Source organism: Nelumbo nucifera, chromosome 1 (assembly GCF_055504915.1).
Source record: "Nelumbo nucifera cultivar China Antique chromosome 1, China Antique-T2T, whole genome shotgun sequence".
NCBI lineage: Eukaryota > Viridiplantae > Streptophyta > Magnoliopsida > Proteales > Nelumbonaceae > Nelumbo > Nelumbo nucifera.
Window position 1 is genome coordinate 166993034 of NC_142649.1, and position 72089 is coordinate 167065122.

The 72089-nt window shown below is 42.1% G+C and overlaps 3 protein-coding genes across 4 annotated transcripts; all 3 read left to right on the forward strand.

Moving 5' to 3' along the window:
- Positions 1 to 3405: 3405 nt before the first annotated feature.
- ELIP1 (Chlorophyll A-B binding family protein) lies at positions 3406 to 4609 on the forward strand. Its single transcript, XM_010280959.3, has 3 exons — positions 3406 to 3699; positions 3822 to 3905; positions 4021 to 4609. The coding sequence occupies exons 1-3, from the start codon at positions 3541 to 3543 to the stop codon at positions 4363 to 4365; spliced, it is 588 nt and encodes a 195-aa protein (XP_010279261.1). The 5' UTR covers positions 3406 to 3540; the 3' UTR covers positions 4366 to 4609.
- A 6172-nt stretch (positions 4610 to 10781) lies between these two features.
- Positions 10782 to 34035, forward strand: LOC109113878 (uncharacterized). Of its 2 annotated transcripts, XR_016080580.1 has the most exons (4): positions 10782 to 10796; positions 23840 to 24457; positions 24580 to 24663; positions 24780 to 24995. XR_016080580.1 is itself a non-coding variant. In XM_088895121.1 (3 exons), exons 1-3 carry the CDS (start codon positions 24299 to 24301, stop codon positions 33888 to 33890), a joined length of 438 nt encoding a protein of 145 aa, XP_088751247.1. In that variant the 5' UTR covers positions 24053 to 24298; the 3' UTR covers positions 33891 to 34035. The 2 variants fall into 2 exon arrangements, 1 of the variants encoding a protein (XP_088751247.1); XM_088895121.1 differs by lacking the exons at positions 10782 to 10796; positions 24780 to 24995 and adding an exon at positions 33696 to 34035 and having other exon boundaries at positions 24053 to 24457.
- Positions 34036 to 41763: 7728 nt separating this feature from the next.
- LOC104613226 (early light-induced protein 1, chloroplastic-like) lies at positions 41764 to 42973 on the forward strand. The gene is made up of 3 exons (XM_010280958.3): positions 41764 to 42063; positions 42186 to 42269; positions 42385 to 42973. Exons 1-3 carry the CDS (start codon positions 41905 to 41907, stop codon positions 42727 to 42729), a joined length of 588 nt encoding a protein of 195 aa, XP_010279260.3. The 5' UTR covers positions 41764 to 41904; the 3' UTR covers positions 42730 to 42973.
- Positions 42974 to 72089: the final 29116 nt, after the last annotated feature.

Here is a 72089-nt window from a genome sequence, read left to right on the forward strand (position 1 = left end):
GACTGCGTTCTCCACTTTTTCCTAGGCATATTCAAGGGAGTCATGGAAACGTTCATTGGCTACCAGTTCTTCTCGGCAAATATCGTCTGTATACTTTGCCTGCCTCTCTTCTAGTTGGCACTCCGGGGCGGAAATGGTCTCCCGGGCCTCGTCAAACTCGCACTATATCTTACCACTCAGCTGGATAAATCGCTGACAGTCTTCCTTGGCATTAAGCTGGATTCCTCACATCTAAAACTACAGAGCATCGACGCTAGACTACAGCTCAAGCCTCTCTCTCCGACCTGAGGCGACCTGATCCAGCAGTACATTCCCCATGGTGTTCGCCTACCAAAAGAAGAAAAACATAATCAGCACAAGAACTACATAACAAAAACACAAAAGCTTCAAAAGGCTGGAAGATAAACCTGAAGGATACAATGAGTCATCTGAGCTCCAACGTTGGTTGGATCCAAGCCCTGGTAATAACGCACGTCTTCCGAAAGTAGCATGCCTCTTCCCATCTGGAGGGCCACATACGGGTCATTAAGGCGGTCGAGTATAGAAATGTCAACGTTCGGGACGAAGCGGGGTATGTCAGAGGTACAAGGGCTGGCAGCACGTTCCTCTTGGTTGACCTAAGGTTGAAAGGCAATTAGTCCCATAGAGTCTTGGTTGGTACTCATAGGGTTGCCGCCTTCCTCTAGGTCAATGACAGGTGGAGCAAACGACGATGACCTCACCTCGGCACTGGCCGAGGTGCCCTCCATCGATGAGCGACCAACCCTCATCTTTTCCTCGAGGCCTTCTTCTTGGGTTCCACCAAAAGTGATTCCATACTCGCCACATTTGAAAAAAGCGGGAAAAAGATTAGCCAAGCTAAAGGATAAATAAGAAAAGCAAAGTACCAAAGGCAAGTTGGTTGACCTACCTATATGGCTCAGGCCGGCCCGAATAAGCATATTCTCGGCCAAAAAATTTTCTACGTTAAAGTTCTAGCGCATAAGGCGTTGGAACTCACATCACAACTCGTCGTCAAACTCTACATCGAATTTTCGGCAATCTCTCTGCCATATGGTGTCCATGTTCCAACTGGTACTATGAGAGAGGAAGAAATATCTATTCATCCTATCTTTTGACTTTCGAGGGAAAGCCATCTAAAAAATTGTGACCTTTGTAGAAAGGAAGATAAAAGCAATAGGGCACATTGGGAACCTTCTCCATAATACACAGCTCGACAAAGATATCTAAATCCAACGGATAGTTGAGGTGATGGCTTAAAGAAATCAAACCTACTAAAGTTCGGTTACCATTGGGATGAAGCTAACCTAAAGAGACACCATAATGAGAAAGTACCGTAGGGATGAAAGGATGTAAAGGAAAATGAAGACCAGCAACCAACGCCTCTTCGAAGACATAGACCTCATCTCGACCGTGACTCTAGGGAAGATGGTTGGGGTCGGGTTGGATACATTCAAACTCATTGGGGATTTGGTAAAGGGTATACTGCTCGATTATTCACTCTCCAAATAGCTCAGTAGGACCAAAGGGAGACTCCCCCTCTTGGGCCCCCACCTCGGCCTTCGATTAAGATGACAAAGTCTTGGCCTGAAAACCCTCATCGTCATGGGGGGAACTCCTCCCCCTCTCCCACGGGAAATTTAGCGACCTACCCTCAGATGGATTGAAAGACATACTTACAAAGGAAGATTACTCACCAAGGGAAAAAGACAGGGAAGCCGGTGCCGACGACGAACAAGATTACGGCAGGTTAACTGACAGCAACACATCGATCGAAGTCTCCTCTGATCGATCACCCTCCTCTTTAGAAGAAAAGGCCAAAAATAGTGCGAGTGGGACCTTAGTGGGGACCCCATATTTATAGTCCACTAGGAAGAAAAATCAATGGCTGAGGTGCGCTACTAGCAAATCAATGGTCAAGAAGACGTTGCCGCGCAAGGGCTAATTGAATTTTAAATCTTGCGCATCCATTGAGCACGCCCATTTGAAATTTGAATTCTACTGCAGTTCCGCCTTATCGTGAACCGGGTCAGGTGAGAGCGAACAACTTTTGAACCAATCAAACCAATTACCGTATTGAGAGCTACTCCTTTCGCCGAGCTGACGATGGCTCAGGAGTGACATGTGGCTTTTAAGTGACCCCTCGGTGCTAAGTAAGTGGATCACCTCGACAGGTTGGCCTATAACACCTCGCCCAAGCCGACCTCGAATACCTCGGCCAAGCCGGGCTAATAGGTCTCAGCAAATAGCGACCTACTTCAGAGACCGGCTGAGCTACGAGAAGTACCTTCGGCAACCTGCAAGGCGAGCTTGTTGACTTGTCACATAGATCCGTTACCAGTCCTAGATCTCTAGAGTACTAATGAGTCGACCATTAGGCTGGCCTACCGCATCGCATGCATCAGAGTTAATCTGACGGACCTCAGCCCTAGTGCAAATTACGTAATAGACGCCATTACTCTCCCCACTTCACGGAAACGGCTCAGTGAGAACCTAAGTCCCGTTGCAAGAGGTCTCAGGCCACTCATGTCTATATAAAGCACTCATTTTCACTTGAGAAGGTAGGCGCGCCCAAGCTCTCGCATTCTCTTTATCTCTTAAAGAACTCTCAAGCACAATTCGTTGACTTAAGCATCGGAGTGCCCACCCTGAGTAAAAACAACCCGGGTACTCTAACTCTACCACTTTTGTGGAACCATTCAGCTCAGCCAACCTTAGCTCGGCCTAGTATAGCTCAGCTACCGACAAGGCAAGCATTCGAATCGGCATCCGAATCATCAGACACGTGAGAGTTGCCAGATTGCGCTACATCTCTAACCATTGGGGATTCTCTGATGGCTAGTTTGTCGGGCAGGTTGTGCTCGGCCCATTACGGGCCCGTGGGCCGTGCCATGCCATCCTTGCCCATGAACTTATAGCCCTACGGTTCACACGATCATACCGTACCTTGACACGGCCCAATTTACACATCTAACATCTAGGTATGTGCCAGCTTGGATCTTAAAAAAAAACACATGGTTTTCTTGGGCCGAGAAATTAGCAGTTGGGCTAAGCTCTACGGCTTAGCTCTCCATCACAGATCTTTACAACTACGTGGCGTTCTATGAACTTATGACATGTTACCGGAAAAGGTCGATCTACCCAACGGTCCAACGCAACGCAAGCACAATCGTAAAACCTCGAACTTTCTTGGCCTCGAACCCTCCACTCTCCAGAATCTTCTGTAGAGGTTCCTGGTATATGTGGAACCCACGTCACCTACTTACTTCATGCGAAGCCAAAGCCATCCACGTTACATCAAATAAATGGGAAGGCCCAGATCGGTGACGTGGAACTCTATCTTCCACCATTCGTGCTGCTCCCGGATTCTATATAAACATTTCCTCTCCCATATTCTCGCAAGACGAAGTGCATGGTTGGTTACTCGAGCAAGTTGAAACTTGAAAGCTAGCCGAGCTGATAGTCGTAACGCTCGGTTTCTCGCTCTTGTGCTGACGATTTAGCTTTCATTCAAATCTCCTCAAAGCGATCATCGTTCAGATGGCGAGCTCAGTATCCATGCAATCCATCTTGGTGAACCCCGTGGCCGTGGGGCGCCTCGGTCACAGATGCAGGCCATCAAGCATGGTCTTCCCCTCTACATACTTCCCACGCCAACAAAAGAATGGCTGCACTCTGCAAGTTCGCTGCATGGCTGAGGTAATAAGTCCGGCATCTCGTTTGTCGCTGAGAGATATGCTAAATCTTTGGCCCTGGTTTCGTTTCTTTTAGTTCACCAACACCAACACCTAACATCTTTGGTTTATTTGTCGGTGTACCAGGAAAGCCAGAAAGAGCAGAAGTCATCGCCGGTGAGTGCTCCCCCGTCACCACCCCAGCCCACCTCCCCTTCTGCTTCACCAAAGGTGAGTTTCTATGATTGCCCATGCGCGTGAGTTTGGAAGTTAGCTTCATCGTCCGACTGACGCATGCTTTAATCTTGATCTGGTTGTTTCGTGTTTGTGCTAATACATACTACAGGTCAGCACCAAATTTACAGACGTGCTGGCGTTCAGTGGGCCCGCACCCGAGAGGATCAACGGCAGGCTTGCGATGATCGGGTTTGTAGCTGCGATGGCAGTGGAGCTGGCCAAAGGTGACGACGTGGCGGCACAATTGGCGAACGGAGGGCTTACATGGTTCTTGGGGACCACGGCCGTGTTGTCTCTTGCGTCGTTGATCCCGTTGTTCAAGGGAGTCGACGTGCAGTCGAAATCGAAGGGTTTGATGACGTCCGACGCAGAGCTCTGGAACGGGAGGTTCGCCATGTTGGGCCTGGTGGCACTGGTCTTCACCGAATATGTGAAGGGTGGGGCCCTTATTTAGATCTTGAGTTTTGGGCTTTTTCTTTTTTTTCTTTTTTTTTGGGCTTTGGCTTTGGCCTGCCGCTGATTTATTGATGAGGCTGGCTTGCTGCTTGATGCTTTGTAGAAAAAAGAAACCATAGAAGAAGTGTATGAATGATTGTGAGATTACATAACAGAAGAAGCTTTAGATGTGGCATTTGTATTCAATTTCATTATGCAGTTAATTAAAGTTACAATGAATGAAATTACCATTACCAATTTCATTTGTATTGATCTTCAATTTGGATCTCCCTGCTTTTAAATTTTAACGATCTAGATTGGTTTACAAAGACTAACATAAGAGGCAGAATGCAATTCATCTCTCCTATGATCGAGAGATCGGATTTGGTCTTTTAGACTCTTTACAGAACGTTCTTCATAGCCATTTACAGCCGTGCAATATCTTTTGTATTTATATATTTTTTAAAGAGATATTTCCAATACACGATTACAAAGGAGTTTTTTTGGGTAATAGCTACAACCCTACAAAGGAGTTGTGAGTACGGCCTTTGATCATCAAATCCGATTTGTATGCAGAAGTAAACCTGCCTCCTCTACCTGTTCATCATCAGCCGGGCATTGGGCTCGTCGGGTCGAAGCCATTCAAAATTTGGTGAAAGAATTGGGTTCAAACCGGGGAAAGGCAGGTTTACCCGGTGCACCCTATGGTGTATTGCGCCTGGTCCCATGGGCATTGCCGCAACACCCACACCCAAGATAGAAAAAAGTGTGAAATTCGACCTTAGCTGAAACCTCCCCAGAAGTTGCTGACCTCAGCTGAAAGCGCTTGGCAATCACCTCCCCTGAACTATCTAATGTAATTATACCTCTTTAGAATTCTCTAACAAGATGTACAAAAATGTCTAAAATATCCAAACCAACCCGTGAATATTCCTAATTTTAGTTAAATTAATAGTATAATCTCTAATAAATAACAATATTTTAATCTCCAGTAATTATTGAAAATTTATAGTAAAAATGCACAACTATTGAAAATATACTGATAATTAAAATACAATAAATAGTGTAATCTCAAATAATAGTTTAATTTCTAATAAACATTAATCAATAAATTATAACAAAATACAATAGGTATAATAGATTAAATTAAAAAAGTTAAATAATCTCCAATAATTATTGAAAATTTTCTTTTAAATAACAAAACAAAAATAGATTATACATAATTATTGAAAATATATTTATCACAAAAAGTAAATACTTATTTAAAATACAATAAATACTAATTTTAGCATAAATAAATATATAATAAATATAGATTAATATTTTAAAATTATTAATAATAAATATTAATTTTTTGAAAGTTATTTTGTAGAATTATTAATTGATATAAGTGAAATTAGTTATTTAAAAAATATCATTATTTAAAATTTAAAATATTAATTATTTATTGAATTTAAGAATCCATAAATTTATAATTTATACTATTATTACATCATTTCGTTATTAATTTTTGAAAAATATTAAGTTATTATTAATTTGAATATTATGTTATAATTACTTTTCTAGTTTTAAGAAATTTTTAAAACGTATTTCATAATTTCATTATTTAGTAATTTAGTTACATAAAATATTTCGTTATTTAAATATTTAAATAATGTATAAAATATTTAATTTTTTTTGGTATTTGAATTTTACTTATTTTAAAGATATTACATAATATTAAATATTTTTTATATAATTATTTAGATATTTTTAATATTTTTATTTAAGTTATTAGTTATTGAAAATTATAAATAATATCTTATTTTTAATGTTGATTTTTATTATTTGAATAACATTTAAATTGAATAATCCAGAAAACCATAATTTATTTTGTTAGTACATAATTTCTTGATGAACTTTGTAAAATAATGAAATTATTAATAATATGAATATTATAATCTATTATAATTATTTTTTATGTTTTTAATAAATATTTAAAGTTATTATATAATTTTGTTAGAATATTTAAATAATTTTTAAATTGTAATTCTATCTTTCTTTATTTAGATATAGATAAAAATGGAGGAGGGGATAAATAAGAATTAGAGATAATTTAGGAAAGAAATAGAAATTAGACATAATTTAGGGGAAAGTGGGGGAGGTAGTTTAAGAGAAATTTTAGGAGATAATATTATTTAGGTTATTGAGAAACATGTGGGAGAGAGAGAGAGAGAGAGAGAGAGAGAGAGAGAGAGAGAGAGATTTTAGGTAATTTTTATGGGGAAGGAGAGCATCTCATTGGTTGTTTAAAAAATGACATGGAATAAAAAATAAAAAATCCAACAAAAGGAGAAAATTTCTAGACTTCTGTGTTTTAGTATATATATATATATACACACACACTAGCGGGTGTTAAGTAAAAGTAAAACAATAGAAATACATAAGTGTATATAATTGTTTCATATTTTAACTTTCTTATAACCAATCCGATCCTCGACCCAAGTTGGTTGGATTCTCGTATTTGACATTGGTTTAACAATTTTCCAACTCAAACAAGTTAGGTCAGTTTCGGTTTGGCCATTCGTAAACTAACCAAAACTGAACAACCCAACCATAGATATATATATTAATATTTTATATTTTAAATATATTTTTTTAATACAGAAAAGCGGAAAAATTCCTATATTTCTTAGTCTAAAGTATTTTATATCATAAATTTGATTTTTTAATTTATTTTTTAATAATACCACTATAATTTATTAAATTTAAATTTAATTTTTAAGTTTAAATCTTTGAACAAACAAACTAAATTGAAAATAGAACCAAACCAATACAACCCGAGTTGGCTGATTTTCACAAATGGTCAATCAGTTTCGGGTGACAAACTCCCAACTTAACCAGGTTGATTTGGTTTAGCGAAACAACCCACAACCGAACTTAACCAATCCTTGAACACTCTTAATTTCGGCTAAATTAATAGTTTGATCTATAATAAATAACTTTAAGTTAATCTCTAATAATTATTGAAAAATTATAGTAAAAGTACACAACTATTGAAAATAAATTTATAATGAAAGTACAATATATTAAATTAGTCAATAAATAGTGTAATCTCAAATAATAGTTTAATCTCTAATAAATATTCAATAATAAATTATAAAAATGCATAATTACTAAAAATAAATTTATAAAATTATAATAAATACGATAAATTAAATTTCAAAAGCTAAACAATATTTTTTTAATCTCCAGTAATTATTGAAAATTTTTTGTTAAACAAAAAAAATATTTATAAATAATTATTGAATACATATTTATCAAACAATAACAATATCTAATCACTGAATATAAAAAAAAATATTAATTTAGTGTATATATAAATATATATTGAATATACACTTTTATTGTAAAGCTATTACTAATAAATTTTTTTTTTTGAAAGTTATTTTCTATAATTATTAATTTATATAGGTAAAATTATTTATTTAAAATATTATTTAGTTATTTAAATAATTGTTATTTAAAATTTTAAAATTATAATTATTTATTGAATCTAATAATCAGCAAAATCATAATTAGTACTATTATTACACAATTCATTATTAATTTTGTAAAATATTAAATTATTATTAATACGAATATTATGAAATCTATTATAATTATTTTTCTACTTTTAAGATTTTTTTTTAAATTTATTACATAATTTCGTTATTTCAACTATTTAAAATTTAGTCATGTTAAATATTTTGTTATTTAAACATTTAATTAATATGTGAAATATTTAAAAATTTTCATTATTTGAATTTTATTTTTTAATGTTATTACGTAATACTAAATATTTTTTATGTAATTATTTAGCTACTTTAATTTTTTACTTAAGATATTTATTTATTGAAATATTTAAATATTTTTTAAATTTTTTATTATTTGATTAACATTTAAATTAAATAATTTGTAAAATTATGATTTATATTGTTACTACATAATTTCATGATGAAATTTGTAAAAATATAGAATTATTAATAATAAGAATATTATCAAAACTATTAATAATTTATTTTATATTTTGAATAAATATTTTAAAGTTATATAATTTTTTTATAATATTTAAAAAATTGTGAAATTTTTTAATTGAAACTTTATTTAGATAGATGTGGATAAAAAGTGAATAGAAATTTGAGATAGTTTAGGAGAGAATTTATCTACTAAATTAGAGATAATTTAAGATATAAATAGGAGTTAGAGATAATTCAAGAGATAAATAAGAATTAGATACAAATTGGGAGAAAGTGGGGGAAGTGATGCCACTTGGCTAAACATTAGAAAAGCAAATCCCTCTTTCTTTTGTGGTTGTTATAAATAGTTAAGCCTATTGTATTTTCTTATAGGTTTAATGGGAAATTATATGGAATTAAAAATATAAAATTCAAAAAAAAAGGAAATTAGAAAGGGGTTTGGATATGGATGCAAACGTATTGGATCGAATTCAAATCAGGGTATACTCGAATCCAATCTGACACTGTTCATGTCGGATCCGATCTGATTCAAAGATATGATCTAATCTGATCTGATAGGACTCGACCTAAATTTGAATCCTATCGGATCTTCATATCTGATTTGATCGGACTTGTTTTCTTTAAAAATTAATAAATTATTAAAAGTATTTTTTAATTATTTTCATCATACATACATGTTTTTTATAAAAAAATAAATAATATAACAAATTTATAAAAATACAATATAAATAATATATTTATAAATAAATAATTAAGATATATATGTATTATATATTTATATTTATAAATATATAACATATTGGATCGCATCTTCTTGGATCGAATAGGGAGTTGATCCGAATCCGATCCAATTTCTTATTGGATCATAAGATCTAATCTGAAGATCCAACCAGGGGTGATCCAAATTCGACTAAATAGGATCAGATCTCAGATCGAATTATGATCCAATAGGTTTGGAGAAAGGAGAGGCATGGTAACATGTATATATATATAGATAGATAGATAGATAGATAGAGTGCTTATCAAATTTAGTTTTAGACATAAAATATAACAAAATTTATAAGAAAATCACGAGACTTTTTATATACCCTTAATTACATAATTAGTTTGAATCTTAACAGATTCTAAACAATAAAGATCGGTCTCAATCAAATTATTAATGAAGACACAAACAGTAAATCATAGAACCAGAACTGACTATCCATTGGCAATTCTACGGTAATCAATATTAAGGCTGCATTTGGCATTCCTTAATTCAAGGATTTTTCTCTTTTTTGCTATTAAAAACTCAGTGTTCATAGGAGCAAAAGGAAATAAGTCCTTAAAATAAAGAATGCAGGCTAGAGAAAACTCCATTTTAGTATCTTGAACTTTGGGGGTTGTGTCAAGTTAGTATATGAACTTTCAAATGTGTCATTGCAGTACCCTAACTTTCAAAAGGTGTCAAATTGGTCCTTGCCATTAACCGGTCATCAATTATCTATTGAAAATGTCAAAACTACCCTTCAAAAGAAGACACTGGTCATTGTCTTCTACCTTGAGACTGAACCAGTTATTTTCAAAGAAAAAGAGAGAAAAATCATGAAATAATAATTGAAAGCAAAAAAATAACTAGATAAGAATGTGTTTCAGATCTAAAGGTAGAAGACAATGACTTCAACTAATTTAGTTTAGAAATAACTAGTCTAGAATCTCAAACACCTCAACCCGTTTCTTAAAGTAGAAGACAATGAATAATGTCTTCTTTAGAATGATAATTTTGACAGGGATCAACAATAGTGTCTTCTTTTGAATGATAATTTTTATAGGAATCAACTTGACATTTTTTGAAAATTTAGATACTGTATTCACACATTTTAAAATTCGGGTACAAACTTGAAACTATCCCAAAAGTTCAGGGTAATAAAATCGAATTTTTCCCTATATTATATACCTAGCGTAAAAATAAGATTGCAATGGGTAGGTGATTGCGGATTGGGTTGCTTTTGCAATCAGCTTCCAGACTTCCAAGAAAGGAGGTTGGTTACTATCTTTCTGGTTAGGTAGAAAACGGCCCGATTCACGGTGGATGATAAGACCACGCCTCTTGTTTTCCGATTTTTTTTGTAGATCGACGAAGTGGCTTCAACATCCACCGTGAATCGGACCGTATTCTCTTTTATAATAGCAGCGAGCGAAAGTCAACTAAATGAGGTAGGTGGTTGGTGGTGCCACGTGGAAAAATGAAAATGGACAACTACCTAAAAAATCTCTGTCGCGTATTTCTTTTTCGCTTCGCTGTTTTAGCAGTCTCCCGCTTGTTCACTCTGTTCAGCTATTTCTTTTACGTGATCGGCCGAATTCACCCAACTCACCTTCAGCTCCGAGTCGCAGATAGATTAAGATCAGAAAGATAGCGGGAGAACACAAGGACGAAATTCCCAGAGTGAAACTGGGAAATCTAGGACTTGAGGTAAAGCCCTATTTAATTCCTCGATTACCCATTTGAGAATCTCCAAGAAAACTTAAGTTTCTTCTTTTTGTCATATTCATTTTCTGCAGAAGGTGTAGTTTGGTAGAGAGGGCAATGTGCTCTCACTGTTTATTTATCCTCCGACTGATTTGGTTAAACTTGAAATGTTTTCTTTTTTTTTTTCAATTATTAATAGAGAAGAAATAAATGCCAATTGGATTATTCTTATTGTTATGTTATCACCTCTGTAAAACACCAATGCTGGTAAATCCTGTAATTCACCATTGATCTACATATCAGCCACATGGGTTCGGCCCAGCATTTGTTATAAGGCCTGGCCGAATATACTGTTATGGACAGTGCACCCCCTGAGACCCATCAAATGGGCTCTATGGGCCCAACACTTATCCTAAGTGGTCCCTGGGCCAAGCCATCTTGTAACACCCAGGGACTGTGGGCAGATGCAAGATTAGCCCATTAGATATTATCCTCAATGGTCTTACACTTAACCTCTCAGCCCATAATGATCATACACTGCCTAACAACAGAGGACCTCTCCCACGGCTGCAAGGAACAGTGTTGCACTCTCTACTTATATGGATCCCGGGAATTAAAACCTTCTTGCAAACCTTTTAGAAACCATAATATATATAAACTTTTATATCTTATATAAAATATATTTTGCAAAACGAATCTCAACGATTGAAATCGGCTGCCGGCAGTCTTGGTTTTCATCAGTGAGAGTGCATCCCCGATCATTACCTTTGTCTGATAAAGGGGCTGATCCTGTCACTATGATCACCCACTCAGATGAATTCTCGGACTGTCCCAACATACCCAGATTTTGACCCCCGCTAAGGATCTCACTGAATGGTACATCAAAGACAGCCCAATCCGACACCTAGTGCAGTATCATAATCGAGTCTAGGGGTCGTGTGTAACTTTCCAGTTTTGCCCATCAATCTCCAAGGTCCAAGGCAATACTAGAAACCTGGTCCAGTTCATAGATTCAATTAATCCTACACTGTATGTGCCTAGGGTCTCACCCTGGCAGCTGAGACTGGCCACCCCAACCGACTTGGTGGCACCACAGTGTTAGCCTTGTCAGGATAGGTCTCCCCAGACCGACCCACTGGCTGTGAACATTCTAAACTAACACGAGTCTCAATAAGTGTCCAGTTTAAGGGTATTACACAGAAACATACCAAGGGAACATGAATCAAATATGCATTTTTATTCATTTACAATAAACTCATAAAGTACATCATTCTGATTGAAGCTAAGGGCATACAAAACTGTCTAACAGCTCCCACTTGCACTTAGGTCCAATCAGGTACTAGACGGAGTTCCATGCTTTCCACGTGTTTCTCAAACACTTTTTGTGATAGTGGCTTCGTCAATGGGTCTGCTACATTTTCCACTGACGCTACCTTCTGAATCAGGACGTCCCCTCTACCAACAATCTCCCGCAGTACGTGATACTTCCTCTCGATGTGCTTCGACTTCGAGTGGGCTCGTGGCTCCTTAGCTTGAGCAATGACTCCATTGTTGTCACACAACAAAGGGATGGGTGATGTGCTGGATGGAACTACTCCCAACTCGTGAACGAACTTCTTAATCCACACGGCTTCTTTGGCAGCCTCACTTGCAGCAATGTACTCGGCCTCGGGAGTGGAGTCTGCAGTGGACCCCTGTTTGCTGCTTTTCCAGCAAATAGCACACGACCCTATCGTGAAAACATATCTAGATGTAGAATTTCTATCATCTGGATCCAACTGGAAATCGACATCTGTATACCCTTGGATCTGCAGTGAGCTACTGTCAAATACTAGACAAAACTCTTTTGTCTTTCGAAGGTACTTAAGTATGTTTTTCACAGTAGTCCAGTGCTCCTACCCTGGGTTGGCTTGAAATCTGCTTACTACACTCACTGCTTGAGCAATGTCAGGACGAGTGCACAGCATGGCATACATGATGCTCCCTACGGCAGAGGCATGGGGAACGTCTTTCATGCCATCAATCTCCTCAAAAGTCTTGGGAGACATCTTCTTGGAGAGAGTGACTCCATGCCTGAAAGGAACATTTCCTTTCTTGGAGTTTTCCATGCTGTATCTTTTGACTATTTTGTCAATGTAAGCAGATTGGGATAATCCTATTATCTGCTTCGATCTATTTCTATAGAGTCGAAGACCCAGTATATAGGAGGCTTCTCCAAGGTCTTTCATGGAGAATTGTTGTGAAAGCCATACTTTCACCGTAGTTAACATTCCTACATCATTCCCAATGAGTAGAATGTCATCTACATACAAAACCAAGAAGGTAAACTTATCTCCACTGTACTTCCTGTAGACACAGGGTTCATCCGGATTCTGCTTGAAGTCAAACGATTTGGCAGTAGAGTCAAAACGGATGTTCCAACTTCTAGAAGCTTGCTTAAGTCCATAAATGGATCTATTAAGTTTACATACCATGTTTTCCTGACCTGCAGCAATGAAGCCTTGCAGTTGCTGCATATAGATATCTTCAATAAGATCTCCATTCAGGAATGCAGTTTTGACATCCATCTGCCAAATCTCATAATCATGGTATGCTGCTACAGCTAGTAGGATCCTAATGGATTTAAGCATGGCCATAGGCGAAAAGGTTTCCTCATAGTCGATGCCCTCTTTCTGAGTGTACCATTTCTGAGTCCAGACTCCATTGGTCTCCATTGAGTCCATCTCTGCTCTCATGGCCTCCACCTACTTCTGGGAATCTATGTCCAACATAGCTTCCGCGTAAATCACGGGATCCTCCTCACTAGTCAAGGTTTCCACCAGGTAACTATCCTGGTCATAACCATAACGGACTGGTGGCCTAGATACCCGAGTGGATCTTCTAGGTTGGTCACTACCTGGAACTTGTGGGACATCTCCCACTGCTCCTGAGCTCTCCTCATCAAGAACAACTTCCTGACGATGGGTGTCTAGGATGTAATCGGTTTCCAAGAATTGCGCATTTCGACTGCAGAACACTTTCTGTTCACTTGGGTCAGAGAATAGGTAACCTACAAAGCCTTTTGGGTAGCCTACAAATAGGTAACGGTTGGTCTTGGATTCCAACTTGTTTGCACTCGTTCTTTTAACGTGTGCTAGACAACCCCAAATCTTCAAGTGTCTGACACTTGGTTTCTTTCCGGTCCAAAGTTCATATGGAGTATTCGGAACCGATTTGGTTGGAACCCAATTCAGCACGTAAAACAGTCTCTAATGCGTAACCCCAAAAGGATGTGGGTAACTCTAAGTGTATGAGAAGTGACCGGACCATATTCAATAAGGTCCTATTCGTCCTCTCTGAAACACCGTTAAGTTGTGGTGTAGCAGGAGGAGCTAACTGTGATACTATCCCATTGTCCTTTAAGTAGTCTTTGAATTCGTCAGAGAGATATTCGCCACCTCGATTTGATCGAAGGGCTTTAATTTCTCTCCCTAACTGTTTCTCAACCTCTTGTCTGAACTCTTTGAACTTTTCAAAGGATTCAGACTTGTGTCTCATTAGGTACACGTAACCATATCGTGAAAAATCATCTGTGAAGGTGATGAAATACACGTGTTGATTTCGTGTCCTAACACTCAGGGGACCACATACATCAGTATGTATTAGGTCAAGTGTGCCTGTACATCTTTCAGGCTTACCGTTAAATGGCCACTTCGTCATCTTGCCTTGTAGGCAAAGCTCACAAGTGGAAAGATCTTCTACAGTTAGAAAATCCAAAGGACCATCCTTTATCAACCTTGTGATTCGGTCAACACCGATGTGGCCAAGTCGGTAATGCCACAGACACGTGGGATTAACTGTATCAGGGGCTCTCTTCCTAGGGATTTCAGCCGACGTAGTTTCGGTTATGTTAGTTTCTAGAGAAGGATGTAGAATATAGAGACCGTTCTCCAGTTCCCCATATGCGATGAATCTGTTGTTTCTTTTAATAGTAATCGTATTACTAAAGAAGACAGAATAACCATCTGCACACAGTTTTGAGACAGAAATCAAATTTCTCCTTAAATTTTGTACATAAAGACAATCTCTCAGTACAAAAGTTCCTTCTCTAAAAAGTAACTCCACGGTTCCTATGGCCGCGGCTGCAATAGTTGCAGTAGTCCCCAAGTAGAGTGTGACTTCTCCTTCACTCAACCTTCTGCTTACCTTGAACCCCTGCAGTGAGTTACATGCTTGAGTTGAAGCCCCGGAGTCAATACACCAGGACGCAGAAGCTACCAATAAATTGGTTTCTATAACACAAGTTTTGAAATTACCTTTCTTGGATTCCAGGTAGGCAGGACAGTTCCTTTTCCAATGGCCGGTCTTCTTGCAGAAGTGACAGGCATCCGATGCTTTGTCTTTCTTCTGCTTCTTGCCCTTAGTGGCTTTCTTCTGAGGCTTCTTTGGATTGCCCAAAATCCGAAGTCTTGGTCAAATGGATTGGGGTGCCATCTGAGGATGCAACCTGGGAGAATGAATGGCGCTTCAGAAAATCTTATCCCGACTTCCTTGCGGACAAGGGTCCTTCAGGGGGGGAGGAAAATGATACGTGCATGCATGCAGCAGCCGAAGACCCGGTCAAAGTGGATAGCAGCAGAAGACCCGGTCATGTTAGCTCTTAGTTGGGATAAGCCTTATCCATACAGTTTGAATTCTGTTGGAATAGATAAGTCTTCAATTTTGTTCCTAGATAAGTGCATTCTGTTTCCTAGATAAGTGCATTAGATAAGTCTTCAATTCTGTTCCTAGATAAGTGCATTCTGTTTCCTAGATAAGTGCATTCTGTTTTTTTTGTTGATAAGCTCCTAAGATTAAGGGGCAGTAGTTCCTATTTCTACTCCCAGTTTGTAGCACCATAAGGCTATAAAAATAGCCTGAATGAATGGAGTTGGCATTGGCTTTTCTACAAACAAACTCTCTCTCTCTCTTCTCCTTATTCTAGATCCTTCTCCCTCTTGTTAGATAACTTGAGCGTATCATTGGTATCAGAGCCAGTTCGACCATGGACACCCGTGGAAAGACTAACGCGGAGTTCCGCAATGAGGTCAATGAAACCTTGGCACGACATGAGTCGAGCTTCGACCAAATGAACACTGTCTTACAAGCAATGTTAACTGAACTCCAAGCCCTTCGAGCCTCACGAACCACTCCCAATACCACTCCCGAGACCAACCCCTTCGCCCATGAAGAATCCTCACACCCCCATACTTCCCGTTCAAGCTCCATCCATGACCACCCTCATCAACACGTCAAGCTGTCATTCCCAAAATTTAATGGGGATGATCCGAGCGGTTGGATTTACAAGGCGAAGCAGTATTTTGAATTTCAAAATATTATTCCGGACCAACAGGTGCAGCTAGCTTCCTTCCATTTGGAAAGCATCGCCTTACAGTGGCACAGGTGGTTGACCAAGCATCGCGGACCGCTCACATGGGAAGAACTCTCCAAAGCGGTGTTACAACGGTTCGGCCCCACCGACTATGAGGACCCATCAGAGGCATTAACCCACCTAAAGCAAACCACCACTGTGGCGGCTTATCAAGAAGCCTTCGAGAGGCTCTCTCACCAAGTTGACGGCCTACCCGAGAGCTTTCTCATTGGCTGTTTCATTGCAGGACTTCGTGATGATGTTCATTTAGATGTGAAGATCAAGCAGCCTCGAACTTTGATAGAGGCGATTGGAGTGGCCCGATTAATTGAGGAACGAAATCACTTACAGCGGAGAGCTAGCCAACCGATTCGATCCCCATCAGCCATGAAAACCCAGAAGGCATCGCCCAACCCCATGGCCGGTGTACTTGGGTCTCCACCAAGCTTGCGCGCGAACCAGGTTTCCAATGCTCCTTCCCCAACATTCCGGCGACTCACCAACCAGGAGGCGCGAGAACGTCGTGAGAAGGGGTTGTGTTACTACTGTGATGAGAAGTTCACCTCTGGCCACCGTTGTGCACGTCCACAACTGTTCATGATTGAGGATCCGGAACCGGCGGACGCGGAGACTGTCGAATCAGAGGAGGAAAACCAAGAAGCCATCCTTGAAATCTCCTTCCACGCTATTGTAGGAGCTGAGCACCCGCAAACCATACGTGTTCTTGGGAAACTGAAAAACAAGAACGTGACCGTATTAATTGACGGCGGTAGCACCCACAACTTCATTGACCAAGCCATCGTCTCCAAGCTCGGGTTGCCAGTGAACCGAGACAAGAAATTTCAAGTTATGGTGGCCAACCGTGAAAAGATCGAGTGCATGGGGCAGTGCCGATCTCTCACCCTCGCCATTCAAGGACACCCCGTTACCGCTGACTATTATGTTCTTCCCGTCGCAGCATGCCAGTTGGTGTTGGGAGTACAGTGGCTAGAGACGCTTGGACCCGTCGAGATGGATTACAAACAACTAACCTTGACGTTCAAAAAGGAGGGACTCTCTTGCACCTTCCAAGGATTGGGACGAGCCAGCATCGAAGCCTTAACCAACAAGGAATGCAATGGGTTACAAGGTACGGGATTTTTTTTTCAAATAGTTCATTCACATAGCAGCGGCCAACCAGGTTTTCTTCCACCCGAGATGGACCACCTTCTCACCGAATTTTCCCATGTGTTTGAGCCGCCCATAAGCCTGCCTCCTAAACGACCACATGACCATCGGATTGCACTGCTTCCCGACAAAGGACCGATGAGTGTGAGGCCATATCGATACCCGTATTACCAGAAGACCGAAATAGAGAAGATGGTGAAGGAGCTTTTGCAGACAGGGCTGATAAGACCAAGCAATAGCCCATTCTCATCGCCGGTTTTGCTAGTGAAGAAGGCTGATGGAGCTTGGCGGTTTTGCGTGGATTACCGAGCACTGAACAAAATCACTATTAAAAACAAGTATCCCATTCCCGTGATTGATGAATTATTAGATGAGCTATACGGCACCAAATTTTACTCCAAACTAGATCTATGGTCGGGATACCATCAGATTCGAGTGCAAGAAGAAGACGTTCCTAAAACGGCTTTCCGAACACATGAAGGGCATTACGAGTTCTTAGTGATGCCGTTCAGCTTGACGAATGCACCTGCAACTTTTCAAAGCCTCATGAACGACCTCTTCCGCCCATACCTCCGGAAATTTATTTTGGTCTTCTTCGACGACATTCTGGTTTATTCTAAATCATGGGAAGACCACCTATCTCATTTGAGAGTTGTTCTAACTGTATTATCCTCTAACAAATTATTTGCAAAAATGTCAAAATGTCAATTTGGGGTTTCGCAGGTCGAGTACATGGGTCATGTGATTTCAGAACAAGGCGTGTCCGTTGATCCAGCCAAAATACAAGTTGTTCTCGCATGGCCTACACCGACATCAGCAAAGGGGGTCCGTGGCTTCCTCGGGTTAGCAGGATATTACCGGAAGTTCATCCGCGACTTCGGAAGCATTGCAGCTCCCTTAACCCAACTGTTGACCAAAGGGGGATTTCAATGGAACGAGGCAGCAGAGCTGGCCTTTCAGCAATTGAAGAAGGCACTCACTTCACCGCCAATCCTACGACTACCAGATTTCTCCCAACGGTTTGTGATTGAATGCGATGCGAGTGGAACCGGGATTGGCGCCATCCTTATCCAGCAAAACCGACCGGTGGCCTACTTCAGTGAAGCATTGAAAGGTTCAGCCTTGGCATTATCCACCTATGAGAAGGAGATGTTAGCTATTGTCAAAGCCGTTAAGAAATGGCGCCCATATCTGCTTGGGAAACCATTCACAGTCCGCACCAACCAAAAAAGTCTTAAATATTTACTTGAGCAGAGGATAACCACACCGGCACAAACGTGGTGGCTGCCAAAGATACTGGGCTACGACTATGAGATCGAGTATAAAAAAGGGGCTGAGAACCAAGGTGCGGATTCCTTGTCACGTATGGCTGAATTTCAGTTTCTTTCCATCTCTATACCACACGCAGACTGGTGGCCGACGCTACAAGAAGAGGTCAAACAAGACACCTTTTATGGGGAATTGATGAAAAGGCGACCCTCCCACAAGTTGCTTCAACGGGATGGGGTATGGTACAAGGGGGACAAGATTTATTTGAGCCCCACCTCCACCTTGATTTCAAAGGTGGTGGCGGACTGCCACTCATCCCCTGTAGGGGGACACTTTGGGTTTCATAAGACCCTCTCTCGCATCAAGCACAACTTCCTTTGGCCCCACATGCGTTGGACGGTGAAGGAGTTCTTGCAACAATGTGACGTATGTCAGTGCTTCAAAACAGATTGCATGACACCAACGGGATTGCTTCAGCCATTACCAATTCCTACTCAAATGTGGACAGACATCTCCATGGACTTCATCGAAGGATTGCCTCCCTCCAATGGGTACACGGTTATCATGGTAATTGTGGATCGGTTGACAAAATATGCCCACTTCATTCCCTTAAAACACCCATTCACTGCCACCACAGTCGCGAAGGCATTTGTTGCCAACGTTGTCCGCCTACACGGAGTACCAACATCCATTGTTAGCGACTGTGACAAGGTATTTATCAGCTCATTCTGGCAGACACTTTTTCAGATGCATGGGACGAAATTGTGTATGAGCTCAAGTTACCATCCCCAAACCGATGGGCAAACCGAAGTTGTTAACCGGACGTTGGAGCAATATCTACGGTGCTTTGCAGGTGACTAGCCGCGAAAATGGTTAGAGTGGGTTCCTTGGGCAGAATACAGCTACAACACCTCCACTCACTCTTCCACCAAAATGACACCCTTCGAAGCAGTCTACGGAATCCCACCCCCTAGTCTCCTGACCTATGTACCGGGTACAGCTCGAGTAGGGGCAGTTGACGAATACTTGCGTGACCGGGACATCATCCTACGCGAGCTACAACATAACCTCCAGGTAGCCCGGAACCGGATGAAATGTCAAGCGGACCAGCACCGACGAGAAGTCTCGTTCGTAGCAGGTGACTTCGTGTATGTGAAGCTACAGCCTTACCGGCAGACCTCGGTGGCGTTTTGGCATTCCATGAAGCTCGTCCCACGTTATTTTGGGCCGTACCCAATCATTGAGAAGATTGGTCCAGTAGCCTACCGCTTAGCCTTGCCCCCCGGCTCTCAAATCCACAATGTGTTTCATGTCAGTTTGCTGCGGAAGCACTTGGGACCCATCACCCCTACTTCCACTCAGCTTCCTCCAATCTCGGATACTTCGACCATCCTACCCCAACCGGAAGCAATCCTAGATCGTCGTATTATTCACAAGGGCAAATACCGCCCAAAATCCGAAGTCTTGGTCAAATGGATTGGGGTGCCAGGTGAGGATGCAACCTGGGAGAATGAATGGCGATTCAGAAAATCTTATCCCGACTTCCTTGCGGACAAGGGTCCTTCAGGGGGGGAGGAAAATGATACGTGCATGCATGCAGCAGCCGAAGACCCGGTCAAAGTGGATAGCAGCAGAAGACCCGGTCATGTTAGCTCTTAGTTGGGATAAGCCTTATCCATTCAGTTTGAATTCTGTTAGAACAGATAAGTCTTCAATTTTGTTCCTAGATAAGTGCATTCTGTTTCCCAGATAAGTGCATTAGATAAGTCTTCAATTCTGTTCCTAGATAAGTGCATTCTGTTTCCTAGATAAGTGCATTCTGTTTTTTTTGTTGATAAGCTCCTAAGATTAAGGGGCAGTAGTTCCTATTTCTACTCCCAGTTTGTAGCACCATAAGGCTATAAAAATAGCCTGAATGAATGGAGTTGGCATTGGCTTTTCTACAAACAAACTCTCTCTCTCTCTCTCTTCTCCTTATTCTAGATCCTTCTCCCTCTTGTTAGATAACTTGAGCGTATCACCTGTCTTGCTAGTTTCAACAAGCATAGCTACAAGCTCATCCTTTCTAATCAGTTCTTCAGCTCTTTGCAACATATTGCTGAGCTCTTGCAAGCTGACATTCAGCTTGTTCATGCTAGTTCATGATGAACGGATTGAAGGAAGGAGGCAAAGAATTAAGGATAGCATCTATCTGGGTCGCAAGGTCCAACCCGGATCCAAGAGCCTCTAGTTCGTTGATATATCCCATCATCCGAAGACAATGATCGTGAACTTGTTGGCCCTTGGTCATTTGTGCGGTCATGAACTGTTTCAAGACCTTTTGTCGAGTAGAACAATTCTGCTCTTCATACATCGTCCTGAGACTGTCCAATATGTCCTTGGCAAGTTCGATCTGATCGAACTGCCTCTGTATTGGGTTGTCCAAAGAGGCAATGATGTAACACCGGACAAGGGAGTTTTTCTCCTCCCATTCCTGACATTGATGTGCCGCCAAGTGTTGGGGTGACCTGTCTCAACTGCCAGGGTGAGACCCGAGGTACATGCAATGTAGGTTTACTTGAAACCCTGAACCGAACTAGATTTCCAGTATTGCCCTGGACCATGGAGATTAGTGGGCAAAACTGGAAAGTTACACTTGACCCTAGACTCGATTATGATATTGCACTTGGTGTCGGATTGGGTTGTCTTTGATATGCCAATCCGTGAGATCCTTAGCGGGGTCAAAACCTAGGTATGTTGGGAAAATCCGAGAATTCATCTGAGTGGGTGATCATAGTGACAGAATCAGCCCCTTTATCAGACAAAGGTAATGATCGGGGATGCACTCTCTCTGATGGAAACCAAGACTGCCGGCAGCCGATTTCAATCGTTGAAATTTGTTTTGCAAAATATATTTTATATACGGATATATATATATATATATATATATATATATATATATATATATATATATATATATATTATAGTTTCAAAATATTTTGCAAAAGATTTTAATTCCCAGGATCCATGTGAGTAGAGAGTGCAGCACTGTTCCTTGCAGCCGAGGGAGAGGTCCTCTCTTGTCGGACAGTGTTTGATCATTATGGGCAGAGAGGTTAAGTGTAAGACCATTGCGGGTAATACCTGATGGGCTAATCTTGCGTCTGCCCACAGTCCCTGGGTTTTTATAAGGTGGCTTGGCCTAGGGACCACTTAGTGTAAGTGTTAGGCCCATTAGGAGTCCATGTGATGGGCTTCAGGGGTTCACTGTCTTTTTAGTGAATTCGGCTAGGCCTTGTAAAAGAGGCTGGGCTGAACCCATGTGGCTGATGTGTAGATCAATGTTTAGGTCCCACGCCATACAAAGAAGCCCAACTAGGCAGCAGGTTGGAAGCAGTTTGAGCACTTAGACTTATTGGGCCTAAAGCCCATTTCGAACTGGCCTAGTTTGACTAGTTAAATAAGGGGGCGGATCTGGGATTAAATCAGTAGATAGGATAGGGTCTTACCCTATCCACTCAGAGAGTCCAGATCTGAAAACCTCCTAATGAGATTAGGAGAGAGCTGATCTAATCTGCAGATAAGATAAGGACTTATCCTTATCTCTTAAAGAGAACTCCTAATCCAATTACAGTTTTGGATTAGGAAACTCCTAATGAGATTAGGAGCTCTCTTTAAGCCTATAAAAGGAGGAGGGGGCGAACCATTCAGATCATCCTCAGCATCCCAAGCCTCTCAGAGCACCCAGAAGAGAAGACAGCAACAGTGTGACTGTGCCATCTTCTCCTTGTGTTTCCTCCAGTTGCTGCCATACTGCCAATTCGATCTCCTTCCTTTGTAGGAGCGATCAAGAGGTGTCTTGATAACAGTCTTTGGAGAAAGGCTGATCAGAAGTCGTGCTCACTGCCTCCATCGAATTCTTAGTAAAGAATTCGGTTCGTTGGATGGATCCTATTGATTCTGCTCCACCATTCACTATGTCATCTTCAGTGGGAGCAGTCTTGGAGTCTTTCTTTGGGCGTGAACACCTTCGTTGGGAGATATTGCATCTTCGTATCAGGTATATCCCTCTCCTACAGTTTTGGTTCAGATCTCGTTTGGTTCTTGGTTCAAGATTGATCCTTGAAAATGCAATTTTTCTAAAACAGGGAATATGATTCCCATATGGGAGAGAGAAATTTTTGAAATTTCGCCTACCTTCCTACAGGGTTTGGCTATCCATATGATGGATCTCTCATCCCTTCAGTGGTATCAGAGTCATGGTTCAAATCTTGAACCAAATTAAATCAGATCTGAACCTACGCAAATGGACAAAAGGCGTTCTACCCGATTTGCGCAGATTATGGTTTTTTCTGGGAAATCGGGTCCCAATTAAAGGGTGAATGATCTGAAATTAATTTTTATAAATCTGGATTATATTTAGAACTATTCTTTATTATTTTCTTGATTTATGGGTTGTTCGTAGAATTGGAGATCGAAATCTTGATTGGCGCAGTGAACCTACGATTTGCAGTTTTTCTTTTAACATTCTGGTTTGTAAATAATTTTTTTTATTTTCTAGACTGAATGTATAGGATTCGATCAAATGTAATATTAATAGAAAAACTAGGGTTTTCTATTTATTTTATTTTCTTGATCGAAGATGGCAACGCAGAAGGAGATTTCGCAGATACATAAATCGCTATCTGCGATTTGCAGTTTGTGAAACTACAAACTGGGTTCTGACATTTGTTTTGCAGGATGGAGGTGTGCGAACAACCCCATGACTGATTCTTGCTTGTTCTTTAATCAGTAATTAATTTCATATCGTTTTCTTGAATTATTACTTTAATTAAAAATCAGACCCTAGACCCATTCAAACCAGATTTGTTCAAACTGGTTGGGCCGAATATGTGGTTCGATGGAGGCTGATTGTCAACCCTAATTTCCCACTTTTGGGTCAAGGGATTGATGGTTAATTACGAGACTTAATTCGGCCCACACCTATAAGGCCCATTACGGGCTAGTTTGTCGGGCGGGCTGTGCTTGGCCCATTATGGGCCCGTGGGCCGTGCCGTGGCATCCTGGCCCATGAACTTGAAACCCCACGGTTCACTCGATCGTATCGTACCTTGACACGGCCTAATTTACACATCTAACATCCAGGTACGTGCCAGCTTAGATCATAAAAAAAACACATGGCTTTCTTGGTTTGAGAAATTAGCAGTTGGGCTAAGCTCTACGACTTATCTCTCCATCACAGATCTTTACAACTACGTGGCGTTCTATGAACTTATGACATGTGACGGGAAAAGGTCGACCTACCCAACGGTCCAACGCAACGCAAGCACAATCGTAAAACCTCGAACTTTCTTGGCCTCTATACCCCCCACTCTCCAGAATCTTCGAGGTTCCGGGTATATGTGGAGCCCACGTCACCTACTTACTTCATGCGAAGCCAAAGCCATCCACGTTACATCAAATAAATGGGAAGGCCCAGATCGGTGACGTGGAACTCTATCTTCCACCATTCGTGCTGCTCCCGGATTCTATATAAACATTTCCTCTCCCATATTCTCGCAAGACGAAGTGCATGGTTGGTTACTCGAGCAAGTTGAAACTTGAAAGCTAGCCGTAGCTGATAGTCGTAACGCTCGGTTTCTCGCTCTTGTGCTGACGATTTAGCTTTCATTCAAATCTCCTCAAAGCGATCATCGTTCAGATGGCGAGCTCAGTATCCATGCAATCCATCTTGGTGAACCCCGTGGCCGTGGGGCGCCTCGGTCACAGAGGCAGGCCATCAAGCATGGTCTTCCCTTCTACATACTTCCCACGCCAACAAAAGAATGGCTGCACTCTGCAAGTTCGCTGCATGGCTGAGGTAATAAGTCCTGTATCTCGTTTGTCGCTGAGAGATATGCTAAATCTTTGGCCCTGGTTTCGTTTCTTTTAGTTCACCAACACCAACACCTAACATCTTTGGTTTATTTGTCGGTGTACCAGGAAAGCCAGAAAGAGCAGAAGTCATCGCCGGTGAGTGCTCCCCCGTCACCACCCCAGCACACCACCCCTTCTGGTTCACCAAAGGTGAGTTTCTATAATTGCCCATGCGCGTGAGTTTGGAAATTAGCTTCATCGTCTGACTGACGCATGCTTTAATCTTGATTTGCTTGTTTCGTGTTTGTGCTAATACATAACTACAGGTCAGCACCAAATTTACGGACGTGCTGGCGTTCAGTGGGCCCGCACCCAAGAGGAAATGAGAGACATACAACCGAGAGATTTGGGATCCCAAGGATTGGGAAATGGAATGTATTAGGAACCCCTCTATCCAAACTGCTATAGCAGCCCAATACGGGAGTTGTTCAGGCTCAATTTATTTCGGTGAAAAATAAAAATGATTGCAGGAATTTCTTAAATCTGGAGAAGCATGATTTCAATTTCTCCTAAGACCGATTTTGAGGTGATGTTATCAAGTCTTAGGTACTGATTTCCCTAAAACCCACGCCTGTCTGCCTCTATTCTCAGTCAAGAAGAAATTGAAAATGATGGTTCTCCAACATTTCAAAACCTCAGGCAACCCAGAAAAAAACTAAAAAATGACTTACATTTCGTATATACCTTGTCAAAAGTTTTTCAACAGCTAGTATTGAAAGAATGATATGATCCATCTAATGGACGCCAAGAAAGTTGCGGAATGGGTGGGCGAATTTCAAAAATTTTCCTACCTTCTTCCAATTGGGAATCATATTCCCTAAATTTAGAATACAATATTCAAAGATTTTACTTGAACCATAATCAAAACAGAAGAAACCAAGATCCGCTCCTGCTGAAGATGACATAGCTGTAGGAGGAACGGAACCAGCAGAGTGCGTCCTACACACTGGATCCTTCGCAAGAATCCTTTGGAAACTCTGAACACCGAATCTTCTTTAGTCTTTACTGCAAGACTGATGTCAAGAACTGATTTCTTGACTTCTTTCCTCTACAAAGATTGAATCTTGTGAGAAGCGGCGGCGGCTGGAGGAGAACTCCAAGAACGAAGACAGAATAATTGCTTCTCTTCTCTCTAGAGTATGAATGAGATCTAATCTCTATTCGTAGGAAGCTTTCTTGCTTCCTCTGAAACCCTTGGTTTGAAATCTGATATGTTTTTTCCTTGGGTTTCTCCTCCTTTCTTCTTGATTAAGAAACCTCCTAATTAGGAGTTATCTCAATCCAAATCAGTATTTGAATAGGGGATTATCTTAATCCTATCTGCAGATTAAGTTAGTTTACTCCTGTTCTTATCAGGAGGTTACTAGATTCAAATCTGATTTGAATTTGGTCTCCCAGAGTGGATAAGGTTAAAAGGCCCTATCCTTTTGCTAACATTAATCTCAGATCTGCCCCATAAATGGGTGATCACATCAGCCCAGCTCGAAATGGGCTTTTGGCTCATTAAGTGTTCAGTGCTTAACTAGTTTCCAATCTGCTGCCCAGATGGGCTTCTTTGTATGGCGTGAGACCCAAGCATTGATCTACACACCAGCCACATGGGTTCGACCCAGCTTTTATTACAAGGCCCAGCCGAATTCACTGAAAAACTCAGTAAACCCCTGAGCCCATCACATGGACCCTATGGGCCCAACACTTACATTAAGTGGTCCTTGGGCCAAGCCATCTTATAAAAACCCAGGGACTGTGGGCAGGTGCAAGATTAGCCCATCAGGTACTATCCTAAATGGTCTTACACTTAACCTCTCAGCCCTTAATGATCAAGCACTGCCCGACAAGAGAGGACCTCTCCCTCGGCTGCAAGGAACAGTGCTGCACTCTCCTCTCACATGGATCCCGGGAATTAAAACCATTTGCAAATATTTCGAAACCGTACATATACACATATATATATATATATATATATATATTTATTAATTTTGCAAAACAAAATTCCAACGATTGAAATCAACTGCCGGCAGTTTGGTTTCCATCAGAGAGAGTGCATTCCCGATCATTACCCTTTGTCCGACAAAGGGGCTAATCCTGTCACTATGATCACCCACTCAGATGAATTCTCAGACTGTCCCAACATACCCAGGTTTTGATCCCCATCTAAGGATATCACTGATTGGCATATCAAAGACAACCCGATCCGACACCTAGTGAAGTATCATAATCGAGTCTAGGGGTCAGGTGTAACTTTCTAATTTTGCCCATCTATCTCCAAGGTCCAGGGCAATACTGGAAATCTGGTCCGGTTCAAGGATTCGAGTAATCCCATACTACATGTGCCTTGGGTCTCACCCTGATGGCCGAGACAGGCCATCCCAACACTTAGTGGCACACCAGTATCAGCCTTGGCAGGATAAATCTCCCTAGACTTATCCAATGGCTGTGAACATTTAAAACTAACACGAGTCTCTATAAGTGTCCAGTTTTAGGGTCTTACACAGAATCATACCAAACAACATGAATCAAACATGCACTTTATTTATTTACACTAAATAACAAAAGTACATCAAATCGGATTGAAGCTAAGGGCATACAAAACTATCTAACAAGTATGAGATAAAATGAAGTTCAAATGGGTTATTGAGCTAGGGAATGCTTCTTGTTGCAACAACTTCCACTTGAAAATGGAGGAGATGAGTTCGGAATCTAAGGTTCAAAGTACCTCTGAATTTCAGGTGAACAAGAATCAGTATATGGGCTGGGAGAAAGCTCTATTCTCTCTCTCTTTTTCTCTCTAGGGACCTCCCTCAAGTTTTCTCTCTTTAATCCCCCTTCCTTTCTCTTTTTCTCTCCGGTCTCCCCCCACTTGGTTTTGAATTAGATTAGTATTTATAGAGAAAGGGAGGAAGGACAGGTCTGAATTCGCTCAGCTACAATGCCTATGATTTAATAGAGGTTTTTCACATAAATAGTCAAAGAGTCTTCAAAGAAAAAGATGTGTAGTCAAGCTTTCCTATTTGGTGAAACATTTTCTTTGATTCGGGGGTGATTTTCTTGGGTTTTGTGCTTCCAATGGGAGCTTAGGGCATGCTTATCATGGCAGTCTCGTATTTGGGTTGTCAGTGGCAAAAAATGTAAATTTGATGAAATTTTAAATGTGGTTCTGTTTTTTTTTTTTAGCTTTAAGTGGGGTCTGTTTGGTATTTTGAGCTTTTTAAACCTATTAGTCTCAAATTCATTGGTCTAGGTGTTCTAATAGGTCTGAAATTAGCCATCACCCTTTTGAGGCTTCAGGTTGGGACAGATGATGTGGCAATTTAATCTGGTGCGTCGAAATAGTATCTTTCTAGTTTAAGGGTCAAATGGGTGAATTAGGATGTAAAATTTGATGTGCTAGGGTTTTTTGGGTCTCTAAACATAGTTATGATGCTTGATTGATCAAATGGGTTCGGGATAATTGAGATCTATGGATGACATGTTCAGACAAGCAATATTTGTTAAAATAGAATCTTTTTTTTATAAAGGGTTAAATAGGGAAATTTTGGGATGAAATTTGGTGGGTTGGAACTTATGAACGTCCTGAATCTAATGGAAGTGATGGATCTTTGATCAGAGGTATAGATTGATTGATTTAGTTTAGATCGATGTCTTAGCTTATGGTTTTCTAATCAACGAGAGGGTCCGAAATGGAATCTTACTTTTTCAATGGTCAAATGGAGGTGTTTGGTAGTGAAATTTGACATGGTGGGGTTTTTTGGGTCTCTAAACATAGTGGTGAGGTTTGATTAGTCATGTGAAGTTGGCATGACGAATGGTAGGATTTAATTAATGAGAGTTGTTGAAATAGGATCTAAGCATGATGGTGGGTCAAACGGGTGAATTTTGAGCTACAATTTGGTAGGTAAGCATGGATTAGGGTGAGGAGTCAAGTGGATGGTTCTGATATGAGAAAGATATGGTCAAGAGGGATGTGACAAGGTTAATACATAAGTGATTGTTTGGTATAGATGGCATTTATAAAATGAACATTTTGTACAATTTTGTCTTGAAAATGAGACAAATCTGCTTTAAACATTTTGTACGATTTTTTACACCTTAACGCCATTAAGCACCATATAAACCAAACAGTAAAAAACAGTCTTGAAAATAAAAAATGTCATATTTGGCTTTTTTTTATAAACAACTCTCATGATTTTCAAGAAAGCCGTTTATCTGATAAATGGCTCAACCAAATAACTTTTTTTGGTTTTTTTATTAAACACAACTATGATGCTGAATTGACATTGTTGCTCTGAAAAGCTACGTCGAGAGAGAGAGAGAGAGAGGGTTCTATACAAACAAGTAACCAAACTGAGTTGGTTTGCATGGGATATGCATGAGCCTCATGGTAGTGATTACATGGATATACACCATATGCATGAGCCTCACGATATATGTTAATAAAAAGAAAGTTTGAATAGTGTTAGTTAGGGGTGTCAACGGTATTCAAAAATCTGATTTCAAAATTGAGATAATACATAATCAAACCGAATTCAGATAATTCGAATATTGTAATTGGTTGAATTTGGATATCCTATTCATACTGATTAGCTAATCGGATTCGAACTTAGATATGACCTAATTCGATTCGACAAATATCTGAATTCGACCGATTATTTTACTTTTATACAATATATATATACATATATAATATTTGAATGTTTTATATAGTTTATATATACAATAAATAAATTATGTAAACAATTTATATATTTATATATTTATTAATTACCTAAAATAATTAATTGGTTGAATTTTAATTGAATTGAATATCCGAATATTTAATAGAATTCGAATATTAATTTTCAATATCCATCGAGTATCGAATCTTATTCAAATATCAAAATTTCTAATCATATTCTAATTCAGATATGACCTTATTTGACTTGAATTCAATCCATTTACACCTATAGTGTTAGTTTAGCAAAAAGTCTTAGGTTTAAGTCTTGTGCTTAAGTCTCAATTTAGGAGTGTAAATAAAAAATATCATCATCATCATCATCCATTCCTTATCCCAACTGCACGGAGTTAGCTAGTGTAAATATAAATATGTAAAGTGAAAAACCTAACTGTATTTCTAAACCTTGTATATACATGTATTTATATTCTTCCCAAACTAAGCTTAAGGGACAGTGGCACTTAGCCCCCAAACTTTGTTTTGTGGCAAAGAATCCCATGAACTTCTAGTTTCCAAAACTTTGCCCTGTTGTTGGCATTTTGTAAGTTAATTTCAAGGAATATTACATTAAACCATTTAAAAAACCCCAAACTATCTTTATATTATTTTATTAGTGGGGACCCATATGGTGCACGAACTTTATTAAAAGAACTTGAGGCAAAAGGAGATAGGGGTGTAGCTTGAGTGGGCCTATCTCGAGCCCAACCCAACTCAGCCAAAGATTTTGCATAGGTTGGGCTTGAGTTTTCAACTTCAAGTTGGGCTTAAGCCAAAAAAAACTCTGGTTGGACTTAGGTTGGGGCCTTGGGTAGCTCGAGCCCAATTTGACCAATTTGAGGCCGCCCAACATTTTTTGATATACATATCTACATATTATCAATATATTCTACCTACAACAAAGCTTGACATGTCCAATCCCAAGCCCATCTCAAGATGTTGGGTTAAAGCTCGGGTTAGGCCTAGGTTGGTAAGAGAAAAATTACTAGAAATTATCAATAATTACTGATAATTTACTAATATATAACAAAAATAGAATGACAATAATTATTGATAATTAATTTACTAATCCAGGCTTGAGTTTACTAACTTAGGCCCAACCTAAGCTTAACCTAACATCTTGGGCTTGAGTTGGTCTTGGGTGTATTGAGCTTTATAGCCTAATTTCTAGGTATAAATCATAAAATGTTGGAACAAGCTTCAATTGGGTTAGGTCGAGCTTAAACTACCCAAGGCCTTAACCCAAACCCAACCTGATTTTAGGTTAGCTTAAGTTTTTTGGCCTAAACCCAGCTTGAAGTTCGAAAACTCAAGCCCAACTTGTGTAGAAGCTTGAGTTGAACTGGGTCGGGCTCGAGTTAGGTCCACCCAACCCAAGGTACACCCCTAGCTCCTTTTGCCTCAAATTCTTTTAACAAATCTCATGCATCATAAGGTCCCGTTAGTAATTAATAGCACTAATTTTAATTTATAGTTACTAATAGTAATACTAATTATTAAGAATATTAATATTTTATGGTATTTTTTAATTATTCACAAAAATAGTTAATAATTATTTTTAAGTTTTGTAATTAATAGGTAAAAAATATTAATAAAATTTAGGGAAAATTCCTTATTAGTACCCTAAACTTTAGGGGTCGGGTCAAATTAGTCCCCGAACTTCAAAACGTATCTATGCAGTACTTGAACTTTCAGAATGTGTTTAATAGGTCCTTGCCATTAATAGTCCATTAGTTAATTTTGGAAATGTCAAAACAACCCATCATTTGTCATCTAACTTTCTTTATCTGCCACTTCCACATAAACCAATTTATACAAAACTCCTTCCATTTAAACTATGTTGTCATTCCACCTTGCATCCTATCTTAGATAGAAAGGTTGCAACAACAATCCAAGATGGATTTTAGATTATACAGGAAATTTTCATCAGCTACATAAAATTAAAAAAAAAATAAAGAATATACAAGAAACCATAGCAATTGTGGTTTTAGCCGTTGCCGGAACTTGGCTAGTTTTCGGCACCATCGTAGCAATGGCGCAGCTCTTTGGTCTCAAGGTAGAAGACAATGAACAATGTCTTCTTTCAATGTTAGTTTTGATATTTTAAAAATTTCAAGTGGCACATGTTATCACATGATACAAATAACTGACGGACTGTTAATAAAAGGGACCTATTGGATACATTCTAAAAGTTTGAGTAACTGCAGAGACACGCTTTGAAATTTGGGGACTGACTTGGCACAACCCCCAAAGTTTATGGCACTGATTAGGAATTTTCCCATAAATTTATAATTATAGTTAATAATTCTTAATTATGAATTAATAAATTTTATAATTCTTACTTTATAAAAATATTACTATTATTAACAGTAATAACAGTTAATTTCATAATCAATTTAATTATTCATGAAACAATTATTAATTTTTAATTTTTAATTTTTAATATTAATAAAAAATTAATTAATTTGTTGGTAATATATCACTAATTAATTATTCATGAATTTAATAATATATTAATAATATAAGTTTAAAAAAATAGTAATATATTTTGGTATTAAATTTTGGAAACTTTTAATAAATCATGGATATAAATAATAATTTTTAAGTGAATTTTGGTATTTTTCAATTAATTCTGAAAAGAATTAATTAATTTTGGTAAACTATTAGTAAATTGTGGACAATATTAGTAATTGATCCCAAAAATATTACTAAAATGAAAATTATTAATTATTAAATAGAAATGTTGTTTGGGAATTTTTAATTATTCACGAAAATAATTAATTTATTTTAGTATGAGTTATAATAAAATAAAATTATTAATTATAAACAATGGGTAATATACCATTTAATGTAAACGGGTCATAACTGGGTTGGATTAATGAAAACAAAATCATACGATCCAATAAACCACATCACTTTAGTTAAATGGATCGAATAGTGAGTGAGTGAATGAGTGAGTGAGAGAGAGAGAGAGAGAGAGAGAGAGAGAGAGAGAGAGAGAGAGAGTCTTGGCCAAATATAGAAGCCCTGACCAAACCCAAACCAAGCATAAAGTCACATGATGAGAGGCTCTCTCTTTTGTGGTTGTTTAGAAAGTTCAGGCTAGATTTTGTTTCCACTAGAGGAGACACCCTTCAAAGTATTATGCACAGAAATATATCGGTGATCTCATTGCTTCTCCTGTTGTAGAGGTAAATGAAGAAAGGAAACATGCAATGATGTAAATAAACAACAAATTTTGTTGTTTGCCTTTTGTTGCATATTAGAAACAGATTTTACTTTGTTTCTCCTCCATTGTAGAAAGAGAGATTAGAGAAATCATCCTCATAACCATTAGTATAACCATTAGTGAAGGAGAAAAGGTTTTTTCTTTTTTTTTTTCTGTTTTAATGTTTTTAATATTTAAAAAATAAAAAGCAAAGAAATGGAAGTTCTCACAGCATCCGTTAATCAGTTCGCATGTGTAAGAATTTAATAGTATGAGGCAGACCTAGCACACTATGATAGGATGTGTAGGAAAATGTGCAAGTCAGGATGCGCAGGAAATCGGGACCTGTCTTAAGAACAATAAATTAGGAGTGTGGAGAGGTTTTAGGAGAGTGGGGATAAATAAAGATTTTAGTAATGTTTTTATTAAGGAGAGAGATTTTAGTAATGTTTTTATTAAGGAGAGAGATTTTAGTAATGTTTTTATTAAGGAGATGTGTCAATAGGATAAGAATGAAGAGAGAGAGAGAGAGAGAGAGAGAGAGAGAGATGAGTTTAGATAATTAAGGAGAGCAGTTATTTGGGTAGAGAGGGTGCAAAACATGAGTTGTAGAGAGAGAGAGAGAGAGATTTTAGGTAAAATATATTGAGCTAATTAGGAAATGGAGATAGAGGGTGATGAGTTTGCTTAATAGGAGTGGTGGGAAGGGGGGGGGGGGGGGGGGGGGGGGAGAGAGAGAGAGAGAGAGAGATGCTAGTGGGGACCTGTGCGGTGCACAGGATTTGTTAAGCGAGGTAAGTGCACTTGCCCTTGTTCTTTTGATTTCCAGGATTCTCAGGTAAGTAACAAAATGACATTTTTATCCATAGAAAACTAATATAAAAATGGGCAAAGTTATCCCATTATGCTTTATAAAATTCCCCCTAGGTGGGAAAGTTACTTACCTACCTAAGAGATGGGTAAGTTTTACCTAGGGAAGTGAAATTTATTTTACCATAGGGCCCATTAATAAATGCAAAAAGAACATTGTAAAGTTGGTCAATGGGAAAAAGATACCCATTGATCAATTTTCCCAAACTTATTTACCGGTAAACGAATGTGGCCTTAGAGTTGCCACCATGGGCATTTTACTTTCTAATACAAATATTTCTTGGCGAATGATTGTTGTGCTCCGTTTGTATTGTGGGGGAGGGATTTGAAATTATCCTGCTCACTGTGCAAAGTATTTAATAAATGTTTTTTTTCTAATTAATTTTTCTTTTATAGGTCTCAAAGTTGGGGTTTGGTTGTATGGGCCTAACTGGAATCTACAATGCTCCCGTCTCTGAGGAGATTGGTATTTCAATAATCAAGGATGCTTTTAGTAAAGGAATCACATTTTTTGAGACAGCTGATGTTTATGGAGCCAATGCCAATGAACTCCTGGTAGGAAAGGAAAATGTCTTTGCTGGTTTTGTATAATTCAAGTAAGGTGATTCTTTATATTTTGAGCACTAGGCTAACATTCGTTTCTGATTGGTTAATGGAAAGGGGCAGGACAAGATTTTTTTTCTGGAAATTGTACTATGTGTTTTCTCTATAGGTTGGGATCAACTTTAATCCAACTGATCCAAATGGGGTTGGACATTGTATGAATTTAGTAAATGTGTGATTTAAAATTAGGTTTTACTAGGGTTAAGGTCTTGATAATAAAGTAAGGCATAACAAAAGAAGTGATGGTGATGCCGCAATCAATGGAATTGAGAAAGTATGAAGTGTGATGAGAAACAAAAGTCCTACTTTGAAAATGAGTATCAATAAAGGAGTTTGTATTGAAATAGGTTAGGTTAGGGTGAGGGTTAAGTGTACTGGATGAAGGTTGTGTTAAGTTAAGGTTAGGTTTGAAGGTTCAACACCTCAGGTTTCTAAAAGATTGGCTTTATACAGTTAAAATTATCACATAACTGCAAACCACGTTTTAATTCATGATACTGATGAAGCTTCTTATTTACCTTTCTTCAAACAAAATGTGAAATTAGGTAAGAAATTGCAGTAGTATAAATAACTTGGCTCAATTAACTAAAGCTTCACTTTTGTGGTTTTTCTTGTTATAAGTTGTAACCATTGTTTTAAAACGTGAAGACGTGACGCAAGGCGTTCCACTACCTAGAGGTGTGAGGCGTAGTTTAGGACACAGGAGGCGTAAGCCTCCTGAACACAAGGAGGCATAAACCTCCTTAAGAGGAGGGGGACTAGGAGGAGGATAAAGAGGAAGGGGGGATCTCATTTTTTTCTTTATTTTTAATAAAATTCTTTTATATTAAAAAGAGTAAAGATGCATAACATTAGATTAAAGGGGGGGTCTTGTCGCCTTCAACGAGCTAAAAAAGTATTTAAGTTCACCGTGTTTATTGACCAAACCTAAGACCGAGGACGAGCTCAAGCTCTACCTCTCTACGAGTGACGAGGTAGTCAGCTCAGTCCTAATTAGTGAAGTAGAAAAGGTACAACGACCAGTTTATTACATAAGTAAAGTATTGCATGCTGTCGAGACTAGATACCCGGACATTGAGAAATTGGTCTTTGCTTTAGTGTTAGTAGCTCGAAAGTTAAGGCCCTATTTCCACGCTCACCATCGTGGTTTTAACCGATCGACCTCTTAGGCAAATCCTTCAGAAGCCTAAGGTCTTAAGAAAACTTACGAAGTGGGCAATCGAACTCAGTGAATATGATATCCGATACGAGTAGCGACTAGTAACTAAGGCGTAGGTCCTGGCAGATTTCATTGCCGAACATAGTTGCCAAGGCGCCTAGGCGACCACAAGACGCTCAGTTGCCCAGCCGACTAGGCGGGCGCCTAGGCGATGGAAGTATAAAATATATATCCCTACCCCTCTTAAGCTACTTTAGCAATGAAATCATTCGAATAAAACATAAAATGCCATTGCTAGCATCCAGGCCAACAAAAATGGGGGATTGTAGATAAGAAAATAGTGAAAAATAAGGGGGCGGAGCCCTTGTTTTGTTCCCAACATAAGTTGTCCAAGAGGACGATGTGGGTTGTGTTTAAGGGGGTGGAGACCTTGTTTCAGGCTTAAAAAAATGGAGGAAGACTGTTAAAAGTAGGAAAGAAGGAGTACCAGATTTTAGGAAGGAGGAGGCGGAGCCCCTGTTTCATCCCAAAAATATTTCAAGAAGAAGAAGAAGAATAACAAGGAGAAAACGTACCTGGAGGTCTTGGACTACTTGGACTGAAGAATGGAAATTTCTCAGTAATCATTTTCTCTTCTCAACTCTCGGTTCAAAACTCAAAGTCTCAAATCCAATGAAACTTTCGTAGTTTTAATGTAAAAGAGAATTACTTTAATAAAAAAATGATAACATACAATAGGGTGTATTCTAATAAGATAAAACAAACCAATAAAATGATATATGCACATTCAAAACAATAATATAACATATATATGGGTGAGCGCTTAATACAAAAACACTTGGGCGTTGGGCAAGGCGACTTCTAAAAATCGCCTAGGCGTTGCCTTGTCGCCAAGTGTACCTTCAACTCGCCGACCCCTAAAGTTGTCGAGTTAACAACCACTTCGGAGGCCTCAACTAGTGTGGGGTTGGGTTGATCCTTTATGGACCTAGCGAAATAAAGCTGGATTACGCCCTCCACTTCTTATTCTGAGCTTAAAACAATGAAGCCGAGTATGAGGCACTCATAACCGGGCTGTCACAAGTCGGGGCTATACATCTTGTAGTGTGCAGCGACTTACAACTTGTAGCCAACCTAGTGAATTGGCAGTATAAGGATCGGGAGCCCGTCATGTCGACCTAATTGGACAAAGTAAGGGAACTCCTGCCCAGCTTCCACTCTTGGCATATCCAACAGATCCTGAGATAAAAAAACACTATAGTTGATGCACTCTCTAAGTTGGCTAGTGCAATTGACTCTATAAGGACAGTTTACATAGAAGACCTGCCGCGCTGACTATAAAAAAGGTGGCGGAAGAGGTCGTCCCAATGATGACAGCAGAATTGGGCTGGATGGATTCGCTCATTGACTATCTACACCATGGGACCCTTCTGAAGGAACATAACGCAACACAAAGGGTAGAGCAACAAGCAACTTGATACATAATCATGGGCGAGCAACTATGTAGAAGATCATTCATGCTCTCCTACCCACGCTGCTTGCGTCGAGCTGAAGTAGACCAAGTATTGTGGAAAATTCATAAAGGACTCTGTGGAGGACACTTGGGGGGCAAGGCACTCACCCAAAAGGCCTTGTGACAAAGATACTACTGACCTACGGTGAAAATGAACACAATTCAACTAGTGCACAAGCGCGATAAATGTCAGCGACACGCCAACGTCCTACACCAACTAGTCACCGACCTGAAATATTTTACTTGTCCATGGCTGTTTGCACAAGGGGGAATTGACATACTAGGCCCCTTCCCACCTGTGACCGGGCACAGAAGATTCCTTGTTGTAGCAGTTGACTATTTCACGAAGTGGGTAGAGGCCAAGCCACTAGTAACCATTACTGCTCAGAACGTTCAGAACTTCTTTCCGAGGAGTATCGTATGCAGATTTGGACTACCAAGGGTACTGATCTCAAACAACGGCAAACAGTTTGAAGATATCAAATTTTAGAATTGGTGCACGAAGATGGGCATAAAGTAGAACTTCACCTCAGCCGCACATCCTCAAGCCATCGGTCAAGCCGAGCTAAAAACAGGGCGATCCTCCGTAGCTTCAAAGCTCAACTTTCCCGAGTTAAAGGTTTGTGGGTGGACGATCTACCCAACGTGTTATGTGCCTAATGAACGACCATCAAGATGGCAACAGATGAAACGCCCATCAACCTGACATATGGAACTGAAATCGTGATACCAACAGAGATCAAGGTACCAACTTTATGGTCCGAAACTTTTGATGAAGACACTAACGGGGACGATTTACGGACTAACCTCGACTTAATAGAAGAAGTTTGAAACCTCACCTACATTCAAACCGCAGCGTACCAGCAAGGAGTGGCTCATTACTATAACGCCTGAGTCAAGAAACGCCAATTTAGAGTTGGCAACTTAGTACTCAGGAAGGTTATGGTACCTGAGCCCAGTGTGGAAAAGTTTGGCACGAACTAGGAAAGCCCTTATAGAATCTTCAGAGTTATCGATGGAAACACATACAAGCTCAAAACATTGGAGGGGAAGATGGTATCCCACACATGGAACATAGACAACTTAAAGAAATACTATCTATGAAGAGTTCTAAGCTACGTAGGATGCCAAATCACTTTTAGCACTAAGGCACCCAGGCCGACCTCCCAGCAGATTGGCTAAAAGAAATCTAAGGGATTCCAAATCGCTTTTAGTACTAAGGCACCTAAGCTGACCTCCCGGCAGCTCGGCTAAAAGAAGCCTAAGTGATGCTAAATCGCTTTTATCACTAAGGCACGCAGGACAACTTACTAGCAGCTCGGCCAAAGTCTAAGATATAAAATTTTCATCAGTAGAGAAATCATACATGTATAGAAACAAAGCGAATTGCATCAAGTACGTAGTCGAAGTACCAAAAAAAAAGAAGAGAAAGAAGAGAGAAAAGAAAGAGGAAAATCCTCCAATAACAAAAGTTTGATAACACGGATGCACAGGCTCAAGAAACATCAACTTATAGGAGCACACAAGCTCTTGGAAACAACAGAAGGAAACAACCAACATCAAGGCTGACCTTTCCTTCATCACCGCCTCGCAGCTCACCATTGACATCGTCACTCTCCTCACCTTCTTTTGCACTAGCTACCTCTTCATCTTCATCAGGAGTCAAGGGCTCCCTATCGACTTGCAGAACGAGCTCATTCGACATGTCGTTGATAGAGAAAGTGCTGAAGTCAAAATCAAGATGCAGAGTCTTTAAGTAGCGGCGACAAAGCTTAAATCCCCTTCTCATTACGGGGACTACGTTCTCCACTTTTTCCTAGGCATATTCAAGGGAGTCATGGAAACGTTCATTGGCTACCAGTTCTTCTCGGCGGATATCTTCTGTATACTTTGCCTGCCTCTCTTCTAGTTGGCACTCCGAGGCGGAAATGGTCTCTCGGGCCTCGTCATACTCGCGCTATATCTTACTACTCAGCTGGATAAATCGCTGACAGTCTTCCTTGGCATTAAGTTGGATTCCTCGCATCTAAAACTACAGAGCATCGACGCTAGACTACAGCTCAAGCCTCTCTCTCCGACCTGAGGCGACCTGATCCAGCAGTACATTCCTCATGGTGTTCGCCTACCAAAAGAAGAAAAACATAATCAGCACAAGAACTACATAACTAAAACACAAAAGCTTCAAAAGGCTGGAAGATAAACCTGAAGGATACAATGAGTCATCTGAGCTCCAACGTCGGTTGGGTCCAAGCCCTAGTAATAACGCACGTCTTCCGAAAGTAGCATGCCTCTTCCCATCTGGAGGGCCACATATGGGTCATTAAGGCGGTCGAGTATAGAAACGTCAACGTTCGCGACGAAGTGGGGTATGTCAGAGGTACAAGGGCTGGCAGCACGTTCCTCTTGGTTGACCTGAGGTTGAAAGGCAGTAGGGCCCATAGAGTCGTGGTCGGTACTCATAGGGTTGCCACCTTCCTCTAGGTCAATGACAGGTGGAGCAAACGACGATGACCTCACCTCGGCACTGGCCGAGGTCCATCGATGAGCGACCAACCCTCATCTTTTCCTCGATGCCTTCTTCTTGGGTTCCACCAAAAGTGATTCCATACTCGCCACATTTGAAAAAAGTGGGAAAAAGATTAGCCAAGCTAAAGGATAAATAAGAAAAGCAAAGTACAAAAGGCAAGTTGGTTGACCTACCTATATGGCCCAGGCCGGCCCGAATAAGCATATTCTCGGCCAAAAAATTTTCTACGTTAAAGTTCTGGCGCATAAGGCGTTGGAACTCACATCACAACTCGTCGTCGAACTCTACATCAAATTTTCGGCAATCTCTCTACCATATGGTGTCTATGTTCCAACTGGTACTATGAGAGAGGAAGAAATATCTATTCATCCTATCTTTGACTTTCGAGGGAAAACCATCTAAAAAATTGTGACCTTTGTAGAAAGGAAGATAAAAGCAATAGGGCACATTGGGAACCTTCTTCAAATTACACAGCTCGACAAAGATATCTAAATCCAACGGATAGTTGAGGTGATGGCTTAAAGAAATCAAACCTACTAAAGTTCGGTTAGCATTGGGATGAAGCTAACCTAAAGAGACACCATAATGAGAAAGTACCGTAGGGATGAAAGGATGTAAAGGAAAATGAAGACCAGCGACCAACGCCTCTTCGAAGACATAGACCTCATCTCGGTCGTGACTCCAGGGAAGATGGTTGGGGTCGGGTTGGATACATTCAAACACATTGGGGATTTGGTAAAGGGTATACAGCTCGATTATTCACTCTTCAGATAGCTTAGTAGGCCCAAAGGGTGACTCCCCCTCTTGGGCCCCCACCTTGGCCTTCGATTAAGATGACAAAGTCTTGGCCTGAAAACCCTCCTCGTCATGGGGTGAACTCCCCCCCCTCTTCCACGGGAAATTTAGCGACCTACCCTCAGATGGATTGAAAGACATACTTACAAAGGAAGATTACTCACCAAGGGAAAAAGACAGGGAAGCCGGTGCCGGCGACGAACAAGATTACGGCAGGTTAACTGACAGCAACACATCGATCGAAGTCTCCTCTGATCGATCACCCTCCTCTTTAGAAGAAAAGGCCAAAAATAGTGCGAGTGGGACCTTAGTGGGGACCCCATATTTATAGTCCACTAGGAAGAAAAATCAATGGCTGAGGTGCGCTACTAGCAAATCAATGGTCAAGAAGACGTTGCCGCGCAAGGGCTAATTGAATTTTAAATCTTGCGCATCCATTGAGCACGCCCATTTGAAATTTGAATTCTACTGCAGTTCCGCCTTATCGTGAACCGGGTCAGGTGAGAGCGAACAACTTTTGAACCAATCAAACCAATTACCGTATTGAGAGCTACTCCTTTCGCCGAGCTGACGATGGCTCAGGAGTGACATGTGGCTTTTAAGTGACCCCTCGGTGCTAAGTAAGTGGATCACCTCGACAGGTTGGCCTATAACACCTCGCCCAAGCCGACCTCGAATACCTCGGCCAAGCCGGGCTAATAGGTCTCAGCAAATAGCGACCTACTTCAGAGACCGGCTGAGCTACGAGAAGTACCTTCGGCAACCTGCAAGGCGAGCTTGTTGACTTGTCACATAGATCCGTTACCAGTCCTAGATCTCTAGAGTACTAATGAGTCGACCATTAGGCTGGCCTACCGCATCGCATGCATCAGAGTTAATCTGACGGACCTCAGCCCTAGTGCAAATTACGTAATAGACGCCATTACTCTCCCCACTTCACGGAAACGGCTCAGTGAGAACCTAAGTCCCGTTGCAAGAGGTCTCAGGCCACTCATGTCTATATAAAGCACTCATTTTCACTTGAGAAGGTAGGCGCGCCCAAGCTCTCGCATTCTCTTTATCTCTTAAAGAACTCTCAAGCACAATTCGTTGACTTAAGCATCGGAGTGCCCACCCTGAGTAAAAACAACCCGGGTACTCTAACTCTACCACTTTTGTGGAACCATTCAGCTCAGCCAACCTTAGCTCGGCCTAGTATAGCTCAGCTACCGACAAGGCAAGCATTCGAATCGGCATCCGAATCATCAGACACGTGAGAGTTGCCAGATTGCGCTACATCTCTAACCATTGGGGATTCTCTGATGGCTAGTTTGTCGGGCAGGTTGTGCTCGGCCCATTACGGGCCCGTGGGCCGTGCCATGCCATCCTTGCCCATGAACTTATAGCCCTACGGTTCACACGATCATACCGTACCTTGACACGGCCCAATTTACACATCTAACATCTAGGTATGTGCCAGCTTGGATCTTAAAAAAAAACACATGGTTTTCTTGGGCCGAGAAATTAGCAGTTGGGCTAAGCTCTACGGCTTAGCTCTCCATCACAGATCTTTACAACTACGTGGCGTTCTATGAACTTATGACATGTTACCGGAAAAGGTCGATCTACCCAACGGTCCAACGCAACGCAAGCACAATCGTAAAACCTCGAACTTTCTTGGCCTCGAACCCTCCACTCTCCAGAATCTTCTGTAGAGGTTCCTGGTATATGTGGAACCCACGTCACCTACTTACTTCATGCGAAGCCAAAGCCATCCACGTTACATCAAATAAATGGGAAGGCCCAGATCGGTGACGTGGAACTCTATCTTCCACCATTCGTGCTGCTCCCGGATTCTATATAAACATTTCCTCTCCCATATTCTCGCAAGACGAAGTGCATGGTTGGTTACTCGAGCAAGTTGAAACTTGAAAGCTAGCCGTAGCTGATAGTCGTAACGCTCGGTTTCTCGCTCTTGTGCTGACGATTTAGCTTTCATTCAAATCTCCTCAAAGCGATCATCGTTCAGATGGCGAGCTCAGTATCCATGCAATCCATCTTGGTGAACCCCGTGGCCGTGGGGCGCCTCGGTCACAGATGCAGGCCATCAAGCATGGTCTTCCCCTCTACATACTTCCCACGCCAACAAAAGAATGGCTGCACTCTGCAAGTTCGCTGCATGGCTGAGGTAATAAGTCCGGCATCTCGTTTGTCGCTGAGAGATATGCTAAATCTTTGGCCCTGGTTTCGTTTCTTTTAGTTCACCAACACCAACACCTAACATCTTTGGTTTATTTGTCGGTGTACCAGGAAAGCCAGAAAGAGCAGAAGTCATCGCCGGTGAGTGCTCCCCCGTCACCACCCCAGCCCACCTCCCCTTCTGCTTCACCAAAGGTGAGTTTCTATGATTGCCCATGCGCGTGAGTTTGGAAGTTAGCTTCATCGTCCGACTGACGCATGCTTTAATCTTGATCTGGTTGTTTCGTGTTTGTGCTAATACATACTACAGGTCAGCACCAAATTTACAGACGTGCTGGCGTTCAGTGGGCCCGCACCCGAGAGGATCAACGGCAGGCTTGCGATGATCGGGTTTGTAGCTGCGATGGCAGTGGAGCTGGCCAAAGGTGACGACGTGGCGGCACAATTGGCGAACGGAGGGCTTACATGGTTCTTGGGGACCACGGCCGTGTTGTCTCTTGCGTCGTTGATCCCGTTGTTCAAGGGAGTCGACGTGCAGTCGAAATCGAAGGGTTTGATGACGTCCGACGCAGAGCTCTGGAACGGGAGGTTCGCCATGTTGGGCCTGGTGGCACTGGTCTTCACCGAATATGTGAAGGGTGGGGCCCTTATTTAGATCTTGAGTTTTGGGCTTTTTCTTTTTTTTCTTTTTTTTTGGGCTTTGGCTTTGGCCTGCCGCTGATTTATTGATGAGGCTGGCTTGCTGCTTGATGCTTTGTAGAAAAAAGAAACCATAGAAGAAGTGTATGAATGATTGTGAGATTACATAACAGAAGAAGCTTTAGATGTGGCATTTGTATTCAATTTCATTATGCAGTTAATTAAAGTTACAATGAATGAAATTACCATTACCAATTTCATTTGTATTGATCTTCAATTTGGATCTCCCTGCTTTTAAATTTTAACGATCTAGATTGGTTTACAAAGACTAACATAAGAGGCAGAATGCAATTCATCTCTCCTATGATCGAGAGATCGGATTTGGTCTTTTAGACTCTTTACAGAACGTTCTTCATAGCCATTTACAGCCGTGCAATATCTTTTGTATTTATATATTTTTTAAAGAGATATTTCCAATACACGATTACAAAGGAGTTTTTTTGGGTAATAGCTACAACCCTACAAAGGAGTTGTGAGTACGGCCTTTGATCATCAAATCCGATTTGTATGCAGAAGTAAACCTGCCTCCTCTACCTGTTCATCATCAGCCGGGCATTGGGCTCGTCGGGTCGAAGCCATTCAAAATTTGGTGAAAGAATTGGGTTCAAACCGGGGAAAGGCAGGTTTACCCGGTGCACCCTATGGTGTATTGCGCCTGGTCCCATGGGCATTGCCGCAACACCCACACCCAAGATAGAAAAAAGTGTGAAATTCGACCTTAGCTGAAACCTCCCCAGAAGTTGCTGACCTCAGCTGAAAGCGCTTGGCAATCACCTCCCCTGAACTATCTAATGTAATTATACCTCTTTAGAATTCTCTAACAAGATGTACAAAAATGTCTAAAATATCCATATACAATTTTTATTGAAGCTGGTTTTCTCAGAAACAACAATACAAAATTTATAAACAACAAAAAAAATGAGAATTTAAAATTGTAGCTTTACCTTTGAACGATTGATATGAAGATAAATTTAAAAAAATAAAACAATTTTACAAAAATAGATTGGAAGGGCTTTTGGGCTAGCCATTCATATGAAGAAAAAAAATTGGAAAACCAACATTTTAGTCAAAAATAACTATATAGGTATTTTGGACATTTTCATGCTTTTAGAAGATTCTATAAAAGGGGATTTATTTGTAACTATGTTAAAAGTTTAGGGGAGGTGATCGCAATTACCAAACTTCAAAGGACGTTTCATCAATGGTCATAAACTTTAGGGAGGTTTCAGCAATTTGCCCTAAAATATTTACAATTACACTAAGTATATAACAGCGAGGGAGAGAGAGAGAGAGAAAGAGAGAGAGTTTTATATGGCTCAGGGTTTGACCTGTTCATGGGCTGGGCCAGGCCAGGTTCGGGCTGGGTTTTGTATATGTATCAACAAAATACACTCTTGCCTGAGCCCGAGCCCAACCCAACCATCGGGCCTAAGTCTTGAGCACGAGTCTAGCCATCATATAAAACCCGAAGCCCAGGCCCAAGCCCGAGCCTAGTCAGAAATTTGAAAACATAATTTTTTTTTCTTTTTTATTCAATAAAAAAGTATTTTATTTATATTAAAAACTTTCAAAACTCAAAAATAATAAACATCTCACTATTACTTGGAAAATAAGAGAAAATCAAAGAAAAAATATTATATATATATATATATATTTATTAAATAAAATATATTTTTTATTATTTAATGTATTGTATCAAATTAGGCTCAGGCTTGGGCCGGATTTTTTCAGAAAGCCCGAGCCTGGCCCAAAAATAATTCGGTCCCAGTGCTTTAGGCCCGAGCCCAAACTCGTGGGCCTAAAATTATGACCAAGCCCGATTTAATAACAGGTTGGGACGAGCCAACCCATTGGGCTACCCGGCCCATGAACGGTCTACTCAGAGTGGCGGTTATGTGGATATACATGATATGCATGAGCCTTACGATATATGTTAATACTCCCTCTAAAGTTGGGGAATACAAATAAATGGTATGCACCAACTTCCTGGTGATTCCAATTACCTTGGTAAAGACGTCTGCAATTTGAATGTCAATGGAAATGTAAGAAGGCTTGATGAGGCCAAAGTGAACCTTCTCGTAGACAAAATGGCAATCAATTTTTATAAGTTTAGTTCACTCGTGGAAGACCAGATTGTTGGCAATACAGAGTGTGACCTTGTTATCACAAAAGAGATGCGCACCAGATGTTTGAACCCAAGTCCTAAAGTAGGTAGGCCAGCCACTGAACTACCCATGGAACGATATTCAATTTCAATAGAAGAGAGAGAGAGAGACAATATTCCATTTTTTATTTTTTACTTCCAAGAGATCAGACTATTGTCAAGAAAAACACAATAATCGGCAATGAAGAAAGCAATTAGCCCAATAACTCTAGAGGTGTAAATCGGGTCATGCTGCCCGCTGCCCGGCATAGGGCAACACAAATTTGGACCGACCTAATACGATGGTCCGCGGGCCGTGTCAGGCCCGGCACAATCATGCGAGCCGTGCTTGACCTGAGGTTTTAGGTCCATGGGCCGGCACGGCCAATATATATAATATATATTTTATATATATTTATATACATTTTATATAATATTATATAATAATATATAGTATATAATATATTAATAAAATAAATATTTTTTTAATTTTATTATACTAATTTATTTAACTATAGTATATATAAGCAATTTTATACACAAAATTCATATAAAATTAAAATTTTAAGTTTTTTGTCAATTTTTTTTTTAAATAAATAGCTTTGGTCCAATGCACGACCTAACTTGGCCCAAGCCTTAGCCCACGGGCCTGGGCCATGGGTCATGCTGGGCCGACCCTCAAATTTTTCATCGGGGAAGATGGCACAACCCGTGATAGCCTGCAGGCTAGCACGGCATAACCCGCACTTTGCACAGGCCGCCCACAAACTATGCCATGCCGGCCTGGCACGGCCCACTTAACACCTCTAAATAACTCTCGCTATAAGTATTCAAGGTGAGTGAAATGTGAGTCTATGAGCATAGAGAAGGATGTTGTGGCGCCTGTAGTGGCTTTCACATAGTGTAGGATGCGCAAGGTTACTTGCCAATGGGCTTTACGAGGTGCATTGAGAAATTGACTAAGATGACTGACAATATAGACTTTGTCTGGCCTAGTGATGATTAAGTATTGGAATGACCCGTGAGGCGGTGATACATGGAGGGCTCGGTCATGAAGGGTCCTTGGTCCTTGTCTAATTGGTTGCATTGTTCCATAAGGAAGGAAGCAAACTTGCATTCAATGAGAGAGGCATCTAAGAGAGAATATAAAACGTTTTTCATTGGCATAAGAAGAAAGAATTTCAATGGCCCCTATTCTTTGAGATGAAACCATGAATGCAAGGTGGATTTGAAGCTAGTAATGTGAGCTAGATCATTTCCAACAACTACAATGTCCTCCACATAGACGAAGTCCATAGTGAAGGAAGAGCCAGAGCATTTGGTGAATAATGTGCAATCAACTTTGAACTAAGTGAAACCATAATGGATTAAAGCAGTAACAAAATTAGTGAACTTAAAGCTTGTTTAAGGCCATAAATTGAATTGCAAAGATGGAAGACACGCTGCTCCCAGGAATTTGCATATAGATCTTCTCATCTAAATCATCATGCAAGAAAGTGTTGTTGATGTCCAGTTGAAATACGAACCAATCCTTAGTTATAGCTATGGCAAGGAGACACCGGTTTATACACCCATTTACACCCAATGGGATGCATACACGAAGGCTATGTGGCGAGAAACCATACTTGCCAAATTTGCAATAGACAAGCCACTTTTTACCTCATGAAAAATATTGATAAGTTGGTTGTGCTGATCCATAGTAAGTGGTGGTGGAGTGATGATATTTTGGTAGGATTCTAGTAAGTCTTCCTTAGGTTGTCACTGTTCACTGCTTCCCTTATGTTTGTCACCCAGTCATGAGATGTGGAGGGTACACATTCAATTTGTAACAAATTTCTCTTGTATGGTTGATGAGTTGATGATATTGCAATATGAACATTTGTGGTTGGAGTTAGGTGCTCTATTGCCTGTAGCACCATTTGGAATTCACATCAACCCCCCACAAAGGGGTGCCCCACAACATCCCACAGCACATCCCAAACATATAATGGGAACATCTCCTGATGATGTCTCATTATTTTTTGTACTTATCATTGGGAGATGCTCCCAATATATGACTAGGATGTCTTGTGGGACGTTGTGGGGGGTTGATGTGAACTCCAACATTTGTTGATCCAATGGGTTCCACTTTTGTTGTAGGAGCTAACTTGGATACCAAGGCTGCATTTGTCGAGGGAGATGGTAGTTTGTGTTTGAATAAGACAATGGGCTTCATCCAGTTACACTAGTGACTATGCTTTTCCTATGGTGGGCAAGGGATCTAAGATCAAGATCTGGAATTTGACACTCAAATAAGTCTCATGTAGATCCACAAGAAATTGCATATGAGTTGTTGGTTCTGGTGTTAAGTGGTGATCTCCGTGGCTACGGCACGTGAACAAGAGGGAAGTGGGGAATAAGTGAGCAACTCATCCCAATATCCCTTGAGGGTAGGAGGCAACCAATAGGTTATTCTGCTACAACATCATAATAGAGCGCTGCAAGTGATAAATACGTGGCACATTACCGAAGGAATAGCATTCCTTGAGGTACTTCTAAACAACCATCGTTGTGTTTGCATACAATATGTTGGGTGCTAGATCCTTGTGAATGGCATTCAAAATCCAAGAGAGGACCATGTTATTGGCTCATTGACAAGTAGGAAAGATAGTTTAAGAAGATATGTGTGAGCTCTGGGAAGTTCATAATCGGTTCAAAAGATGGAGTCACCATCCATTTTTTTAGAGGAAATGAGTCCTCATTTTCAGGTTTTAAAGGCTTGATTTAAGTCTTTGATAGTGACTCTGTCCTCTATGGAAAAGACACAACCGAGAGATTTTGGATCCCAAGGATTGGGAAAGGGAATATATTAGGAACCCCTCTATCCAAGCTGCTATAGCAGCCTAATACGGGAGTTGTCTAGGCTCAATTTCTTTCGGAGAAAAATAAAAATGGTTGCAGAAATTTTTTAAATCTGGAGGAACATGCTTTCAATTTCTCCTAAGACCGATTTTGAGGTGATGTTATCAGGTCTTATGTATTGATTTCCCTAAGATCCACGCCTCTCTGCCTCTATTCTCAGTTAAGAAGAAATTGAAAACGATGGTTCTCCAACATTTCAGAACCTCAAGTAACCCAAAAAAAAAAAAAAAAAAAACTAAAAAATGACTTACCTTTCGTATGTACCTTGTCAAAAGTTTTTCGACAGCTAGTATGAGATAAAATGAAGTTCAAATGGGTTCTTGAGTTAGGGAATGCTTCTTGTTGCAACAACTTCCACTTGAAAATGGAGGAGATGAGTTCGGAATCTAAGGTTCAAAGTAACTCTGAATTTCGGATGAACAAGAGGCAGTATATGGGATAGGAGAAAACTCTCTTCTCTCTCTAAGGACCTCCTTCAGGTTTTCTCTCTTCAATCTCCCTTCCTTTCTCTTTTAATCTCTGGTTTCCCCCCACATGGTTTCGAATTCGATTAGTATTTATAGAAAAAGGGAGGAAGGACAGGTCTGAATTCGCTCAGCCACAATGCCTAGGATAAAACAGAGTTTTTTTACATAAATAGTCAAAGATTCTTCAAAGAAAAAGATGCACAGTCAAGTTTTCCTATTTGGTGAAACATTTTCTTTGATTTATGGGTAGTTTTCATGGGTTTTGTGCATCCAATGGGAGCTTAGGGCATGCCTATCATAGCAGTCTCGTATTTGGGATTGTCAGTGGCAGAAAATGTAAATTTGATCAACTTTTAAATGTGGTTCTCTTTTTTTTAGCTTTAAGTGGGGTTTGTTTGGTATTTTGAGCTTTTTAAGCCTATTAGTCTCAAATTCATTGGTCTAGGTGTTCTAATGGGTCTGAAATTATCCATCACCCTTTTGAGGCTTCAGGTTGGGACAGATAATGTGGCAACTTAATATGGTGCATCAAAATAGTATCTTTCTAGTTTAACGGTCAAATGGGTGAATTAGGATGTAAAATTTGATGTGTTAGGGTTTTTTGGGTCTCTGAACATACTTATGATGTCTGATTGATCAAATGGGCTTAGGATAATTGAGATCTATGGCTGACATGTTCGGACAAGCAAGATTTGTTAAAATATAACCTTTGTTTGATAAAGGGTTAAATAGGGAAATTTTGGGATGAAATTTGGTGGGTGGGAACTTATGAACGTCATGAATCTAATGGAAATTATGGATTTTGATCAGAGGTATAGATTGATTGATTTAGTTCAGATCAATGTATTAGCTTATGGTTTTTAATCAATGAGAGGGCCCGAAATGGAACCTTACTTTTTTAATGGTCAAATGGAGGTCTTTGATAGTGAAATTTGACATGGTGGGGTTTTTTGGGTCTCTCAACATAGTGGTGAGGTTTGATTGGTCATGTGAAGTTGGGATGATGAATGGTAGGCTTTAATTAATGAGATTTACTGAAATATGACCTAAGCTTGATGGTGGGTCAAACAGGTGAATTTTGAGCTACAATTTGGTAGGTAAGCAAGGATTAGGGTGAGGAGTCAAGTGGATGGTTCTGATCTAAGAAAGATATGGTCAATATTGTTAATCATTCTGAGCCATCATAATGGGATCTTTTCGTTTTTGCGGTTAATCATCGTAGATTTGTGGTGGTATTCGCTAGTTGATTACTTCCTAGTGATATTGAGGTTTTAGGCATGTTGGATTTGATTTTGAGAAGTTGGAGTTTGAATATCGAATAGATTGGGGTCGTTAGGTAGGGAGTTGGCGTAATGAATAATGAATCTTTAGAGTTTAGTCATGAAAATTGATGTGTAACTAAGTTATAGTTTTCCATGTCCAGGGATGGTGTCTGATCGGACGTTGATGTTGATCTCAAGGTTGTTATTTGTCCTGTAGATTGTGTCAAATGAGGGCATTTCAGGTTTTAGCAAGTCTCAAGTTGATCTAGTTGTGTTTTTAAGTTTTGGGGTATAAGAGGTGGATACAAAGAGGTAGGGTGAATGGACCAAGCAAAAATTGGGTGCTAACAATATGGGTTTGCGATTATGCCATCGATGAATCCCAGCTCATTTTTTGGCTGAAAGAGCCATGCTCATGACCTGGTCATGTAGTTCTCGCTAGTCAAGAGGGATGTGACAAGGTTAGTGCATAAGCAGTTGTTTGGTATAGATGGCATTTATAAAATGAACATTTTGTAAAATTTTGTCTTGAAAATAAGACAAAATCTGCTTTAAACATTTTGTATGATTTTTTACACCTTAACGCCATTAAGCACCATATAAACCAAATAGTAAAAAACGGTCTTGAAAATAAAAAATGTCATATTTGGCTTTTTTTTTATAAACAACTCTCATGATTTTCAAGAAAGTTGTTTATCTGAAAAATGGCTCAACCAAATAACTTTTTTTGGTTTTTTTATTAAACACAACTATGATGCTGAATTGACATCGTTGCTCTAAAAAGCTACATCGATACCAAACACCATCCAAGTGATGAAGGAAAATGGGCTATTGATATCATCGACAAAGGAAGAGGTTTTGGTGATGCTATCATGCAGGGTAACAATTGACGCCATGATCAAACCAGGAGTAGTGTTGTATTTCTTTTATTCCATGTGAATTTCGAATTGTATTATATATATATTTATGTAAATAAAATATTTTTATAATTGGTACATAAAGAGGGAGCGATCAAGAAGAGTTTGACTGCACTGTCTCCTTCTCTCCTGCTCTTGCCGCCATACCAGTTTGATCTCCACCTGTGGGAGCGATCAAGAAGAGTTCTTGATATTACCTTTTGGTAGAAAAGGTAATCTGAAGTCGTGCTCACTAGCCCTCCATCAAATTCTTGTTGAAGAATTTGGTTCTTGTTGAACAACCATCCTGTTGATTATGCTTCATCCTGCACCGTGTCATCTTCGGTGGAAGCAGTCTTTGGCTCTTTCCTTGTGCGTGAACACCTTCATTGGAGGTTATTACCACTTCGTATCAGGTATATCCCTCCACTCCCTTTTGGTTTCAGATCTGGTCTGGTTTGGGATCAAGATTGATCCTTGAAAAGCAGTTTTATAAAATAGGGAATGTGATTCCCACATGGAAGAAAGAGAAATTTTTGAAATTTCACCCAACCTTCCTGCAGGGTTCAGCCATCCATATGATGGATCTCTCATCCCTTCAGTGGTATCAGAGCCAGGTTCCAATATTGAACCAAAATTAACCAGATATGAAACTACGCAAATGGGCAGAAGGCATTCTACCCGATTTGCGCAGATTAGTGTTTTCTGGGAAATTTGTTCACTGATTTTGGGCGATTGATCTGAAATTAAATATTTATATATCTAAATTATATTTAGAACTGTTCTGCATATTTTTCTTGATTGTTGGGTTGTTCGTACGGTGGAGATCGAAATCTTTAATGGCTTAAGAAATCTATGCATCTGCTGTTCTTTTTCATTCTTGGTCTGTAATTAATTATTTTTAATTTTAGACGGAAAGTAGGAATTCAATTTTGATCTAATATTAATAGAAATTAGGTTTCTATTTTACTCCATTCAAAGTTGAAGCAGAAAGCGCAAGGAGGAGATTTTCGCAGATTAAGGTTCGACTATCTATGATTTGCAGTTTTGGAAACTACATGTTGCGATCTAACTTTTGCTTTGCATGGTAGCAGTCCTATGAACAGCCCTCCTACTGATTCTTGAATGTCTTGTATCAGTAATTTAATTTCAGATCTTATTCTTGAATTAAATCTTGAATTAAAAATCAAACCCTAGACCCATTCGAACCAGATTGGACCAAATTGGTTGGATTGAATCTGTGGTTCGATGGGGGCTATTCTCAGCCCTAATTTTTCACTCATGGATCTAGGAGTTGATGGTTAATTGCAAGATGCAATTCAGCCCACACCTGTAAAACCCAGTTTTAATATGTTAAAATTGCTTTACCCATTTCAGCATAAAAGCTATATAGGCCAAACTGCTCTTTGCAATTTAGCCCATATACCTAGATAATATTAATCAGTAATATTATGAATTTTTATGGGCTTTAATCATGGATTTTACAATTATTTAATTGATTGGATCAATTATGGTTTTTGCTGCATGTGATGTATGGATATGTGATGTGCAATGTTCATGGGCCATAAGTACTTGGCCCATGCTAATATGGTAGTAGCTCTAGCACACATCATGGTTGAATGCACATCATTCTCATGGTGTCCTTAAGATCATTGGATGATCTCCCTTTGTGGTGGGCCCCACACCAGCTTCCTCCCCAAGAGGAACCGTGCGGAACCCTAACCGTTTAGGGCCCATCAAAATCTAACTTTATGAAAGTCAATGGGAGCCACTTTGGTTTGACCTAAATTAAACTAGGGCATAATATTTCATTCCCTCCACTGAAATATGAGTGCATATGATAGGGAGATTCATATGATGAATTCCCTAAAGGCCTTCCATCATTAGCATAAGATGGGTCCTTCAGTAATGAAGAAACGCACCATAAAATTGGGTTATCCATTTGCGGTTGGATCTGTTGGATTGTTTCATAAGATGATAGGGGCATCATAAACCGATGTGGGAGGGGCATATCCTAAAATGGAAGACTCTCTCACGGTACCTTGGCATTCACGAATATGATGGGTGAGCACTCACTGGACAAAAAGGTTTAACCTAAAATGGCAATGAACCTTGTCTGACAGAGGCCAAAGGGAAAGCTTATAAGATGAGTGGATATGATCCTTCATAGAAAGGTGGTGGGGTTATGCAGCTAAAACAGTTGGCTCCATGCACCCTATGTGATTTTCCAGATTTCCAGAGACATAATTCGCAGTCTCCGTCACTGAGATTGAAGGGAAATCTCAGCGATGAATAAATGGAAATGGAACATAGATTAAAAGTCATATCTATGTAGAAAACATGAATCAAATAAGGTTGTTGACTAATATTTGCTTTGCCCTTTCTCAGGAATGGCAAATAGACAATTCGCTAAATTGTTGGATGACAACAAACTTAAGGACCCAAATTATGCTGACTGGTACCGTAACCTTATGCTGGTCCTAACGTCCGAGAAATTGGAAAAGGTAGCTAAAAACCCTGCCCCGGAACGTCCGGGTGATAGGGCTTCTGAGGCCCATAGGAGGGACTATCAAGAATGGGAAGAGAAAAATTCCCTTGCCCACTGCTACATCATAGCCACCTTAGATAATCCGCACAAGGGTATCTTGGATAGTTTGAGGACGATGTATGAGGAGCAGAATCGTTATACTCGTCAGAAGGTCTTGAAACAGTTCACGACCACGCAGATGTCCATGAACCAGCAAGTCCATGACCATTGTCTTAAGAAGATGGGAGACATCAATGAACGTGAAGCTCTTGGATCCGGGCTTGATCATGTCACCAAGGTTGATGCCATCCTAAATTCTTTGCCTCCTTCCATCAATCAATTCATCATGAACTACAACATGAATAAACTAAATATTAGCATCCAGGAACTCAGCAATATGTTGCAGAGGACCAAGGAACTAATAAAAAAGGATGAGCCCATTGCCATGTGATGAGGGATGATTTGACCCAACCTATGAAATGGTGACACGTAGGCACCGACTTAGCATGAGCGACAGCCTAGCACTGAAGCCCAGAGCGACCAAGTGATGGGCCCACGAAGCAGTCCGCTATGTTACAGCTCACGAGGGGAGGAGTCCGCCGCAAAGCGAACTCTGGGTTCCCCGTGCTATCTTGGAAGAGATACCCCGAGGCAACTGTAGCTCGCGAGCTAAAGTTATTAGCTCACCCGAGCTCCCTAACAGAAGCCATTCCGATGACCAATTCCACTAAGGTAATCCTGGAGTATCCCAAGCTCGCTACGAGATAGCTTGCGAATGAGCCGCGCTACCACCCTCCAGGAAGCTTCCGACTGACTGACCGTACCGGTCAGACTACGCCATATCCTCTACTGACGGCACAGTCCCAGTCCTTCCGACAGTCTACATCCACGTCTCTCAACAGGCAAAGGCGTGCCCGTCACTTTGGAAACGTGTCACTCACCCGGGCGAAGCGTACACCACAACGGCCACCTGCGCAGCCCTGGCAGGTAACGGCTGTGGCAGGAGCCCAGTGGCGGTTATGCCCGACCTAATGTGAGTGTCCCTATAAAAGCCCTCAGGACAGAAGGGAAACTTCTTCCAAAATCTTCGACCTCCTAAACATAGTGATAACGCACTATCCTCACTCTTAACCTTCGTTCTCGTTTCGCTTCTTGCACACAGTACTAACTTAAGCATCGGAGCGTTCCCATCGGGAAACCCCTCGGGAGTTCTTCCTTTTTCCTCTCATCTCAGGTACCTCTCAGGAGCCACGTGAGCGCCAGCTAGGAGTGACCGGACCGTGCTACATCATTTGGTGTCGTCTGTGGGAAACACTTCAAAAAACCTTTCTCTCTAAACTCTTTCAGTTCTTTCCCTCCTCAAAACAATCCAACACTCATGGCTTCCTCTAGCAACGTCGAACGAAGCACGGAAATGGATAACTCCAGGGAACGACCCCAGCTTCCTACTGTCTGTATCGAACAGTTCGCCGTCCCCCTCTCGGCGGACAGAATCCCCAGCTTGAATGTGCCCCTCACAATGGCACCTGTCATCGCCCCACTCCCTGCTACAGTCAGAATGACGTTCACCGAACCTTCGGTCGTGCCCCCAGCGGCCAGCCCAAACCAGTTGGAGGACTTGATGCAGTGCATGAAGACCATGCAGGCTCAAATGCAACAGTTCCAACAACTGCAGCTCTATCAACAACACGTACTGCACCAGGTCTCCCAGTATCAGTATCAGTAGCAGTTCCCCCAGCTGCTCCAGCCTCAGCTCCCACCTCAGTGCCCCGCCTCGCAGCAAGCCAAGTCTCACCGCCAGAACGAGCACCCCTCCGGCCAAGGAGAGGCCCCCCAAAATCACCCAAAAAATCAGGCCTCCCCTCGCGACAGACGGGAGAGACCAGCTACCCTGATCTCGCCGCACGCGGACAGGTCGAGAGGACCCCAGCTCGGCAAGTCTACATCACCTCGACAGTCGAAGTTCGGAACCCCAATCCTTGAAAACCGGTTCGAGATCCTGGCAGCGGACTCCAATCAAGACCCCTCTGTCCATAGCCATTACCAGCAGACCGGGCTACTCCCTGCGCAAACCATTCCGGACAGCGCAGAGGTGAGCAGCACGAATGTCGAGCCCACCAAGAAGCAGAGACGCCGCCGCCGAGCTCGCCGATCTATCACCCGCGATTTGCCCGAGCTCATGGGCAAAGAAGAGGTAAGCTCGGTCGAAGTCAAAGCTCCCCTCCTCTCGGTTCCGTCCCCCCTGTCTTCCGAACTCCTGGCAGTCCCAATGCCCAAGGACTTCAAGCTCCCCCCTCTTGACAAGTATGACGGGTCGTTCGACCCGAATGACCACGTAGATGCTTTTCAGTCACAGATGCACTTGGCGCGAGCTAGTGAGTCGTGCATGTGTGTGGCCTTCTCCACCACTTTTAGGGGAGCAGCCCACACGTGGTACCGGAACTTGGCACCCAGGTCGATAAGAAGTTGGGCGCAGTTCGCACAAGCCTTCACGTCCCACTTCGTCACCAGCAAACGGTGCCCATGAACTGAAGAAAGCCTCCTCAACATAGCGCAAAGAGAGGGAGAGTCCATCCGGGGCTATATCAAGCGGTTCAACGACGATTGTATGCAGATACCGCGCCTGGACCTCGCCGTACGCCTTACAGTAGCCAAGAAGGGCGTGACGCACAAAGAGTTCAAGTGGCACATGGTCGTCAACCAACCCGCGACCATAACCGAGTTTCTGAAGCTTGCGGACAAGTTCATAGCCACCGAAGAGGAGATCAACCAGAAGGGCGAGGGCGCACCCGAAAAAAGAAAGAGAGAAGGAGAGCCTTCCAGTCAAGGGGACAGCCAAAGAAAAAAGGAAACGATTCGGGGGGCAAAGCCGGGTCAATTGTTTCGGGCTCCTGTAGCGGACCAAGCTGATTACACCCCATTGAACGCGAAGCGGGCCGAGATCCTAATGGCGATCAAGGATGCCCCGTACGTGAAGTGGCCACCCTGTCTGAGGGGGAATCCCAATGAAAGAAATAAGAGTCTCTATTGCAGTTTTCACAAAGATCATGGTCATAGTACCAAGATTTGTAAAAACCTCCGTGATGAGATAGAAGAGCTCATCCGCCGCGGATATTTGAGAAACTTTGTACAAAATAATAATAACAATAATAATAGAGCAAGTCGGCAAAGGGAGCACGGTAAAGATGCCCACGAGTCCAGCAGCAGGCCGGCCGAACAATCGCAGAGGTAGCCTTCAGAGAAGATGCTAGTTCGGGGGATCATCCACATGATAGTGGGAGGTTTGATCGTTGCGGGTTGCACTTCAGCAGCAACTCGGACGTCTATTCGTGAGACCACCCGGGAAGAGCAGAACCCCCCAAAGCGGCCGAAGACGGGAGACCCGATTTTCTTCACAAAAGACGATGCGCGAGGGGTCCACTACCCCCATGATGATGCACTCATAATAAAGCTAAGAATCAACGACTTCGAGGTCAGACGCGTACTCGTGGACTCAGGCAACTCAGCCGACATCCTTTTCAAAGCTACCTTCGACCAGCTTCAGTTGCAGAGAAGCGACCTGAAGCCTACAGGCACCCCTTTAGTGGGCTTCAGCGGAGAAGAAGTCTGCCTCCTTGGGAAAGTAGCAGTACCTGTAGAGATCGGCACATGGCCTTGTGTGGTCAGATTCGAACACAACTTCCTGGTGGTAGCGACTCCCTCCCCCTATAATGCCATAATAGGTCGATCGATCACCCATGTCCTATGGGCGGTGGTCTCCACTTACCACTTGGCTATGAAGTTTCCAACAGACTTCGGTGTGAGAGTAGCGCGGGGCGACCAACTCGAATCCCGCAAGTGCTATGTTGCTGCCCTGAAGGGGAAAACCAAGGTGGCCGGCGACCTCGAACTGGAGTGACCCACGGAGCAAGGCGAAGAGCGAGCCGTGCCCACGGAAGAAACAGTCACGGTCCCGACCTCAGCAGCAGACCCAGCTCGGACGCTTCAGATTGGCGCTTCCGTCTAGGAGCCCCTACGATTCGAACTGGTAAGCTTTTTACTTCAAAATTTAGACATTTTTGCATGGTCCGCGGCAGAGATGCCCGGTATAGACCCCAAACTCATAACTCACAAGCTGAACATTGATCCTGTAGTTAGGCCCGTTAGACAAAAGAAACGCAACCTAGCCCCGGAATGGTGGAAAGCAGTCGACGAGGAAGTCGAGAAGCTCCTCGCAGCGGACTTCATAAGAGAAGTCCACTACCCGAGCTGGGTAGCCAACCCCGTCTTGGTAAAGAAGGCCAACGGCAAGTGGCGCATGTGCGTCGACTACACCGACCTGAACCGGGCTTGCCTGAAAGACGGCTTCCCGCTCCCCAGAATCGACCATTTGGTGGACGCGACCTCAGGGCATGAGTTGTTAAGTTTCTTGGACGCCTATTCGGGCTATAACCAAATCTATATGGACCCGGCGAACGAAGAAAAGACTACCTTCATCACGGAATTCGGCATGTACTATTACAAGGTTATGCCCTTTGGTTTGAAAAACGCAGGGGCAACCTTTCAAAGGCTCGTAAGTAAATTGTTTGTGTCGTTAATCGGCAGAAAAGTAGAATGCTATGTACACGACATGGTCGTCAAAACTCAATTCTCACATGAATTAATACAAGAGTTGCATTCTGTTTTTGAAATTTTGCATAAGTTTAATATGAGATTGAACCCAAACAAGTGTGTGTTCGGTGTGACCTCGGGTAAGTTCCTAGGATACATCGTTAACCGGCGCTGCATTGAAGCCAACCCGGATAAGGTTAAGGCCATCTTAGACATGAGACCACCCCGTAAGTTGAAGGAGGTTCAGAGGTTGAATGGCCGCATAGCCGCCCTGAGCCACTTCATGTCCAAATTGGCGGACCCTTGTCTGCCGTTCTTTAAGGCAATCAAGAGCAAAGGGTTCGAGTGGACCCAAGACTGTCAGCTCGCGTTTGACGAGCTCAAGAAATACCTCGCTAGTGTGCCAACCTTAACCCGGCCCGAGGAGGGCGATGTTTTAGAACTGTACCTCTCGGTGAGCGACGAAGTGGTCAGTTCGGTACTAATAAAGGAAGTAGATCGGGTCCAACAACTCATCTATTATGTTAGTAAAGTATTGTAGGGAGCAAAAACGAGATACCCGGAGATGGAAAAGCTAGCATACGCACTGATAATCGCGGCTCGGAAACTCCGCCCTTACTTCCAAGCTCATACTGTTATCGTCCTCACTAACAGACCCCTGAGGCAAGTATTGCTTAAGCCTGAGGTCTCTGGTCGGTTGACGAAGTGAGCCATTGAGCTCAGCGAGTACGACCTCCAGTATAAGCCGCGAACTACCATTAAGGCCCAAGCCTTAGTAGATTTCATTGCTGAGTGCACGTTCAGCTCCAAAGCCCCTAGGCCGATCGAGCGCGAGGTCCCCAGTTCGGGTGAGCTCGAAGCTCCCAGGCCGGTTCAGTCTGAGCCCCATGAGGTAGCAGCCAGTGTGGCATCTCTCCTAGCTAGGCCAAAAGCGAGCTGGAATGAGGAGCCCTAGATCCTTCATGTAGATGGATCCTCGAACCAACAGGGTAGCGGGGCCAGAATAGTACTGCACGGCCCAAGTGACACGAAACTGGAGTATGCGCTACGCTTCAAGTTCGCAGCGTCTAACAATGAAGCGGAGTATGAGGCGTTGCTAGCTGGACTAGCATTAGCCAGAGAAGTAAAAGCCAAGCACATCGTGATTTGCAGCGACTCCCAGTTCGTGGTCAACCAGGTCATTGGCGAGTATGAAGCTTGCGAGCCGACCATGGATGCCTACTTAAGCAAAGTCAGAGAAGCCCTGCTCAACTTCCAGTCACACTTTATCAAACAAATCCCTAGGTCAGAGAATGCTGAGGCCGACGCCCTGTCCAGGTTAGCCAGCACCAGCGACATCACCATGAGAACCGTGTACATAGAGGACCTGTCTCAGCCCAGCATTCTCAGGGGGGCAGAGGAGGTCGCTCCTGTCGTTCAAGCAAAGCCGAGCTGGATTGACCCGCTCGCAAGCTTCTTGCTACACGGGACCCTCCCTGCAGATCGCAATGCAGCTAGAAGGGTGCAGCGCCAGGCAACCAAATAAGTCATGATAGATGAACAACTATACCAGAGATCTTACACGCTCCCCTACTTATGTTTCTTGCGACCTACCGAAGCCAAGCTCGTATTATTGGCCAACAATGAAGGCAAACGCTATTGAGCTCGTCAGAAAATGTGACAAATGCCAGAGACATGCCAATATTCACCACCAACCCGCTGTCGACCTCAAGTATCTCACCAGCCCGTGGCCCTTTGCGCAGTGGGGCATCGATCTACTCGGGCCATTCCCGCCAGCAACAGGTGGAAGGAAGTTCTTAGTAGTGGCAGTGGACTATTTTACCAAGTGGGTAGAAGTCGAGCCCCTCGTGACGATCACAGCCCGAAATGTCCAAAACTTCTTTTGGAAGAACATCGTGTGCCGCTTCGGATTACCTCGGGTATTGATCTCCGACAACGGCAAGCAGTTCAAGGACATCAAATTTCAAGACTGGTGCCGAGACATGGGGATCCAACAGAATTTTACTTCAGTCGCGCACCCTCAAGCAAATGGTTAGGCAGAAGTCACGAACAGAGCCATCCTCCGCGGACTAAAGGCACGGCTGGACCGAGCCAAAGGATTGTGGGCAGATGAACTACCCAGTGTCCTATGGGCCTACCGGACCACGGAGAAGACCGCCATGGGAGAAACACCCTTCAATCTCACCTACGGCACCGAAGCAGTGATCCCCGCAGAGATCGAAGTACCTACGTTGCGCCTAGAAACATACAGTGATCAAACAAACGAAGATGAGCTACGTACCAACCTCGATCTACTCGACGAAGTAAGGAACCTCGCGTTCATTAGGACCGCAGCCTACCAGCAAAGAGTAGCTCGGTACTATAACGCCAGGTCAAGAAGTGAAACCTCTGCGTTGGCGACCTGGCCCTTCGTAAAGTTATGGTGCCTGAGCCCGGCGCTGGCAAGCTCGGGTCCAACTGGGAAGGTCCTTACTGAGTGAAACGAGTGCTCGGGGAAGGAACATAAGAGCTCGAGACCCTCGAAGGGAAACAAGTACCTCGAGCATGGAATATTGTCAACTTAAGGCAATATTATTTGTAAGAATCGAGTAGGCCACGAGCCACTCCCAAAGCCTAAGGGCCAGAATACCGAGCTAAAATGACCTTGGCACAACAGGACCCAGTCGCCTCTATGCATGGGCAGACTCCGAGAGTGGGCCACGAGCCACTCCTTCAGCCCAAGGGCCAAAACACCGAGCTAACAAAGACCTCGGCGTGAAGAAAGACTTAGCCACTTCAGTAGCGAAGGCAAGGTATGAAAAATCAAAGGCGTAAGAAGCTCGGGTCTAAACCCTATGAAGCATAGCTCGTCTCAATACGTTGGTTGAATTGAGGAATAACAAACCAATGCATAGTTCGGGCATACATAGTAATCACTTCGCGGTATACCATAGAGGCCTTAAACGTTAAAGGACAAATCGGGATAACGACTACCGAAGAATCCTACTTCGGGCATGTAGCTTTAATAGCTCAAATGATGAGATCACTTTAGCAAAAATAAAGGGAGTTCATCATACTCAGAAGAAGGAAAAAACTTTCATTGTCAAAAAAAAAAAGAAAAGAAAAATAACAAGTGCAGTAACCGAGCTAAACAGCTCAGGAAAAGTTTGATTATCACAGGGCACAACCGCCCAACCGAAAACATGTGAAAGACTGGGTTTACGACACCCGAAAGCCACCAGAAGCCCAAAGAAATGTCGTCAAGGTTGAGCCCGGAGATAGACTCCTCTTCATCCGCTTGGTCCGCTGTCTCAGGAGACAGACCTTTCATAGTAATGCCGTCGAGGTTGAGCCTGGAGAACTTCTTCCAAACCAGCCACTGGCAGAGCTTAAACTCTGAGCGGTACGAACCCGAACCATACTCCACCTGGAGGTCCTGAAATTCCTGGGAGTCTTTAAAATCTCAGACCACTTTCTCTCGCTCAGCCTCCACCATCTATCAAAGTTTCGAGTCCGATTCAGAAGAGTGTACTCCAAGTCCCGCACCTGCTGCCTGAGGAGCTCCCTCTACGCCGCCATCCTCGACGATTCCTCCCTGTAACTTGCGATCTCTTCAATAAGTCGGGCGATTTGAGCCTCCTGGTCTTGGACGAGCAGCTCCTGAGACTCGCTCCCCTTGCAGGTGTGGTGGAGCTCGCCCCGGATCCGGTCGAGCTTGCCCTGGAGCTTCTAGTTGGTGGCCCGCTGGTCGAGGGCGTCAACACGGTGGATGCACGTCTAGAGAGCCATGGCATGGATGGCGGAATTCACCTATCAACGGAAAAGAAGATCAGAAGACAGTGGAAAAGGGCAAAACAAGAGAAAAAGGGAAAAATGTCACTTACCACCATGCAATGGGCAGAGGCGAACGCAGAGAGATCCCCAGGCTCCTTGTTTCCCCACTGAGCGATCTCGTCATTAGTGATTGTCTTCCGACTCCTCTGGTGAGCTACCAGATAATCATTTACCCCTTCCCAATTTCCCACTGGGAACCGGGGGGTAAGGACGGGGCTGAAGGGGGTTACAGGGGGCCTCCCTCGGCTGAGGGAGCTCGTTTCCCCCAGGGTTAATCCCACTAGGAGGGGGCATCGGAACCTCGGGCGGAGGAGAGGATAGGACCGGCTCGGTAGACCCGAACTCAGTGCTTCCTGAAGGAGGGGTCCGGCCGAGGCGCATCCTCTTCGCATGGCGCCTCTGACTGCTCGAGAGAAGGCGGCGTGAATCGGCACTAGACATGATGGCTGCCAAAAGACCACATGGTATTAGTCCGACAAGAAACAAAATACATGTGCACAATAGTCACAAGGCACTACGCGACCTAAAAGGCCGACCTACCCGGGCTCAACCCTGCCTGCACGAGCTTCTCCTCGGTCAAGTAGTCCAAGCAAAGGAAGCCTACCGACGCCTAGGACAGCATCGTTTTTCGAATCTCAAGGTCCAGCTCGGCCCTGAGGTTCTGGATGGCGCCCCTCCAAGCAGTGGAAAAGGGCCACCCCACGGGGTTACAGACCACAAAGTAGTCCCGCTTCCAGGTGGGAATCTTATTCGGCAGCTTGTACAAGAGCTTATAGCCGCGACGGGGAGAGAGGTAATAAAAGCGCCTCTCCGGAGGAACCCCAGGAGCAGCGTTCTTTATACAAAGGATAGAGACAAAAATATCAAGGTCCAAAGGAAGGCAGTACTCGTGACACAGGGATATAGTCCCAACCATGTTTCGAATGGCGTTGGGATGAAGTTGGTCAATAGTGACGTTGAAGTGATTTAACACCTCCACTATCAAGGGGTGCAGGGGGAGATGCAAGCCGGCCTCGAGTTGTTCCTGAAATATTACTAAGTCATCGGGACCGTGCTCCCAAGGGAAGTTACCAGTAGGGAGGCTGTAAACTAGGTCCCTAAGGAGGCGAAAGTAGCGGATCAGAGACCTGAGTTTCTCCGCTATCATTAAGGAAGGGCCAAAGGTATCAGGCTCCCTCCCCCTAGAAGTAGATGCCATGTCACCAGAGGCCTCCCGAGCCTCCGGGATCTGCTCCCAGGCACCCTCCGAGCTCGAGGGAGCATCATCATCCTGGCTATTGCCCCTGTGATAGGTGTGATATGGATACACAGACATGGCTGATAGCAATTTGGACTCACCAGAGTAGACGGAACGAAGCAAACTGAGGAACTCAAGTAGACTAGGTGAAGTGCGCAACCTCAGAATCCAAAGACAGCAAAATGGCGTGGGAGAAAGTAGAGCCCGAGGGGGCCCCCTATTTATAGTCTCCACCCTTTCAAATTGACGGCTCAGATCAAAGCAGATCCAACGGTCCGCGGGCGCCCTGACCGCACGCCTTCTAAAAACCGAAGGCGATTGGCGGCACGTCTTCCGTAGTTAAGGTAGTCGCAGCCACACGACATTTGAAGGCCACCTCAGCACGTTTTCGGAATCCGAAAAGTCAAGAAAGTCAGAAAATCTCTTGATTCCCGCAAATGCATTCAATAAGGACAATCAATCAAGTTTGAATTTCGGTCAAATCAGTCCGTCGCACTTCATAAACTCCCCGCGCTAAGGCAGTACTCTTAGCTCGAGGAGTGGGGGGCAATTGATGAGGGATGATTTGACCCAACCTATGAAATGGTGACACGTAGGCACCAACTTAGCATGAGCGACAGCCTAGCACTGAAGCCTGGAGCGACCAAGTGACGGGCCCACGAAGCAGTCCGCTACGTTACAGCTCACGAGGGGAGGAGTCCGCCGCAAGGTGAACTCCAGGTTCCCCGTGCTATCTTGGAAGAGAAACCCCGAGGCAACTGTAGCTCACGAGCTAAAGTTATTAGCTCGCCCGAGCTCCCTAACAGAAGTCATTCCATGGACCAATTCCACTAAGGTAATCCTGGAGTATCCCAAGCTCGCAACGAGATAGCTCGCGAACGAGCCGCGCTAGCGCCCTCTAGGAAGCTTCCGACTGACAGACCGTACCGGTCAAACTACGCCATATCCTCTACTGACGGCACAGTCCCAGTCCTTCCGACAGTCTACATCCACGCCTCTCAATAGGCAAAGGCGTGCCTGCCACTTTGGAAACGTGTCACTCACCCGGGCGAAGCGTACACCACAACGGCCACCTGCGCAGCCCTAGCAGGTAACGGTAGTGACAGGAGCCCAGTGGCGGTTATGCCCGACCTAATGTGAGTGCCCCTATAAAAGCCCTCAGGGCTGAAGGGAAACTTCTTCTAAAATCTTCGACCTCCTGAACATAGTGATAATGCACTATCCTCACTCTTAGCCTTTGTTCTCCTTTCGCTTCTTGCACACAGTACTAACTTAAGCATCGGAGCGTTTCCGTCGGGAAACCCCTCGGGAGTTCTTCCTTTTTCCTCTCATCTCAGGTACCTCTCAGGAGCCATGTGAGCGCTAGCTAGGAGTGACCGAACCGTGCTACATCACCATGCTTGTTGAAGCTGGCAAATTGGGCAAGAAGAAGAAGAGGAAGGCAAATAAGAAGCCTCAGAAGAAAGTTAGCAAAACCAAAAGGCAGAGGAAGGACAAAGCATCAGATGCTTGTCACTTCTACAAGAAGGTCGGCCACTGGAATAGGAACTGTCCTCAGTACCTGGAGACCAAGAAACAAGGTAATTTTGAATCCTTTGTCATAAAACTAATTTGTTGGTAACTTCTTCTTCCTGGTGTATTGACTCTGGGGCTTCAACTCATGAGTGTAACTCACTGCAGGGGTTCAGGCGAAGCAGAAAACTTAGTGACGGAGAGGTGATTCTTTACTTGGGGACTTCTGCAAGTGTTGCAGCTACAGCCATAGGGACTGTGGAATTGTATTTCAGAGAATGATTAATTACATTAAAAGATTGTCTTTATGTACCCACTTTGAGAAGAAATTTGATTTCTGTTTCAAAATTGTGTGCAGATAGATATTATGTTCTCTTTAGTAATACGATTATTATTAAAAGAAATAACAAATTCCTCGCATACGGAGAACTTGAGAATGGTCTCTATGTTCTTCATCCTTCTCTAGAAACAAATATAACCGAAACTATGTCAGATGATATCCCTAAGAAAAGAACCCGTGATACAGTGAATCCCACGTGCCTGTGGCATTATCGACTTGGCCATATTAACATAGATTGTCTCACAAGGTTGGTAAAGGATGGTCATTTGGCTTTTCTAACTGTAGAAGATCTTCTAACCTGTGAACCTTGCCTTCAGGGTAGATAACGAAACGGCCATTTAACGGTAAGCCTGAAAGATCGACAGACACACTTGACCTTATACATACTGATGTATGTGGTTCGATGAATGTTAGGACACGTAACCAGCACGTTTACTTCAAAACATTTACCGATGATTACTCACAGTATGGTTATATGTACCTAATGAGATACAAGTCTGAATCTTTTGAAAAGTTCAAAGAATTCAGACAAGAAGTCGAGAAACAATTAGGTAGAGAAATTAAGACCCTTTGATCAGATCGAGGTGGCGAGTATCTCTCTAATGAATTTAGGGACTACTTAAAGGTCAATGGGATAGTATCACAACTATCTCATCCTGCTACACCACAGCTAAAAGGTGTGTCAGAGAGGAGAAACCGGACTTTAATGGATATAGTCCGATCATTTCTCATACACTCAAAATTACCCACATCCTTTTGGGGTTATGCATTAGAGGCTGTGATATATGTGCTGAACCGGGTTCCAACCAAATCAGTTCCAAAGACTCCCTATGAGCTTTGGACCGGTAAAAAACCAAGTGTAAGACACTTAAAGGTTTGGGGTTGTCCGGCACATGTTAAAAGAACGAGTGCGAACAAATTGGAATCCAATACCAGTCGTTGCCTATTCATAGGCTACCCCAAAGGCTCTGTGGGTTACTTATTCTATGACCCAGGAGAATAGAAGGTGTTCTGTAGTCGAAATACCCATTTCTTGGAAGATGATTACATCCTGAACAATCATCGTCAAGAAATTGTTCTTGATGAGGGGAGCTCAGGGGTAGTGGGAGATGTCCCACAAGCTCTAGTTAATGAGCAACCTAGGAGATCTACCCGGGTTTCCAGGCCTCTAGTCCATTTCGGCTATAGCCAAGAATGTTACTTGGTGGAAGCCATGACCAGTGAAGAGGATCCTGTGACTTATACGGAAGGTATGCTGGACATAGATTCCTTGAAGTGGGTAGATGCCATGAGAGTTGAGATGGACTCAATGGAGACCAATAGAGTCTGGACTCTGGTAGATCCACCCCCTAGGGTAAAAGCAATTGGTTGCAAATGGATCTATAAGAGGAAGAAGGGCCCCGATGGTAAGGTTGAGACCTACAAGGCACGTCTTGTGGCGAAAGGGTACACTCAGAAATAAGGAATTGATTATGAGGAAACCTTTTCGCCGGTGGCCATGCTTAAATCCATTAGGATCCTGCTAGCTGTAGCAGCGTACCATGATTACAAGATTTGGCAAATGGATGTCAAAACTACGTTCCTAAATGGAGATCTTAGTGAAGATATCTATATGCAGCAACTACAAGGTTTCATAGTTGTGGGTCAGAAACTCATGGTATGTAAACTAAACTGATCCATATATGGACTTAAGCAAGCTTCTAGGAGTTGGAACATCCGGTTTGACTCTACCGTCAAATAGTTTGACTTTGAGCAAAATTCGGATGAGCCCTGTGTCTATAGGAAAACTAGTGGTGATAAGGTTACGCTCCTGATTCTATATGTAGATGACATTCCAGTCATTGGGAAAGATGTATGAATGTTGACTATGGTGAAAGTGTGGCTTTCACAGCAATTCTCCATAAAAGATCTTAGAGAAACCTCCGACATACTAGGTCTTTGGCTCTATAGAGATAGATCGAAGAGGATAATAGGATTATCCCAATCTGCTCACATTGACAAAATAGTCAAGAGATACAGCATGGAGAACTCCAAGAAAGGAAATGTTCCTTTCAGGCATGGAGTCACTCTCTCCAATGGTATGTCTCCCTAGACTCCCGAAGAGATTAAGGGCATGAAAGGGGTTCCTTATGCCTCAGTCGTAGGGAGCATCATGTATGCCATGTTGTGCACTCATCCTGACATCTCTCAGGCAGTGAGTGTGGTAAGCATATTCCAATCAAACCCAGGGCAGGAGCATTGGACTGCTATGAAAAACATACTAAAATACCTTCGAAGACAAAAGAGTTTTGTCTAATATTCGATGGTAGTTCACTACAGATCCAGGGGTATACTGATGTCGACTTCTAGTTAGATCCAGATGATAGAAAGTCTACATCTGGTTATATTTTCATGATAGGATCGTGTGTTGTTTGCTGGAAAAGCAACAAGTAGGGGTCCACGGCGGATTCCACAACCGAAGCCGAATACATTACTGCAAGTGAAGCTGCCAAAGAAGTCATATGGATGAAAACGTCCATTCATGAATTGGGAGTAGTTCCATCCAGCACATCACCCATTCCATTGTTGTGTAACAACACCGGAGCCATTGCACAGGCTAAGAAGCCACGAGCCCACTTGAAGTCGAAGCACATCGAGAGGAAGTACCATGTACTGCAGGAGATAGTTGGAAGAGGGGACGTCCTAATTCAGAAGGTAGCATCAGCGGAAAATGTAGCAGACCCATTGACTAAGCCACTAACACAAAAAGTGTTTTAGAAACAAGTGGAAAGCATGGGACTCCGGCTTATACTAGATTGGACCTAAGTGCAAGTGGTAGATGTTAGACAATGTATGCCCTTAGCTCCAATCAGAATGATGTACATTATGACATTTAATGTAAATGAATAAAATACATATTTGATTCATATTATTATGGTGTGTTTCTATGTAATACCCTTAAACTGGACACATATGAGACTCGTGTTAGTTTAAAATCTTCACAGTCGTTGGATAGATCTGGGGAGATTTATCCTACCAAGGCTGACACTGGTGTGTCGTTAAGTTGGTTATGTTGGCTTGTCTCAGCTGCCAGGGTGAGACCTGAGGTACATGTAGTGTGGGTTTTCTTGAAACCCTGAACCGGACCAGAATTCTAGTATTGCCCTGGACCTTGGAGATAGATGGGCAAAACTGGAATGTTACACCCTGACCCCTAAACTCGATTATGATACTACACTAGGTGTCGGATTGGGCTATCTTTGATATGTCAATCAGTGAGATCCTTAGAGGGGGTCAAAACCTAGGTATGTTGGGACGGTCCTAAATTCATCTGAGTGGGTGATCATAGTGACAGGATCAACCCCTTTGTCGGACAAAGTGAATGATCGGGGATGCACTCTCTCTGATGGAAACCAAAACTGCCGGTAGTCAATTTCAACCGTTAAAATTTGTTTTGCAAAATATATTTATATAGAGATATATGTTAGACAGTGTATGCCCTTAGCTCCAATTAGAATGATGTACATTATGAAATTTAATGTAAATGAACAAAGTACATATTTGATTCATGTTATTATGGTGTGTTTCTGTGTAATACCCTTAAACTGGACACTTATGAGACTCGTGTTAGTTTAGAATCTTCACAGCCGTTGGATAGATCTGGTGAGATTTATCTTGCCAAGGCTGACATTGATGTGTCGCCAAGTTGGTTGTGGTGGCTTGTCTCAGTTGCCAGGGTGAGACCTGAGGTACATGCAGTGTGGGTTTTCTTGAAACCCTGAACCAGACCAAAATTCCAGTATTGCCATGGACCTAGGAGATAGATGGGCAAAACTAGAATGTTACACCTAACCCCTAGACTCGATTATGATACTGCACTAGGTGTCAAATTGGGCTGTCTTTGATATGCCAATCAGTGAGATCCTTAGAGGGGGTCAAAACCTGGGTATGTTGGGACAGTCCAAGAATTCATTTGAGTGGATGATAATACTGATAGGATTAGCCCCTTTGTCAGACAAAGTGAATGATTGGAGATGCACTCTCTCAGATGCAAACCAAAGCTGCCAGCAGCCTATTTCAACCATTGAAATTTGTTTTGCAAAATATATTTATATAGAGATATACATGTATATATTATGGTTTCAAAATGTTTGCAAAAGGTTTTAATTCCCGGGATCCGTGTGAGTAGAGAGTGCAGCACCGCTCCTTGCAGCCGAGGGAGAGGTCATCTCTTATCGGCAGTGTTTGATCATTATGGGTTGAGAGGTTGAGTGTAAGACCATTGAGGGTAATACCTGATGGGCTAATCTTGCATCTGCCCACAGTCCTTGGGTTTTTATAAGGTGGCTTGACCCAGGGACCATTTAGTGTAAATGTTGGGCCCATTAAGAGCCCACGGTGATGGGCTCAGAGGTTCATTGTCTCCTACAGTGAATTCGGCCAGGCCTTGTAACAGAGGCTGGGCTGAACCCATGTAGCTGATATGTAGATCAATGTGTGGGTCCCACGCCATACAAGGACATCTAACTGGGCAGTAGTTTGGAGGATAAGTGAGCATATAGACTTAATGAGCCTAAAGCCCAATTCGAGCTGGCTTAATTAGATTAAATAAAGAGGGGCGGTTCTAGGATTTAGATCAGTAGATAGGATAAGGGATTGTCACTATCCACTCAGAGAATCCAGATCCAAATAGAGATTTGGATAAGGAAACTCCTAATTAGATTATGAGGGCTGATCTTTATCTGCAGATAAGATAAGGGATTATCCTTATTTCTTAAAAAGAGTCCATATCCAAATACAAGATTTGGATTAGGAAACTCCTAATGGAATTAGGAGAACCTCTCTTTAAGGCTATAAATAGAGGAGAAGGGTGAATCTCCAGTTCATCCTTTAGTTTACTGATTCAAGAGAGAAGACATCATACAATTAGACTGACGCCATCTTCTGCTCTTGCCTTCTCTTGCTATTATCGCCATCACCAGTTCGTTCTCCACCTGTAGGAGCGATCAAGAAGGGGTTCTTGACATTATCTTTTGGAGGAAATATAATAAGAAGTCGTGCTCACTCGCCCTCCATCAGATTCTTGGTGAAGAGTCAGGTTTTTGCTGAAGAGTCATCCTACTGATTCTGCTCCACCCTACGCTGTGTCATCTTCAATGGGAGCAATCTTTGGTAATCTCCTTGTGTGTGTGAACACCTTCGTAGAGGGTTACTACTACTCTGTATCAGGTATATCCCTCTCCTACCTTTTGGTTTCAGATCTGGTTCGGTTTGGGTTCAAGATTGATCCTTGAAAATACAGTTTTCTAAAATAGGGAATGTGATTCCCACATGGGAGAGAGCGAAATTTTTTGAAATTTCGCCCAACCTACCTATACGGTTCGGCCATCCATATGATGGATCTCTCATCCCTTCAATATACATATATATTATGGTTTCAAAATGTTTGCAAAAGGTTTTAATTCCCGGGATCCATGTGAGTAGAGAGTGCAGCACTGTTCCTTGCAGCCGAGGGAGAGGTCCTCTCTTGTCGGGCAATGTTTGATCATTATGGGCTAAGAGGTTAAGTGTAAGACCATTGAGGGTAATACCTGATGAGCTAATCTTGCATCTGCCCATAGTCCTTGGGATTTTATAAGGTGGCTTGACCCAATGACCATTTAGTGTAAATGTTGGGCCCATTAAGAGACCATGGTGATGGATTCAAGGGTTCACTGTCTTCTACAGTGAATTCGGCCAGGCCTTGTAACAGAGGCTGGGCTGAACCCGTGTGGCTGATGTGTAGATCAATGTTTGGGTCCCACGCCATACAAGGATATCCAACTGGGTAGCAGTTTGGAGGGTAAGTGAGCAGATAGACTTAATGGGCCTAAAGCTCAACTCAAACTGGCTTAATGAAATTAATTAAAAAGGGGCGGTTTTGGGATTTAGATCAATAGATAGGATAAGGGATTATCCCTATCCACTCAGAGAGTCCATATCCAAATAAAGATTTGGATCAGGAAACTCCTAATTAGATTAGGAGGGCTAATCTTTATCTGCAGATAAGATAAGGGATTATCCTTATCTCTTAAAGAGAGTCTAGATCCAAATACAAGATTTGGATTAGGAAACTCCTAATGGGATTAGGAGAACCTCTCTTTAAGGCTATAAATAGGAGAGCGTGGTGAACCATCAGTACACAACAAAAATCATCTAAGTGACTACTGATTTCCAAAGAGAAACAACACAGTTTGACTGCACTGTCTCCTTCTCTCCTGCTCTTGCTGCCATACCAGTTCGATCTCCATCTGTGGGAACGATCAAGAAGAGTTCTTGATATTACCTTTTGGCAGAAAAGGTACTGAAGAACCATCCTACTGATTCTGCTTCATCTTGCACCGTGTCATCTTCAGTAGAAGTAGTCTTTGGATCTTTTCTTGGGCGTGAACACCTTCATTGGAGGTTATTACTACTTCATATCAGGTATATCCCTCCACTCCCTTTTGGTTTTAGATCTGTTCTGGTTGGGTTCAAGATTGATCATTGAAAATGCAATTTTCTAAAATAGGGAATGTGATTCCCACATGGGAGAGAAATTTTTGAAATTTTGCCCAACCTTCTTGCAGGGTTCGGCCATCCATATGATGGATCTTTCATCCCTTCAGTAAATAAAAAATATCATCATCATCATCATCATCATCCATTCCTTATCCCAACTGCAAGGAGTTAGCTTGTGTAAATACAAATATGTAAAGTGAAAGACCTTGCTTTATTTCTAAACCTTGTATATGTGTGTATTTATATTCTTCCCAAACTAAGCCCAAGGGACAATGGCACTTAGCCCCAAAACTTTGTTTTGTGGCAAAGAATTCCATGAACTTCTAGATTCCAAAACTTTGCCCTGTTGTTGGCATTTTGTCAATTAATTTCATGGAATATTACATTAAACCATTTAAAAAACCCCAAACTATCTTTATATTATTTTACTAGTGGGGACCCATACGATGCACGAACTTTATTAAAAGAACTTGAGGCAAAAGGAGATAGGGGTGTAGCTTGAGTAGGCCTATCTCGAGCCCAACCCAACTCAGCCAAAGATTTTGCATAGGTTGGGCTTGAGTTTTCAACTTCAAGTTGGGCTTAAGCCAAAAGAACTTAGGTTGGACTTAGGTTGAGGCCTTGGGTAGCTCGAGCCCAATTCAACCAATTTAAGCCCGCCCAACAAATCTCGACATGTCCAATCCCAAGCCCATCTCAAGATGTTGGATTAAAGCTTGGGTTAGGCCTAGGTTGGTAAGAGAAAAATTACTAGTAATTTTCAATAATAACTGATAATTTTCTAAAATATAACAAAAATAGAATGACAATAATTATTGATAATTAATTTACTAACCCAGGCCTGAATTTACCAACTTAGGCCCAACCTAAGCTTAACCTAACATCTTGAGCTAGAGTTGGGCTTGGGTGTCTTGAGCTTTATAGCCTAATTTCCAGGTATAAATCATAAAATGTTGGAACAGGCTCCAATTGGGTTAGGTCGAACTTAAACTACCCAAGGCCTTAACCCAAACCCAACCTGAGTTTAGGTTAGCTTAAGTTTTTTGGCCTAAACCCAGCTTGAAGTTCGAAAACTCAAGCCCAACTTGTGTAGAAACTTGAGTTGAACT

Excerpts from the sequence above, each read along its gene's own strand:
- ELIP1 (XM_010280959.3), top strand. The coding sequence starts at position 3,541 with ATGGCGAGCTCAGTATCCATGCAATCCATCTTGGTGAACCCCGTGGCC. Across the intron at positions 3,700-3,821 it reads AAGTTCGCTGCATGGCTGAG|GAAAGCCAGAAAGAGCAGAA; the intron begins GTAATAAGTCCG and ends TCGGTGTACCAG. Across the intron at positions 3,906-4,020 it reads CCCCTTCTGCTTCACCAAAG|GTCAGCACCAAATTTACAGA; the intron begins GTGAGTTTCTAT and ends TACATACTACAG.
- LOC104613226 (XM_010280958.3), top strand. The coding sequence starts at position 41,905 with ATGGCGAGCTCAGTATCCATGCAATCCATCTTGGTGAACCCCGTGGCC. Across the intron at positions 42,064-42,185 it reads AAGTTCGCTGCATGGCTGAG|GAAAGCCAGAAAGAGCAGAA; the intron begins GTAATAAGTCCG and ends TCGGTGTACCAG. Across the intron at positions 42,270-42,384 it reads CCCCTTCTGCTTCACCAAAG|GTCAGCACCAAATTTACAGA; the intron begins GTGAGTTTCTAT and ends TACATACTACAG.
- LOC109113878 (XM_088895121.1), top strand. The coding sequence starts at position 24,299 with ATGGCGAGCTCAGTATCCATGCAATCCATCTTGGTGAACCCCGTGGCC. Across the intron at positions 24,458-24,579 it reads AAGTTCGCTGCATGGCTGAG|GAAAGCCAGAAAGAGCAGAA; the intron begins GTAATAAGTCCT and ends TCGGTGTACCAG. Across the intron at positions 24,664-33,695 it reads CCCCTTCTGGTTCACCAAAG|GTCTCAAAGTTGGGGTTTGG; the intron begins GTGAGTTTCTAT and ends TTTCTTTTATAG.